This window comes from Meleagris gallopavo, chromosome Z (assembly GCF_905368555.1).
Source record: "Meleagris gallopavo chromosome Z, MGAL_WU_HG_1.1, whole genome shotgun sequence".
NCBI classification, from domain to species: domain Eukaryota; kingdom Metazoa; phylum Chordata; class Aves; order Galliformes; family Phasianidae; genus Meleagris; species Meleagris gallopavo.
The window spans coordinates 62036820-62107153 of record NC_139435.1 but is presented as its reverse complement, the minus strand read 5'-3'; the positions used below and the strand labels follow the sequence as shown (position 1 = coordinate 62107153).

The 70334-nt window shown below is 39.4% G+C and overlaps 1 protein-coding gene and 1 long non-coding RNA gene across 10 annotated transcripts; both read left to right on the top strand.

The window, feature by feature from the left end:
* The first annotated feature begins 11438 nt into the window (after positions 1-11438).
* NREP (neuronal regeneration related protein) lies at positions 11439-32963 on the top strand. Of its 9 annotated transcripts, none has more exons than XM_085213283.1 (6): positions 11439-11572; positions 12279-12326; positions 13779-13836; positions 17652-17734; positions 27168-27245; positions 31293-32963. In XM_085213283.1, the coding sequence occupies exons 4-6, from the start codon at positions 17711-17713 to the stop codon at positions 31416-31418; spliced, it is 228 nt and encodes a 75-aa protein (XP_085069409.1). In that variant the 5' UTR covers positions 11439-11572; positions 12279-12326; positions 13779-13836; positions 17652-17710; the 3' UTR covers positions 31419-32963. The 9 variants fall into 9 exon arrangements, with proteins under 9 accessions (XP_085069409.1, XP_085069414.1, XP_085069410.1 ...); XM_085213284.1 differs by lacking the exon at positions 11439-11572 and adding an exon at positions 11699-11904; XM_085213282.1 differs by lacking the exon at positions 11439-11572 and adding an exon at positions 11972-12175.
* Positions 32964-51607: 18644 nt separating this feature from the next.
* LOC146542332 (uncharacterized) lies at positions 51608-68589 on the top strand. Its single transcript, XR_014880576.1, has 3 exons — positions 51608-51727; positions 62168-62389; positions 66450-68589. It is a non-coding gene; the product is annotated as an uncharacterized LOC146542332 (long non-coding RNA).
* Positions 68590-70334: the final 1745 nt, after the last annotated feature.

Below are 70334 nucleotides of genomic sequence, written 5' to 3'. Positions count from 1 at the left end.
GATAAAGGGCTGCAAAAGTGCGTTATGGTCATCCTTCCAGATGAGGCAGTCTCTTGGCTCATAAATACCGTGAAGCATTTCAAATCACCACGGTTACTTCAGAGTTCAAGATGTAGCTATTATTCCAGCAAAATCCTGGGTCTATGAGCCTATCTGAGATAAGAGTAGTGAACCCCCTCATTAGTTGGGCAGAGATATATCATTCTACTAATCATGTTGTATGACTTCCATTTTATATGGAGGGAATTTGAGCAATGCAGCTTGCAGCTAAGCACCTGTGATTCTCGGACAACTGGAAGGTGGAGACCTGAGTTGTTTTGCTGAAGATGAGACTAAGAGCTTGACTGAAAGCCCATTGAGTTCATCTGCTACTGAACTATATTGCCAGAGAAAAGTGTTACTGTAAGCCAAGGCTGTAGTTAGTATAGTCCAAAACACCCAATACTTTCCCCCCGTCATATTTATTAAAAAAATACCAAATATTTTTTAAGAGGAATATGAGAGATACATAAGTGAAAAATCAGTCATCAGTATGACCTGTCGTGTATCCCGGAGAAAACACACTCTTGCCAGGTTTGCCTTAATGATTAAAATCTATAAGCAAAAAAGCAGATGGGAGAGACCAGATTTAAGCTTGTTTGCTTAAAAAAGAATGCATTAAGATATTCTTTACTATTTACTCTTTCACACATTATTTTATTAGATGCAGAAGATTTCATAACAAGATGGATGTGTCTTTTTTTTCCAAGTAGAGTTTCATGAAGCAATTTTGAAAAATATTACCCAGAACTTCTGAGCAATGCTAGAAAGAACATGACTCCTCCAAATAACTACAGTATTACTACTTTAAAGCTGGTCTCAGAAAATTCACAGACTGCAACTCCCTTTTAACTTTTGAAAATAACTAAATGATCATTTTTTTACTGCAGGGGGTTTGAAGTGTGAATGCTTTTATAAACCTTTGACTTAAAACCCAGCAATTTTCTATTTATCCTCTAGACGTTTAAGGGAAAATGCATAGTTGTTAAAATCTCAAAATGAGCTTTCAATCTAAGCAATCTGTATGTTTTTTACCATTTCAAATTGCTATTGTGTAGAAGTACAAAGTCACCATTTCCAGGGCAACAGCCTGTGATAATATAAATTCAGGATTATGTCTTCTCCATGGGATAAAGTAGCAGAATCTGAATAGTGATTGAAAGAATCTGAATAATAACAGTAAAAGTGAAAGAAAGAATTTGATAATATGTATTCTCTGTTCATTTAGAATTTGGAAACAGGGCCTTAATTGTGGTAAAACACAAGTTGATGGTATGTAGTGTGGTAACAGAAACGGAGGATGAAACAGACAGTACCCCTTATGAAAGACAATATGAAAGCAAAAGGCTTGTGGTTATGTGTCTCTCCATACTGCTCACACAATTACAGCATTATTCTGAAATGGCCTTCTCATCTAATCTGCATTGTTTTTTAGTCCACCACATTTTTATTGTTTCAAGAAGTGTGAATGCCAGTTATTCCTGACCATATTGCAGGCATTGAGTGATGCAGATTTCTATCTACTGAAAAACAAGCTTGATCCAGTAAGTCTTTCACTCAGCTAATGATGTATCAGATGATAGTCTGATTACATTCATGAACAGAAATCTGCTGAAGACCTCCATAACCCACAATTAAACATTAGCTGCTTGGATGAATTTTTGCCCTTTCCCTTTCTTTATCCTGTTACCCATACCAGTTTCCAGGTAAGAATGAAAACTATCTGATTAAATAGGAAGAATATTTTAATAGTTTTAAAAGTAGTGAAACAACTCATGATATTCAGTAACAGATCTTTGAGATTATCTTTGCATCCTATTTTGGTGCAATACATCTCCAAGAAGACTCCAAACTTCTCTGAGCAACGTGTTACAATGCACCATCAACTGCACAGTAAAGAACATGCCCCTCGTGCTCCAAGTTGATCTCCTGTGTTTCAGTTTAGGCTCACTGCTTCTGTTTTTGACACTGGCAACCATGGAAATGAGACAAGAACTATCCTCTTTGTACCTTCCCTTCAGATATTTATATACATTAATGAGATCCGCCTGAGTCTCCTCTATGCTGAACTGTCCCAGATCTCTCAGCCTCTTTTCAGAGAAGAGATTTTCCAGTCTCTCAATCATCTTGGTGGCTCTTCACTGGGCTCTCTCTTAACAAGGTCCATGACTGTTCTTTACTGGAGATCCCAAAGTGGACCCAATACTCCAGATGTGGCCTCATTATGGCTGAGTAGAGAGGAAGGATAATCTCTATCAGAGTGCCAGCAATGCTTTGCCTAATGCAGCCCAGGACACCATTACCCATCTTAGCACCGAGGGCACCCTGCTAGCTCTTTTTCAACTTGGTGCCCAGCAGGAACCCAATGCCCTTTTCTGCAGAACTGTCTTCTGGATGCGAGGCCCCTGCATGTCCTGGTGCCTGGAGTTGTTCCTCCTTGGGTGCAGGATGTAGCTCTTTCTGAAATTCATGTGGCTCCTATCATCCCATTTCTCTTCTCTCTTGAGGAGGTCCCCTGGATGGCTGTTCAGCTTTCCAGTATATCAGGCACTCCTTCCAGTTTTGGGTCATCTGCAAATTTACCATGACTGTGCTTTTCCTCATCATTCTGATTGTTAGTAAAGATGTTGAATTCTGTAATGTTACAGAACGATATAGTAACACGCGATTCTTCTTTTTAACGTCAAACTCTAAACAGAAATTATTGTATCAACTTTATTGCTTTATCAGCAAAACTTGTAGTCTCAAAAACTATATCATGTTACTATATGCATGATAACTGTGTACCTCTCTGGCAGTGTAAATAGAACTTGAAATGAATCTCAGTTATGTCTGTTTGAAAATGCATCAAGTCACCAACTCTAATTACAATCAGGATCTTACAGTTGGATCTAGATGAAAAATGATTTACTAAGACAGATAAAATCTTAGATTTTAAAGAAGTGTGAAGGGATAGCTTGTGTTCATTGCCTTTGAAGATTGGAACACTCTGTAATGTGTAACTTCAGACACAGGCACTGGCAAGTATTGTCTATACCTGTTACTTTGCTCGAGAAAACTCTTTTTACTCTCACGAGCTGTTCCATGTTGACCTCTTAGGATAGGAGCTCATCCCAATTTGCACAGTGCATCAAGAGAGGTTTGTGGCAGCTCTTCCCATAGTCTCTGTCCATCCTCTCTCTGCTGTTTCATGTCCCTGCTTATTGCTTCTGTTTCTTCAGGCAGGAGTGTAGGAACTAGCAAGGGCACCACATGAAAATTCACAATAACAAACTTCTTTTATTTACCAGCTTGTGTTGCTTTGGTTTTGTTTTTTTTTCCCCTCTTTCTTTCAAGGCAGGAAAGGCAGTGGTGTAGCCCTCTATGTTAAGAAAGAATGTGAATGTATGGAAGAATAATAATGGTGATTATAGGGTTGAGGGCTTATGGTTCAGCATAAAAGCGAAGGCCAGTAAGACTGATAGGAATACTTTCAGAAAGTAATTTTGAAGGTGCAGGAGCTGAGCATGTCCAAGTCATGGAAGACAAGCTGACAAACAAGGAGGCTGGACTGGCTGAACAGAGACCTTTGGCTGGAACTCAAGAACAAAAGGAAAGCTTATGGTCTTTGGAAGAGTGAGCAAGCTACTTATGATGATTACAGAAACACAGTGAAGCTGTGCGGGGAGAAAATTAGAAAAGCCAAAGCCCAGCTAGAACTGAACTTGGCCACTAAGGTAATGGACAACAATAAATATTTCTATAGATACATCAACAGCAAGAGGAGGGCTAGGGAGAATCTCCATCCCTTGTTGGATGCCAAGGGCAACTTGGTGACCAAAGATCAGGATAAGGCTGAGGTACTTAATGCCTTCTTTGTCTGTCTTTAGTAGTAAGACTTGTTACTCCCTGGGCACACAGCCCCCTGCGCTGGTAGATAGGGATGGGGAACAGAATAGACCCTGCATGATCCGCAATGAGATGGTTTTGGACTTGCTCTGAAAGCTGGATGCTCACGAGTCACAGAATCACAGAATCACAGAATTGTAGGGGTTGGAAGTGACCTCCAGAGATCATCGAGTCCAACCCCCCTGCCAAAGCAGGTTCCCTACACCAACTCACACAAGTAGGTGTCCAGGAGGGTCTTGAATATCTCCAGAGAAGGGGACTCCACAACCTCCCTGGGCAGCCTGTTCCAGCGCTCCGCCACCCTCACCGTAAAGAAGTTCTTGCACACATGTGTGTGGAACTTCCTATGCTGCAGTTTCTGGCCGTTTCCCCTTGCCCTGTCTCCACACACTGCTGAAAACAGTCTGGCCTCGCCACTGCCCCCCACACCTCAGTTATTTATAGACCTGGATGAGGTCCCCTCTCAGTCGTCTTTTCTCAAGGCTAAACAGACCCAGTTCACTTTCTTCATAGGGGAGATGCTCCAGGCCCTTCACCATCTTTGTGGCCCTCCGCTGGACTCCTTCCAAGAGATCCCTGTCTTTTTTGTACTGGGGAGCCCAGAACTGGACACAGTACTCCAGATGAGGCCTTACCAGGGCAGAGTAGAAGGAAAGGATCACCTCCCTCGACCTGCTGGCCACGGTCTATCCTCCAGTCTTCGGGCACCTCCCCCATTCTCCAAGACCTCTCAAAGATGATAGAGAGTGATTCAGCAATCACCTCTGCCACCTCCCTCAGTACCTGTGGATGCATTCCATCAGGTCCCATGGATTTATGAACACTGGTGTTGACTAGGCACTCTTGGACCACCTTTTCCATGACTAAAAGGAAGTCTTCCATTCCCTGGACCCTTTCACTAACCTCCAGGATCTGGGATTCCTGAGGGAGAGCTTTTTCACTGAAGACAGAAGCAAAGAAGGCATTCAATATCTTCGCCTTCTCAGCATCCCTGTTACCAGAACAGCCCCCTTACTTAGTAGGGGAGCCACATTCTCCCTAGTCTTCCTTTTACTGTTAACATACTTTAAAAAGCCTTTTTTTATTATCCTTTATCATCTTTGCCAGATTCAATTCCAGGTGGGCTTTAGCCTTCCTCGTCACATCCCTGCAGGTCCTGACAACATTTCTATATTCTTCCCACGTGGTCAGACCCTTTTTCCACATTTCATGGACTTTCTTCTTCCCTTTGACTTTGTGCACAAGCTTCTTGCTCATCCGCACAGGTCTCCTGCCACCTTTTCCTGATTTCTTCCTCACAGGGACGCACTGATTGTGAGTTTGGAAGAAGAGCTGTTTAAATGCTGACCAGCTGTCACAGGCCCCCTTACCTTCTAACACCCTAGCCCACGGGATAGCTCCAAGTAAGTCCCGGAAGAGATCAAAGTTGTCTCGCCTGAAGACCAGGGTAGCAATCCTACTTTTTGCTTTGCTTCTTCCACTCAAGATCTTGAACTCCACCATCTCGTAGTCACTACAACCCAAGCTGCCCCCGATCTTTACTTCTTTGACAAGCCCTTCCTTATTAGTGAGAATAAGGTCCAGCAACATCCCTCCCTTTGTCAGTTCCTCTACCACCTACATCAGAAAGTTGTCTTCAACACATTGCAGGAACTGCCTGGACCACGTGTGCCTGGCCATGTTGCTTATCCAGCAAATATCTGGATAATTGAAGTCCCCCATAAGCACCAGTGCCTGGGATCATGACGCTACTTCCAGTTGCTTATGGAAGGCCTCATCAAGTCCATGGGGAGTCCATGGGTCCAGATGGATTGCACCCTAGAGTGCTGAGGGAGTTGGTGGATGTGGTTACCAAGCCATTCTCCACCATTCTTCATCAATCCTGGCTAACTGAGAATGTCCCGGCAGACTGGAGGCTGGCAAATGTGACCTCTCCTCTCCTCTCCTCTCCTCTCCTCTCCTCTCCTCTCCTCTCCTCTCCTCTCCTCTCCTCTCCTCTCCTCTCCTCTCCTCTCCTCTCCTCTCCTCTCCTCTCCTCTCCTCTCCTCTCCTCTCCTCTCCTCTCCTCTCCTCTCCTCTCCTCTCATTTCTCCTTTTCTTTAATTGGAAGTTTCACTCTGTCATTCTTTCTGCACTAGTAAATAATAAGCTCTGAGCACTCATTAAGAGTTTAGGATTGCTTCTAGAACAGCTCTATATAATGTGGAAATACACTGGTTGAGTTGGAAAGATAACCCCAAAAAGATCAGGAACAAAGTTTTTTTTTTTGTGCCAGACACAAATCAACAGAAGTTCCATCAAAAGCCACTTGAAATACATTATTAACAAGGCTTGTTAGTAATAACAAATAACCATAGATATCTGCAGAAGTGAAAGCACTCTAGACTATAAAGTTCAGCTGCTTTGGCGTATGGTGTTCTGCCCCCAGTTCTCCATCTCCTGCAAATAGTTCAAACACTTTAGCTGCAGCTGTTCAGAAGAATGAAGCACTAGTTTTATGAAGAAGTAACCACAATTATCCTTAATAAAACATTATGCATTAATATATTAAAAATAAGTCAGTAGATTGAAAGAGGCACCTTTTTGTATTTTTATAGCTATTCTATAATTCTAGAATGCAAGAGTGATCATAGTCTTTTGGTTGCAGATCAAATGTCCATTTCCCCCAGCATCATCTCTGGCAAAGCAGGTGTGTTGGGAAGATTACACATGAAATAAGCATATATGATATTCTACAATGGATATTTAGCAGATGCCATGTGAGTGATTCTCTCTCCAATGCTAGAATCAAATTTTTATCAAGCAGTGTATAATTTGGCATAACTGATCTGATCTAGTAAACTGAGGAGAGAAATTGTCATTGTTTTCATGTTATGTTTTTTGTTTATTTGTTTGTTTGTTTTTTAATGCATCATTTCTTTCAGTGACACTTCGGGACTGCTGAATCCCAGGCTTTACCAAAGTGGCAAAACAGACAGAATGTTCTGCTGACTCTGCTAGTTCTGCTAACATGCTCACACAGAAGTCTTTAAGGAAGCACCTCTAATCACCATTTTAAAAGGGATCTTTTAACTTCTTTTAACCTCATTCTTTTACTGCCTACCATGAAAAACCAAAAAGACAGAATCCTTAGATGCAGAATAGACTGAAGCTTACTCTCTCCAAAATGAATGGGAGTATTACTGGGAAACAGAATCAGGACTCTTTTCCACAGAATAAAACAAATGGGTTTAAGTTCCAGAAATGCCTTGTAGGTTTTTGAAATAGAAAAATATGAAACTATGATATAAAATTGTCAAAGAGAAAGTATTAAAAATGTCATTAATTCCACACTCATCACTTCCATAACTTCACATTTTCTTGATACAAGGGCTGAAATACTTTAAAGGAAATGGCGTGGCCTATTCTGCAGAATTAAGGGGTCCTAAGTACAGTTGGATATGTTTTTTTTTCCTTTGTATATTCTTCAAACAGAAATACTTATGTTTGTGTCTGCCACAAATTGCATTCACTTTTGCGATTACTTTTATAGACCCTCCTTTCCATTTCTGGCTGCAGAAGTGCCAGGGGCACTTGAATGTTTTCTAATGTAGTGACAATAACGGAATTGTAATACAGTATGTCCAGATCATAGAAACTGTCAGCATGATTGGCAACGGTGATCCTGAATATTCTTGAACTTAATCTAGATTAAATATCTCTCACTGCTTGTATGTAATTCCATTGTAGAGAGAAAAATGTCGAAATCCAGACAATTGAAAATAAGCTAACAGAACTGATTCAGATCAAACACCTAGCTTCTAATCCTGCTTTCAAGCAAATGTTACTCAGTTCTTGCAATTCAGTCAAAATAAATTTAATTTTAAACTCATCATTAGCTAAACCTAACCTGGTTTCACTTTTCTCAAGTATTGACTAAGCTAATCTAGGAGATTCTCACTGAGTTCTGAAAAAAATGGAAATCTTGTCCTATAACATAAAAACTACATTTTTAATCAAATGAACACTCAGTGTTCATCTCAAATGAAACAGACAGTGTTTATTTAAGGAATGGAATAGAAAAACTCGTCTCTTGAACCGTTACTTAGAACAGCATTTAACACAGTCTTCTGTGCAACAATTACTGTGAATAAATGCTACAGTATGTAATGTGAGTTACAGAGCTGGGCTTCATCTCATGTTTCTTAAGCAGTGCAGCTACAGCAACACTGCAAGTGCATATATCAAAATAACATACGAAGAGTGTCAGCCTAAGTTAGGAAATGTCTTGCTTTGTGCAGAGTACACATGTATGACTCAAATCGCTATTGTGTTGGAATTTCATCTAGTTGGCTATTAACAACAACAAATCCCATGATCGGCATTGTAACACATATTCTGAATATTGATAATGTGTAACACTTTCTCTGCTGGCTCCTCTTCCTGCTCTTCGCCTGGTTTTTCAGGGAGGACATGCTAATTCTTCCTCCAGCTGGCAAAACAATAATCTCCCAGTTCACTCTTAAAACTACATGTGCTCCCTCTGCTTTTAAGCACCCGGATTTGCAATGAGTCAAAGCCCAACTGTAAGTTCCTTTGCAAGTTTCTGAACACTTTTTTTTTTTTTTTTTCCAAGTTGTTGAATGTAATTTGTTTGAAACAAAACTTGGCAGTAAAATACATATTGTACCATACTCTGCAGAACTTCATTTAATGGTGTCACTGTAAATAGAAAACAAACAAACAAAATGAACAAAGAAACAAACAAAAAACAACCCCACAACCCAGTGCTACTGTTATATGAAAATGAAAGCCATTTTCTTTAGAATGACTCCAGATCAGGTTCTTCTTTTGAGCTCAGATGATTCCATTTTCTCAGCATGTAGATATTGCTATGAACACTTTTACAGTCCAGATATACAACTGAAGCACTGACAAGTCAATCAAAGTTTTAAGTGTTCTAACTTTCTCGAAGGCCAATGGGAATTGTAAATCCCGTCTGGGGAATGATAATTCAGTTTTACTCAAACATAAGAATTAGAAGATACTCGATAGTCTTGTCAGGTAGGAGATATAAAAGGAGATATACTGTGTTGGTGACTTTTTTTCCCACATATCCACAATTTTTTAAGAGTTAAGCTGTGCCCTGCTGTGATTTAAACACAGAAAATCACAGATTCATAGCTTAGGTTAGAGGGGATCTTAAAGACCAGCTAGTTCCAAGCTCTGCTGTGGGCAAGGTTTCCACTCACTAGATAAGGCTGCTCAGGATCCCACCAAACCTGACTAGGGCTTGCTGGAATTAACCAGGTCACAGAGGCTGTATGTTTCAGAGTAGTACTCCTATGTTAGATCAGGAATGGTGTTTGCAGAGGAAGAGTGACAAGCGTGCAAGCCACTGTATCTGGCTGGTTTTTTTTTGTTGTTGTTGTTGTTTTTGTTTTTCCTGCTGTTTATGCTGTTAGATCATTGTAGTACATGTCATAGAGTCTTAGGCCCGCATTGGTGTTGAGGATGCTGTTTTTCAAGTGCACAGCTGCCAGTCTGGAAATCATAAATTGCTGTTGACTGAAATGAAAACAGTCATTGTTATCATACATTTTATCCCTTCTGCAGCAGTTCTCTTCTAGGTGAGGACATACATATAGAATAACGTCCACAAGAGCTGTTCTCACAGAATTTTGAAGCAGCTGAAGAGGGACAAAGATACTGAAGCTCTAAGTTGAGAGCTCACAACCTGCATGATCTCATCTTTCTCCCCACAGCTTTTCAGGAAATCCCACGTAATATCCAGTATGCCTTATATTGGCATGTTCAACCTATGTAGTGAAAACTATTGGTGATAGGGGGGTGGTTAGACTGGAAGATCTTGTAGGTCTTTTCCAACCTTGGTGATTCTATGATTCTATGATTTCAACACTGTCCACTCCAGCTTTGTAATGGCTTCCTTGATGCAAGCCTTTCACCTCCCTCATACTTACCTACTTGACACAAAGTTTAATTCCCCAGTGGCTAATCACTGATGCTTTACCAGCTGGGACACACATTCACCCAGGCCAGGAGAAGAACATAAACCAAAGGGAATTCTTTCTTTTACCCAAGTGAATGGCTTCTACTTTCACTGGGACATCTAAACAACTGCTTTTCCAGAAATTGTTAGAAGAATGCTCCTTCACCACCTCAAGATGGAGCTTAGATGTTCAACTTCTAGTGCGATAAAGGCCTAATAGCTGATGGGGGACAACATGTGGAGGAGGCAGACAGGAGAACACTCACAAGCAGTAGTAACTATGAATTTCTGTAGATTTTCATTTCCATAATGACAACAGCAGAGAAAAGCTGTGAGTGTATCCAAGTGAATGAAAACACAGAACTGTCCCTCCTTTTAAGGAGAAGATCTCCCAGAAAGCCACATCTGGGGAAAGGTAGAGACTGGCAGAAAGGCACTGAGTAGCTCTGTCTCTGAGGTGAAACTGTGTGAGTTACGTGAAATCCAGCAGAAAACAGAGGGGACGGAAGATACTCTGGTTTCTTTGAGGAAATTTGTTCCAGGAAATGGAATAATTACATGATGCAGTAATGTGCAATAAGTGGCTAACAATCTGAGCCTAGTGCACTGAAGTTGGAATTATTACCACAGCTCATCATAGATTTAAGTATCAGAGACTGCTTGTGTCCCACTTTTTTCCCTCCACTTGCAAGTCTCCGTAAGCTGGCATGCTTGCAGGGCATAGTCAGGGGAGTGGCAGCTGATCGGGGGATGCAGGGATGTTCAAACATGTACTCTACTTCAAACAAATGGAAATCCTGTGTGGACCATCAAAAAGTGCAGTTTCGTTAGAAGTGTTTGTTAGAAGTGAACTTGAAAAAAAAGGTTCATTGCTCAAAAAACATGAAACGGAGAAGGCTGAACATTCACCTAGCCTGCAGCATGTATGATTTTACGCTCTTTCGACCTTAAGGAAGACAGCTGCATGTGTTGCAGGATAACGGGGCACTTGTTTCTCTTTTTTACCAAATATTTCTGCATAGCATATAAAGAGGTAAAGCTACTTAGCAGCATATAATCTCCCTACCAAAGTGCTGTACTCCCCTCTTGGTGCCGTCACCGCGGGAGTCTTTGTGCTGCTTCTGAGCCACCATGTTGAGCTCTGCTTGGCTGCCTCTGCCTCACTCTGTCCCCTCACTGTCCCCTCACTCTGCAAATCTGCTCAGAATCAGGTCCGCTCACGGCCACTCTGGGACTCGCAGTGCGGTCCGGCTGCGCGCCTGGCCTCTCCTCAGCCCGCCGCAGGCACGCACGGTCCGGAGCCAGACTTTGCGGCGATCCCCGCCCTGCCGCCCCGCGCCACCGCCTCGTCCCGGCCGCGGGCGTGCTCCGTGCACCTGCGGCTCCGCAGCACGGCTGCCGGGGCCGCGGCCGCCGCTCGGATCGGAAGGCCGGCGCGGGGCAGGGGCTCGGCTCCCAGCGGGCCGCCCGCTACCGAGGGGCGGTTCTCGGGGTCCCGCGGGTCGCAGCCCGCGTCGCGGCGCTCCCTGCTTCCGCCCACCATTTTCTTTCAGACGGGCACCGGAGAGGCGAAGCGGCGGGCGGGCGGCCGCCTCTGTCTCCCTCCCCTTCTCCTCAAATGCCCTTTGCAGCCGCTGCCGCAGGGTTATTATTACAGTATGTGGTTACTCCCTCCCCCGCGCCGCGCGGCTCCGCGCCGCTCCGCTCCCGGGCGCTGGCGGCGGGCCGCGGCTGCTCAGCGTGCCGGTCCCGCTCCGCTTCTGGCCGCCGCCCAACCCCGCGCCGTGCCGCCGCCAAGGGGAGCGCCGGGCCCCGCGCGCGCGGTGCGGCGCGAGGGCACCAACGGCCGCCGCACCTCGCCGCTTCCCTCAGCGCCCGGGGGGGCGCCGCCTCCCGCGCCGTGCGCTGCGGCCGTCGGCGGGGCGGTCGCTGGCCCGGCCGCCAGACAGCGCGAGGACGTGCGGCTGCGGATTATTGCAGACTAAGCAGTCTGGCGCTGCAGCAGCGGGCGGGGGGGTTGGGGGGAAGGGGGAGGAAAGGAAGGGGGGTTGGTGGGGGGAGGCGGGCGGAGGGAGTGTGTATGTGTAAGGAGGGGACGGGAGGGGAGCAGGGAGCTGGCAGGCAGCCAGCTACCATCAGAATTAGCTCATTGTTCAATATAACCAGCTCTGGCAACCAAATCCCAGCCCGAGAGAGAGGGAGACTTTCCCCCAGCCACCCCCCCCACCCCTTTTTCTCCACGACTGCACTTTGGAAGAGGTGCAGTCATTCCTCCCCACACCCCCTACCCTCTCTCCACTCCCCCAACTATAAATTCCCTCTGTAGCATGCTGCCCTTTTTTAATCCACATTTGTGTTTCAGATCATGTAGAAAGGACAGAAAGTGAACAGGGAGCGGGGGCTTTTGTCTGTAAGTATATGCAATTCCAATCCACAGAATTTCATTTTACTTTTTATTAATCCTCTCTCTCTTTCTTTGTTTCTTTCTCTTCATTTCCTTTTGCCCTTAGCTGGTCTGTGCTGCAGTTTGCAGCACCCTCTCGGTGCACATTTCCAAAACAGGCTTTCTTAAAGGAGATGAGAGAACGTGCAGTATATGTGCTTAACTCTTTGTCTTTGTGCTTTGAGGCTGGATTTTTGGGCTGGGGATTGTGCTGCACACATGCAAGGGGAGACGAAGAGTGGCTTTGTAAAACTAATTCCTTTCTTTTTTGGTTTTTCACTCCATAATCACCAAAGCGCCTTTCTGAATTTTGTGCACTTAGATTTTTTTAGCATGTATGCAAGGCTCTAGGATTGGGTTTTTGTCTCTTTTCTTCTCTCTTGTAAAACGAATCTCCCTCTTCTCCGCCCTGACACTGGATTCCTCTCAGGCTGCTGGTGTTTATTTTTAGAAAGCAGTCATTCTTGCAACAGCCTTCTGCGTTTTTGCATGTGCAGCAGTTAAATTTTGGGTGGTTCTTTAGGAAGAGAGAGGGAAAAAAAAACACGCAAAAACAAATATATTTTGGTGTGCGTTTTTTGATGTGCTTTCTTCCAAATGTTTCTATGTCCATTTATAGATAAGAGTTTGCAGTTTTCTGTCCAGCATGTATGTATGTATTTGTGTGTAAACATTTGACTCATACCTAATTATATCTCGTACATACGCACTATAGGTAAGAAATATATAATCAGTAGAAGAGAACTTTATTTTTTCACTTTATGAGAACTGATAAAGGAGGTGTGCTACAAATTCACTCAGTTAAAAGAGCAGTAATTTGAACGAGGTAGGACCTACTCTTTTTTTCCTCCCTATTAAAAATAGGTGTGTGCGTGCGAGTATGTGTGTGTGGAATAGAGGGAGAGAAAACGGGAGGTTATGTAATGCAGTGCCATTTCCAAAAATACCTACTCTCTGGGCCGTTACATTCTGAATGCCTGACACTGTAATGCGCGTTTCTCCACTGAAAAAAAAAAAAAAAAAAAAAAAAAAAGCCACACTTTGTAGTATGGCTACAAACAACGGACAACCTTTCGCAGTAAGCATAGGTTGATGGCTTTTGTCCCCTTGACTGATTTTTGGTGTCTTAACCATTAGGACTCTTCAGAGGAGTACCAAGTGCTATGAATAGCATACAGTTTTGCAAATCCAAGTGCTAGGGATTCCTTTTTCTTATATTTAAGCCTACAGAACACTGGAGAGCAGAAGAATTTGGTATATAAGTGTACATGTGGTTAGAATAATTTGCATAACTTTAATCTTATCCGCTGATGCTTATTCTTGGCTCACTACTGTCATACTGGAGGAAAAAACGCCTTTTAAATATTGCGACAGTTTTAATTATGTTTGTTTTCATTGTTTTTTTTTAATTACTTTCAGATCCTTGTGCTACCTGAGAGAAACTGCAATCCTAAGACTTAACAGAATCTAAAAAATGGTAAGAATTAGCTGTTTTAGCAAAGCTTGCTTTTTTTTTTTTTTTTAAATAAATACAAACATTTTCCCATCCCCAGCACCCATTTATAAAAACAAACTTTTTGAAGTTAAGGAAATTTTCCATACAATGATGGATGTACCTTGAAAGTCTCCGTTTGTTGAATCTTTGATTTTCTCACAATTTTTGAATAAAAATCTGAAATCTCTCTTTGTGTAGTAAGGCTTATTTAATTGCAAAATTGCATGCTTAGGTGACTGTGAAAAATACACATCAGAACACTTTTAGGGAAACATTCAGGGAAAATTGGGTTAGATTAATTGCATTAATTATATTATACTATATATACTTATACAACCTTTGAAGTTGTTTTGATGTGGAGGAGGAAGGATGAAGTAAAAGATGTTTAAAATACAATATGTAATCTGTAGTAAGGTTTTTTTTCTATAAGGCTCCTTATTTCATATCATTCCCATCTGCAAAAATAAACTTGCAAATTCTGGAGTTTTAATCTATTCTGGAACCTACTTTCATCAAAGTGCTTTGCTCATCTGTACATAAATGAATAGTTGGGGGTGAGGAATTATAAGGGAAATGATTCACTTAAGCTGTGAATAGAAATTGTGTTAAAATACATTCTATTCACACAACTGTGGAATACTGGATAAGGAAACTTTTTCTATCAACACCAAGGTGACAATCAGCCCACATTTTGAGATTGTATGCGGGCTGTTATATGCAATATAAGCCTATCTCTGGAACAAAAGATTATTTTAAATTTTGTTAGGCATAAAATAGCCTTTGATTTTTACCAGCAGATGGTCCTATAAATCTAGCAAGGTTCCTGTAGTAGTCAGAGAAATCAGTTTTGTAAAAACAGTCTCCATTTCAGAACATAATATACAAGTTAGAACTATCTAAATACAGAAAATAGTATGTAATTACCCACTTGTTCACTGAGGTGAGTATGCACCTTTTGTTTTTGCAATGTAACATAAATCAAAATCTGATTTAGCTGTTTTTGAAAAGTTTTGTATTTGTTATGAAAATTCTTACTTCCACTTGTTTGTGATTATTCATCAGAATTTCAGTGCAAGAAAGATGAGTTTTTGCTCCAAATTAGAAGGTTGCTTAAGATGTGATAGTTGGCAGGACCTCTTTGCCTACTGAAACCATTTTACTTCCTTTCTCCTTTTCTTTTTCTTTTTCTTTTTCTTTTTCTTTTTCTTTTTCTTTTTCTTTTTCTTTTTCTTTTTCTTTTTCTTTTTCTTTTTCTTTTTCTTTTTCTTTTTCTTTTTCTTTTTCTTTTTCTTTTTCTTTTTCTTTTTCTTTTTCTTTTTCTTTTTCTTTTTCTTTTTCTTTTTTTTTCTATCCTTCCTCCCTTCCTCCCTTCCTCCCTTCCTTTCTTCCTCCCTTCCTTCCTTTTTTTTTTTTTTTTTTTCTTTCTTTCACTTTTGTCACAGTATCACTGGATGTAATATGAAGTCAGATTACTAACATACTTATAGCAGTGGACAAACTTCAGCATAGTTCTTGTACTTTTTTCAAGCATTTCTTTAGCAGTTGTGATTCACAGAAAAAATTATTTATATATCAACACTTTTTACATTGAAACACATAACTGTAAAAGTGCTTGCTTTGTTTTTAATATAAGAGCACATTCAAACATTCTATTCTGCTTTCTCTATTCAGTGAGAATTTGGCTTTTACATTTCACCAGGCTTAACTAAACTTGATAAAATAGGGGGAAAAAAAATACCTTGCTTATTCCCTACATAGCTACATTGAAAGTTCATTAATTATTTAGCTAAACTTAAAGTGACCAGAGTGTTACAGTGACCAATTACGAGTGACCAGAATAAACTTGCCTAGTAAGAACAAATTAACTCTTGGTGTAACTTCACTGTCTTATCTTCTCAGTTTCTTGATGTTCTTAAGCTATTTACAATTAAAAAACAAAACAAAAAAATGCCAACAACTTAGTAGGTTAGTTGGTTAGTTTTCAATGCTGCTTCTTCTCCTAGACATGGAATTACTACTGCCTCATAACAGTTTAATTAATCTTTCTTGGAGATACATAATACTGAAGTAGCAGTTCAAGGAGGAATAAAAAGCTAAAGAAGTGTAGTCTGTGTTGTATCTCATGGACATTTTGAGCCATCTTACACATGAATATGTGCCATTTGAAGATGTGTCCTTACTTATGTATTATTTGCTTGTAAAATTCCCACCTATAGGAAAAAAAGTATTTTTTATTTTTAATTTACAGTGTGTAAGGTCTTGAGGTTACTTTAAATGCTGTTTATTTCAAATGCTGGAATTTCAGTATTCCATCTTCATGGAAAATGCTGTATATCATAACATACAATTTTAGATTTTAGTGCTATTTAAGAAAAACAAAAACAAAAACAATTAGATACCAAGAAAACAAGCAAACAAACAAATAAATCCTAAAAAGCAAAAAACAGCTACAGGGTTTTAGAAGCTGTTTGGCCTATGTGATCCAGCCATTGAAATGAAGATTCTTGTCAGATGACTGAGATAGAGAATTCTAATTTCAGTTTTCTCTGACCTTAAAGAAGACTCTTAAGAAAACCAGGAGTGACTATTTTTCCTTTCTTGTAAGCTGTCTTCCCATCACACCTTCTCTGTCCTTCTCTCTTCTCCTCTCTTCCTCTCTCTCCCCCTCTCTCCCTTTCCTCCTTAAAGAAAGAAATTACAAAAGGCACTCTAGAGCTTTCACAGTGTGTTCTGGTTTTTGTTGGTGGTGGGTTTTTTGTTTGTTTGTTTTGTTTTGTTTTTCATTCTGAAGCACTCAGGTATGTCCTGTCTTTCTGTTCACTGCAGTTAATTTCTGGACTTCAGTTTGCAGTGTAGGTTCTAAGGAATTTAAATAACAAGTTTATCAGTAACTGGTAAAAGTATGCATCAGTAAATAGATACATTCTTAATAATTTAATTTTGACTGACCTGACAATAAAAAAGTATTCTACAACAGTTTTATAACTTATTTCAGAGATAACATGATTAGATGACTTTCTTTTAAAACAGTATAGCTTTAGAATTGTTCTTGCAGAATCTCAAGGCTAGGAGTTGCAGAGTATATCCATGTCATCCCAAAGCAAAAGATCTCAAAGGAAGGTCATTTGGGCTGATGAGTTATGTTGGCATACTCTGTCTGAGCAGCATCCATTTTGAGGTTGTTCTATCACACAGAATCATTTGCAGTCTCTAAATCTCGTAGTCTTACTTAAGGAGGAAAGAAGAAAGAAAAAAAGAACAGTATCTTATTGGAGAGAAAAATTGTCAAGGAAATTATTTTCTTCAGTAATTCAGGGAGAAACAGATGATAGCCTGCATTTGGACAAATGGGAAGAAAATCACCATCCCAGGTCTTTCTGCATTTCTTCCTGAAATGTGTAATATCATATAAGTCAAGGGAAGATATTTATGAGATAGTTATGAAACCTTATATTTAAGATTTCATTCCAACTTATCCATTATCAACATTTTCTGGTGTGTTATGTGCAGATATCTTTATGCATTCTTTAATTTTCAGTGCCTGTAAAATGATTTCACTTTGGTTGAAATAACTGTTGATTGCTTCAGGAATGCTTGTGGAACTGATCTGGCCAGATACATGCATACTCCTGTGTTCTGAAGAATAAGAATGAGATACTAAGATGAGACACTGTGTTCAGCCTGATAATAGAAACACACTGGGCAAATATAACTGCTGATCTGGCATGAGAAAAATTATACTGATTTGTTAGTTATTGCTGAGTCTGCATTTGGAACTGACATCTCCTTTATGGTAGTTCAGGATTGCAGAGGAGCTGTAGGACTATACCAGATCTAGTTATACTCCTGTATAGCCATGGACAGAAATTGGTCAAGAGAAGTAAGTGAGAGAAAGTTTTTTTTTGTTTGTTTGTTTTTGTCTGTTTGTTTTGTTTTTTGTTTTGTTTTGCCCAGTACTTTTTCACTACTGAAAACTTAGGAAGAATTAAATGCACAGCAGCTTAAAATACAGATAAGTAGAAATTAAAACTCACTTTTTGCAGTATTTTTGCTAAGTCAGCTGCCCAAATATGCAGAAAAATAAACAAGACAAAACCTTTATTAAATTATGGCTAGAAAGATATGAAAAGGAGTTTAAGAAAATGTCATTTTTGTCCAAAGCAGATGTTGCGGATATTTCTGTGATACAGCTCATCTGCACATTAAAAGACAAAAGCTTTCTCTATACATGTTTCTTTCCAGTCACAACCATGCATCCTCTGGGTGCTAATTTTTTTAACTATGCACCAGCATATTCTATCTGATGAAAACAGTGTTGACATGTGGACTTAGAGGTTTAAATAACACTTTGTCCAGGACAAACCTCTACTGAACATTTTTCACAGGCTGAAACTCCAGAAAATCAGAAATAAGAATTCATATACACCTTGTAATGCTACACAATTGTGTCATACTATATTGTGTAATACTATACTGATTTTTAAGTCTTGAGTCTGAAAGCCTGCCCCAACAATCATTTATTTCAGTCAGAATACTGTTGCTTTCTACCTGAGCTCTGGTCATTGTGCAGATGGCTAGAGATAGGGAGAGATACTATGCCTAATAACCCTCAAACATCTTCATAAAAAATAATATAGTTAGTATCATTGACTAGGATGGGATTTTTTAATATTTGTATTTTGTTTCTATTTCAAATAATTATTCATCCTGATAACTCAGTGAACTATGTTGGTTGAGGATGCAATCTGGAAAGGTGCAAAAATGTTCTTTTCAAATATTTAATGTAGAATGATACTATGAATCATTGTTTGAGTGTTACATGAAGTTCAATTTAGATTGCTTTTCTGGCACATTCACTGTCACACGACTGAATGATTCCCTGCTTAGATGCTCCTGTAAAGTTTTCTGATGTTTCCTTCTGTAAAAACTATATTAGGAAAAAGGAAAGAAAGCAAAATATCACAACTTCAAAACAAGTAGCATTTACACACCCTGCAGGAAGAAATGTTTCTATATTAATTTTGTTAACAGTGTTAAAAAAATGTATACAATGTTCTTGTCTGTCTAGTTGCATAGAATACCTCTGTGGAAAGAAGTTTTAAAAGATCAAAGGAATTTGTATAATCTCATGAGGTAGAATAAGCCTCGGCTTAATGTGAACATTATCAAGATGAACTCTATCTTGGAACACTGATGTTTAGAAGGCACATATTTACAATATATAGTTGCTCAAATATGTTAAGTTACAGATAAAAAATTCATCCTTCCTTCTTTATTTTAACATTAATTTACCTGTGTTAAATCTCCAGTATGAAAAAATGTGAGTTTAAATAACTCTCATTGGTGGCAGAATAAAAGCTTGTGGTAAAATATGTTACCTTTAATTTCTGAGATAAATTGTTATACTAGGCAACATAAAATCAGGAACTTGACAGAAAAAGTTGTTTTCTTGTTGTCTCCTGATGAGATAAATCCCAGAAGCCACAGGTATTTTATTCTTTTCAAACTATGTGACATATACGATACCGTTTACATTGTGTTTTATATTTGGAGTAACATTTAGACTATGCTTAATCATGGTAATGGGGCTGATGCACAGATTGTGCAGATTAAATGTACCATAATGCTTTCAAACACCTGTTACAGTATCATCAGTTGTACCATTTCATCTTTTTTAATGAGGTAAGTACTGGCTATACAGTGTAGCTCTTTCTCTCTTTTACTAGGTTACTCCTGGGACTTTCAATACTTGCCTGAAATACATTGTTTGTGAAAAGAACTGGTATCTTATGAGGAAGGTTTTCCCTGCTAGGCTCTGCAGGAGGGCAAGTGGCAGAGGCTGTGAACTTTCCTCCACTTGGAGGACAAAATCACGATTTCCAGTCATCTTTCTGGTACAAGTGGGAAATTTAAATAATTAAACAAACAGAAAAACAACAACCCAAAAAACAGGGTTAGCCCAAAGCAATCAGTGTATTTAGTCCTCTGAAGTTATATTAGTTCAGGGAATTTGTAGGAAATTAAATAATTGCTTATGCTTTGGAAGTTTAGCTTAGTGTATACATTTTGTGCAACTCAAAATTGGAAGGAGGAATCTGGGAAGTCACACTGTAGAAATGAGCATTTTGGGCTTTCTCCTTTTGTTCTTTCTCCAGAATACCTCTACTGGCCACTGTTCTTGCTGGTCTTGATTCCCTAAAATCAAAATTTGATGCAGTGAGGAAGCTGGGCTAAAAGTGGGCTTTTAGTCAGCCCGTATATACAGGTTTCCTCCTGTATTGCTCTAGTAATTCTTCAGTGTTGGGTATGAAACTAGTGAAGAGCTTGAGCATGCAGCCTTCAGTCCTGAAGGTTGCTGCCATGCTGCGTGTTTACCCGACTTTGTAGGGAGATTTGGAGTGCATCTACTTTTGCAGTTACCACTAAGCATAGATACAAATGGTTACTATTTAAATATTTCACTACCTTATTGTGCTTGAAGACCAATGATGAACTAACTGGTAACCAAAATTCAGATACTATTTTAAGTTTCAGGCTCGTTACTGGTGTGTGTGTGTGTGTGTGTGTGTGTGTGTGTTAAGTAAAGTAATAAAAGCTACTTTTACAGCGCACAGAAAAATTAGAGGAAAATATAGTGTTATGCAGGTTTTGGAGTTCAGTTTTCTGAGGGGCTTGTTTTGTTATTTGACTTCTGTAATGTTAAATAGTTTCAGAGTCCATGTACTCAAAGTCACTGTTGGAATAATGCAATTTACAGCTTTTTATTGGTTAATGGAACTTTCCACAAAATATACACTTGTTTCTTTCTGTTCTTCTGAAATAATTGCACTTCTTTTCCTTTCAAGAAGTGATACTCTGGTAATAAATGTGCTTGCTAAATTCACGAATTCAGACAGAAGCTGAGTGTTTATGACAACATTCACAATGTACCACCTTTTTTTTTCTTTTTCTTTTTTTTTTTTTCCCCCTTTTTACTCTTCACATGCATGGTAAATATTAACAATGCTCTGCTATGGTTTTTGCATGCTTAATGAAGAAAAAGAGCAGCATGAGTGCACTTGTAACACACAAACTAAATTCAACCTGACTAGTACAGAAAAGTCAAAATTGAGCTCTCTGCCTAAAAATTACGTTACGATCAGTTGTTGTGGGAAGGATTTCTCTCTGGGGGAGAACAAACTGTTTTCTGTAACTAACCTCATTCAATCTTGTATGTCAGAAAGCTGCTAACGTTTCTGTTAGGGATTCTTACCAGCTGAAGAATTTGGCAGGAACGTGCTGACTATATACTCAAGCTAGATTAACTTGTGTTTTTCCCCTCCTGAACACCATATTTGCTCAGTTTTGGAGGCCATAGTCAGGTAAGAGACCTTTTGGTGGCAAAATATGCTTGCTTAGCCTGGATCAATATCTCTTCTTGCAGCAAGAGGCTATGAAGCAGTGAGGTGAAACAGTCTTAAAATTATATACTTTAGTAAATTTTGTACAGTCACTCAGATAGTTTTCTTGTATATGCCATGAGATTCTGAAAGCACATATATAAAAAAAATCAAACTATGCAGAATAGATTAAGACAAGTGTGATATCTTTGAAGAAGCTGATACAGATGAGCCAACATAGGAGGCTAGATAGAAACAACTTCAGTGTAATCTGGAGAATACAAGCTTTAAGAGCCATGAAAGAAATAATGGATGAAGATGGGTTTTTATGAGAAGTTTTGTGTTCACAGATAGGAAAATTACTTCCAAGATCACTTCCTTATGTTGTATAGGAAAATAGCAGATAACATCTAGTTCTGTAAAACTGACAGAAATTGAAGAAGTGATGAACAAGGACTACAGGGAGAAAAAATATCAAAAACCAAATGAACACAGAATTGAAACAAGAACCTAATGAATAAACTTGCTAATTCGTGTACAGCACAGGGAGGGAGATGCAAGGAAGAGTGTACTTGTCTCATTTAGTCTTTTTCATCGCTATGCGGTTGTGAGTTTGAGTCATCAGATGGGGAGGAATAAAATGCAGCAAGAATAACTTCCCCATTAAAAGGCGGAGGCAGAAAAGGGTGCTGATGCACAGAAGTTAAAGGCAAGTACAGGTGTGCAGGTGTCTTGCTATATTCTGCCAATATGCTGTCATGTGTTAATTCTTACTGTAATGGGCAGGTGAAGTCTACTTAAAAGGGTAAACTACCTGGATTAATCGCAGTCTGGAAGGGAACAATAGCATAATTATTAATCACTTCTCCCAAACCATTTATCTACCTTTATTTGCAGTGTGAAGGATGTGTGAAATGACCATTAAAAACACTTTTTTTTTTCTCCCATTGAGTTTTGAATGCTCGTGGCATTGATGTGGAAAGCATGATTGCTAGGAAAAATCTCCCGCCCTGACAATACATTAAAATGCAAAGACAGCTAATAAATAACTTACTAGGGATAACTGTTACACCTCAACCAGAAGCTCAGACTTGTAATGCAAGAAAAAGCAACCATGTATACAAAATTAAGAAATCTTAAACTTACTGAGCTATTGATCAAAGCATTTTTAAATCAGTAAAGTTCATTAAGTTGTGTTTTAACTAGGGAAAGTTGTGGTTCCTTACGGTTTAATAGGGAAAGTTTCCTCACTGATTGTGTTTTGGAATCAGCCTATCAAGACTGTGACTGCAGCTTCTTAAATACAAAAGATTTGCCAAAACTTCACTGACATTTTTCCTCCTTATTTGAAATACTGAGCAGTCTTGATATCCTGGCATTCAGGAAGATGCAGAAGACAAAACTGAATGGCATCAGGCTGTCACACAACTAAATTCTTGAGAAGTAGCAACTATTCAGCTGACAGTTGCTATACGTATTAAATATTGCATGTAAGATTTGGGATATGGTGGACGTTAGTATCATATGCTATCATAGTGCTTCCTTCACAATCTTAAACTCCTATAGATAGGTGCTTCAGCTTACCTCTCACAATTCAGCAAATGATAAAGCATGCATTGATCCTAGCACAAGTTTTCTTTTGGTTTTGTTTAAAATTTATTAGTTCTTTAACAGAACAATTTATATTATGTTAAAACAGCAGGTACTGTTCATGCGTCTGTATGGTACTGGTGGACTGTCAATTATGAGGAGTCATTTAGGGGATATACAAGTGCATGTTACAATTCAAACAAGGTGGTATCTAGGAATCATAAAAAGCTGCAAAGAAATAACTCTTTCAACTTAGCGGGCAAAAGTGTTCTGATTTTTGCAAAACAAAATACATCAAGACACAATTGGAGAAGATCTGCTGGGCACTTTTTGATTGTGCTGAGAGCAGGCAGAAAAGAAATAATAGACAACCTTTCTTCTAGAAGCTCCAGTGCTGTTGATTTTTGTTAAATCACCACGAAGCAGTGGTGGTGAAAAATCTGATCTACTTTAAAGGTATAGAGTATAGAAATGCCCTCAGAATGCTAGGAGTGTAATGTTAGCACACCATGAAAGTGGTGTGATGGCACTTTCTTTCCTTCTCTTCAACATATACATCTGTCATTTTACTTCCCTGTTCTTCAGTCCATGGCCATCTGTGTCTGAGGGAAGACTGATAATCCAAGACTGGTAAAATTTTTCTTTTATTTTTTTTTCCTCTAGGTATGCTAGTGCAGAGTTACCAGACATTAGGAATTCACAGTGTTCTCATAATTCCATTCTACCTCCCACCTTCTACCATTAATTGATTTTTATGACAAGAAGTGAGGTGAAACTTCTCAAAAGATGATTGCTGCTGCACTCAGAGTGGTTGGTTTTCTCTGTTAAACTTCTAGTTTGGGAATCTAGATTGCAATGGACTTGAACAGGAATTCAGTTGTAGCCCACATTAAAAGAGAGAGAGAGAAAACAACAAAAAAAAAGGATAGAAAAAGTAATTCTGGGGACTTTTTGTTTATTTCTTGACAGTAATAACCTTAGAAATGTTTAACAGGACAGTGGTCATTGCACTAAGTTTAGAGTATCTTCAATCTGGTTTTGTTTTGTTCTATTTTTTCCTCATGATGGACGTTTCTGAATGTTTGAAAGATGCTTTTAATATGCAGGGATGAAGAGTGGGTAGTAAGGAATCATTCTAGCATTTTAACTGATACAGTAAATTATGTCCAACTCTGTAAATATTATTTTACATGTTTGTTTTGAGGGTAGGCAGAAGTTTGTGCTCTTTTACTGTTGCTCTTGAAGAGGACAGAGGTTTATGAAAGGAGCAGTGGCTCATTATGGAAGAATAGGCATTTAAGTTTTGAATTGTTGGTTAAATAGAACTTCTGCAATAGCAAAAAGAGGATTCTTGGTTTATTGAACAGTGGAGAAAAGAAGAGCTTACTTAGGGAAATGCTTCTGATTTTGAAGAGAAGTGGCAGTAAGTAAATAGTTCTGCAGTCTGGACGCTGTAGTAACTAAGTAAATAGGTTTTTATTTTCCTCATCTTTGCTTTTTCTGATTTATAATAGTAATTTTTATTTTTTATTTTTTAGATTTTCAAGAAGTGTGGTAAAAAATTGAAAGCGTTATTTACAGGTCATGACTCCCTATATGACATTGGCCTCAATTTTTGGTCAGAACAGTTGTTGTGGAACACTGCTTCAGATATGTCCCACATCAGTTTGTTGCTTTTTCTCTGACTTTTCGAAGTGAAAGTGGATGGTTTTGTGTATCACATGTTCTTCCAGAAGGATTTCTCCCAAGGCTAATTATGCCATTAGTCAGATATTTAGGAGTGATCCACTTTGACAATTTATGGTTGAACTTTCCTAGCTTGATATTTCCCTAATGAGTTAGGCTATCAATTTGAGTCAGTGTAGTGCCCTTTTGCATTGTTTAAACTTGCAGAAACTTTGGTTCTCAATGTATCCTAAAGTTCAGTAATTGTTTTCTAAATCCTGATGTTTTTGCTATTTAAGCCAAGCTTGTATTCTCATAGTAGTCATACAGGAAGTACTAAGAAATTAAAGGATGGTGTGTGTATCAATGTAAGCATTTATCTGAAGTGTTTCTTCATGGTAACAGCTGGAATGCAGTAAGTCTTATATCCTATTTTGTAATGAAGCATTGCTTTGCAATTCTTCTTTCCCTGTAGATCGTCTTCCATGTTGCAATGTTTATATCAGTTGTTTTGAGATGCTGTCACTGACTTTATGTTCTTGCTGTTTTATTTATAACGTCAGTATATGTGAACATAAAAGAAGTTTCTGCATTTTGTAAGACAGACAGCATGGCAAAATACCGAGCTTTCTTCCTTTTTCAGTCCTTGTGGGTTATACGAAGTCCTGAGTGGCTTTTCCACTTGGGCATCTTTTTTTTCATTCCAGCAACTTCCTCTACTTAGACAGTCTAAGCCGTGATTCTCTGGCCTTTCAACACTGTTCCAAAGGCAGGTGAAAACCTTTTGTCAGCACAGTTCAGGACTTAGCAGCACGTGGAGGAGGTCCATGTGCTTTTCATCTTAAAATGATGGTCAGAGTAGTTGCTTTCGAAAAGAATATTGAGAGTAGGACGGTACTAAATATTTCTCCATGGAGGAAGCTGATGTGAAAGACACTGGAGATAGCTGGGGTAAGCACTGTGTGGTGTTTTTGTTTGTGGGTTTGTTGTTGTTTGTTTGTTTGTTTGTTTTTTAAACCTGAAGCATTGTTGCTGTATCTTACAGTTTACATCTTTTTCTCCCTGCCTCATCCCTAAAACCCACCTTCAAACTGCAGTCTCTTGAAGCTTTTAGGAATGTAAGTCTAGAGGTTCATCTTATGTCAGGTGTTATTTCTTTCAAATTGGTAATATAGAGTGCGAGACCTATATGCTAACCTGAATCTGGTTCAGACTCAGGAGATTACACAAATTCATCTTCATCGTAAATAATGTTTTTTGTTCCTTATTCTTTCCTTTTGTAGGAAAATACACATTTTTGTGTACTTGCCCATTTTATGTGCATGCCTTGTTGCTACTTCATGTCATGAGCTTTCACACAGTGAATATGACTACGTAAATAAGATAAAGGCGTAGGAGCAGGTTGCGTAGTCAGTGATTATAAATATCAAGAGGAGAGCTCAGGGTTTACATGTTATCTTTCATTAGAGTGTCTCAGAGATTCAAGGAGAACATTAGCTGATGAAATTACAGAACACTTTCTGTGTTATCCTATCTCAGCCATAGCTGGGGAGCATGACTGGCTTTTTCGAGATCGTGCAGTAGTCCCAAATATGAAATAAATCCTGATGCTCTTATCAGTAGGCAGCACTGCATTTTGCACTGTGGAAAATTGTAGAAGAATGTGTTGTAGCAGGCATTGCCTCAGGCCACATTCTTTAACTTTCCCTCCTTCATTTCCTAATTTATAGTAGACTTCTCATTTTTCTCTTCAAAGGGTGATTTAAATAATCTTCAATTTCTTCAAGCTATATCTAGTTCAGTTGTGTCAGCTACTCAAAGTGCAAATTTCCAGAAATGAAAACATTTTTCAGGCTTCAATACAAATACAACAGCATGCAGGTGAATTAAGCCTGTCCTCTAGAAATTCCATTGACAAGGCAAATTTTTTTCCCAAAGTGTGAATAAGTTTGAATGCTGTAATTTATCGTGTTCAGCTTGAAACAGTTAGACGTTCAAGCACCTTGTAGAAAGAATTGTATTCTTTAAACCAAAGGTACAGCAGGCAGACCCAGCAGGGAAACAAACTTAAGGTCTTCAGTGTTATATACAACTCATAAGTGATCACTTCAAAGCTTAAGGAGAGTGAGATTGGTACGTGCTCTGGTCTTCATCCTGAGGATTAGGATCTGAAGCACAGGAGGTTTTCAGATCAGACTCACGGTGGTAACTGAAGTGTATTTGCTTAGCACTTGCTCCAGCTCCCCACTGTAGGCTGTAGCCTATCATGAATCTCACCCATTTTCTGGTAAGAAAATAAGGCCTAGGAGAAGCATGCTCATCTCAGGCAGGATAAATAGGACCATTTTTCCTGTGGCTGCATAGGAAGCTCTGCCCCAGAGCAATAGTAGGTTGGTATTGTAACCACTAAATCCTGCTGACTGCTCATTTATCCTATATAATGTGTTGGTGTTCCTTTGAAGTCTAAAATATTGGGTGCTGACACAAGATTATAGCAATGCTCAATGTACTTAGAAAGTATTAAGTTCCTGTTCACAGTTCAGTGTAAAAGGATTATCAAAGTTGTGTTCCCCTTGTCTCCGGTAATTATCAGCAAAGGTAGTCATCTTCATTATCTTCTTTCATTCATCTTCATTCATCCCTCTTGTCCTAAAATTGTACCTATTTGTGTCGCTACAGGTTTATCAGCCAAGGCAAATGATTTGGATTAGCCAGAAAATCTTCCCAACCTGCCATGGAGATGGGGGATTTCTAAAGGTAAAGTTATCTGTTATTTCTCTCCTCTAGCAGTTTACTAAGATGAAAGTTTCCTAAGGGAAAAAAAATACACAAACAAAATAAAAAAAGAAAACAACAAGCCACAAAACACTGACAGTTCAGTGGAGTTTATTTTATGACTGTTTCAAGAGCATAGCTAGCTTTCATGATTTCATCATGAGTCTCATGATATTCTGTTTTTCTTGAAGCTTTGGGTCCATGAGCCAAGCAGTCAAGTGAGGATTTCAGCTTTCATTCTAAAATTATGTTTTTATCCTTCAGACTTGCAGAAAACATGGACTCTTACTGGCTACATACCAAAAAGGAAATGTTAATTTTCAAGAGTTCGGATTTCTTAAGTCTGTCTGATGATTTTTCAGGCTTGACATCTGAGTTTCAGATGCTTGATTTTGGCTGTTGTCACTTACTAATAAAGAGGAAATGATAATGTACAGGGAAGGAAGGGGGGTTGTTGTTTTTCTTTTGTGAGCTTCTGTGCTTTACCTGGCTTAAATAACAAGCATATAGAGCATGACATTTTTCATTCAACTTTGACAAGAAGGTAAGAAGATGTGGGTTATCAGACATGACTGATAAGATTTTGTTCTGTTGCCATTGCTGATTTCATTAATCCCAAATTGAATTTGAAATCTGCATAGGAAAGTAGAACAGTTGTTCAGATCTGCAGAATGTGTATGCTTTATTTTGTTTCTCATTTATTAATGACTCAAAGTCGGCAAAAAAATTGTAAGGTCAGCAAATAAGAGCACATGGAAAACTGTTCTGATTTAATTTCCATTACTATCTAGACTCCAACTCCTTGTTATCAGAATCTGGATAACTCTATATTTTACTTTTATTTTTTTATAAAGGAAGTTCTAAAATTCATAGTTGAATCGACTCATTTGAATTTGACTCCTTCAAATTAACATGTACGGTGAGAATGCCGTTCCTAACATTCAGTGTGTTCTTAAAGTTCATCTGAATATGCTGATGGCAATGCCAGATTAAGACAAATGTAACAAATGATCAAATGCTGTCATATTTACATTAAATAAATTTGCTAATTTTATTAATCATCTCTGTGTTTACTAGGTGATTTTTTTTTCTTTTTATGCTTCAGCTTTGAACGTTTCATTCATCACTACTCAAAGTAGTTCCTAAAACACAGGAATAAATTTATGAATTATGTGCAACATACTTCGTAACAATGCTGCATTCTACTGGCTTCATGAGTAGCCATGTATTTGTATTGTACATATCTTGAAAAAATATCATCAAAAAACTTTCTGAACTATAAAATGTTATAGGGTGTTGGTTTTTTTTCTGTATAGTTATTGCATTCCTGATTTTTCACCACCATTCTGACCTTTATGCAATTCTTCAAAAGGTATTTGGCATAAGCTTAAAAGGAGCAGTTTTTAGTTTCACAGTAAAGCTTCAGAAGCAATTTAAATATTAGCTGCACACAATCCAGTTTCTAGCAGAGTATCAGCTTTAACAAAAACCCAGTGTTGTTGGAATCTAACTATTGTTCATCATGCTTATAAAATTACTCAGGATAAATTTCTGGAGAGAACTGCAGAAACTGCTCAGCCCTTCTGCAACTCAATATTTTAGGTACTCCTTTTTAGTATCAAACTGGTTGAACTACCAAAAGAATGAAATAAAATCAATAGGGTTTATTAAAAACAAAATCTTTTTTTTTTTTTTTCCTGGTTTTTTTTTTCCTTGTTGTTTTAGGGTTGTTTTTTTTTTTTTTTTTTTTTTTTTTTTTTTTTTTTTTTTTTTTTTTTTTTCCCCCTCATGCAACCAACAAGCATAAATGGATACGTTCATTACAGACAACTTACTTCCCGGCCCAGAAGGGTCATACGGGACTTTTAATCTTATGATTGTATGGCAGAATTTCAGCACTAAGATTGTTTTCACAGCTGAAAAGGAACTGCCCAACACAATACTTTTGGAAATTTGCCCAGACCTTTGGTCTGTGTGGTGTCCCTGTTTTCATATGTAAGTTTCTAGTTTTCTTCTCATGTTCCGTAATGATACACAAGTAGCAAATTTATTTAACAAATGAGCAATTCCACATGGGTGGAATTTTCTGGTGTCCTGTGAGGGAACATATCTGTACATTCACTAGGTATCTGTAAATTCACTAGAATTTAAACATCATTTTCTCACTCTGAAATGCTGTCTTTTGCAAAATCTCCAATCTGATTCTAACAAAGCCAATACTATGTTTCTACTAGTTTTTCTACAGCTCGCAGACTTCTGCATTTCTAGTGAGTGAAACCCACACAGTTTTTAAGTTTCTGATGCCCATATAGGAGTGGGCACTGTTTTTCCCTAAGGGAAGGATTTCAGCCTTTTCAGGCTGATAATCTGGCTGGGTGCAGAGCAGAGCCCCGGGGCAACCTGTCTGACTAAGAGCAGAATTTAGCCTGTTATCTTTGATAAATACAGTGGGAAAGCCCTAGGGTGGCTTCATTCCTAATGCTAGTAAATGTGACAAATACAGACATTCCAGTGAAAATTATGGCTCTGAAGAGCCATAAGAGAAGAAGAGAAGAGGGAAGACCCTGAAAGCTGCAGTTTCTAGGTAGTTGTGAGACTGCTGTTTGTTCAGCTTCTGATTCAGAAACTCAAAACTCTGCTGTCAGAAGAATTGAACTTGGAGAAGATAATTTTCATTTCTTAAACAAACTTTAAAAATAATCAATCTTATTCAATTGTTATGTATCAAAAAATGAAATCAATAAAATACCTTTACAATTTTGAGCACTTAAATACAAACTTGGAAAAAAAAAAAACAACGCAGAGATCTTTTCAAAAATTTGGAATGTATGGCTAATAAGCACACTATTTTTGTTTAAAATGCCATAGTGACATATCACTAGCAAAGTATTTTAAGCTTGTACTTAGCCTTTAGGCTTTCTACCGAGGTTTGAGCTGAAACAGATATTCATGTTGCTGATTAGGCTTCAGCCAGTGAGTAATTAAGTATGGTGAACAAAATGGTCTCAGAGGTAGATGCACGCTACTTCCTTACTTTTTCAGAGACCACAGTAATACACTACAGAGCCTCTGAATTCCCATTAGGGAAAGAATAAGTGCTCTTCTCAACGAAGTATTATAGAAAAGTCTCTTATTGGTATATGCTATGCATAAGACATAAGGTGTTTAAAAAATTAGAGGGTTAATCTGCAAAAAGTTCTCTCAGTAATGAAATTATCTTTCATAACTCAGACATGCTTTTATGTTGGAGGCCAGGTGGAGCCACAAAACAGAGCTTGGGTTATAGAAACAAATGAGCAAAGTAATTTGTTAGTAGATAGTACCATGAGCATAAGTTTTTTTCTCACTTCTGTTAGTACTGAGTTATGTTTTCAGTGGGAGCTCAGTACTTTCCGTTGAGTTGTGGCCATGAGTTTTTCACTGACTATACTGACACACTCCATCTTCATTCTCTGCTTCATATGTGTAAAATGGATAATTACTTTGTTTTGGCCATATTTGTAATAATGCCAGAAGCACTACACACTCATCTTCCAGTGCAGCTCCAGGCCTGAGCAATCCCAGCCATTACGAAGGGCACTGAAATTCCCTGGTTTGGCGGGCACAAGAAGACTTGTGTTGGGTAGTGTAGGGATGTACAATTGGTGATCTGTTGAAAGGGTTTAGTTTCCATTGCGTCTCTAAACCTCTAAACTTGCTAGGATGAATGGGGTATTCCCTGCTGCAACAACAGAACAGACTTCCTGGTGGAGGGCTGTTGCTGACCTAACTCTGAAATACTTTGACTGCCATGGCACACTTGCTCAGCCCCAGAAAAGACTTTTCCTTAGATGTTGCATAGCTTGCCTAATATATAACAATCTTTTCCCCTCAGTGGCATTAGTATTAACAGTTGATTAAGGTATGTTTAGTAGATGTTTACTTCTGAACCGAGGTTAGGAGACGTTGAATATCTTAGGACGTGAGAAGGGAAGATCCACCAGGCATACTTCAGAGAATCACAGCTAATGCCATTTTTCCTTTCTGCAGGGATGTCTTCCCATCTCAAAGGAAGTAAATCGCAAGAAGGAAAGTGAAGTGGAAGGAGCATGTTGGGCTCCAGTAAATGGCGGTGGTCACCATTTCACCAAAATCAATTACCTCTACACTTTTTAGTCATGATTTTTCCATTTGTATCACATATGGTGTATGGGTTTGATGAGGTCATGGTGTCATATATTGGGAATTGTTTCTGTGTAAATCATCAAGTGTAAGAAGAAACTATGGGACTCTGAGCCTTGCTTTAGAGAATAACAGTGGACAAACGTGTACCATAAAACTAGGTTTAACATTCTGACTCAAGCGAAAGCTCTCAGAATTTCACACTGTGAATCCATGTTTACAAACATTACAGGTGGGCCCTCAGGCCTGGTTCTACCACAGCAATGTCTTCCACTACTCAAACTCCACTGCTTACATGAAACTGGTAAATTACTCTCTCCATTTTCACCATCCCTAACTGCTTTTTGCAGAGGCTGAGAGTCCCCCTTTTTTCATTTAGATGTAACAAACCTAGTAGTTTATTTTCATCAATTGTCTGTATATCTCTATATTTTATCCATGTACTCTTTTGATGTATAGAAGTAGTATGAAACTCATGGTTTCCTTGTGGTAAGTGATTGTGATGCTGCCACGGGATTTGAGACACTGATGAATGGTGCTATTTTGGACTTTAAATATGCTCCTTGGCAAGGTAGCTCTGATGGAGTTATTTTTTATTTCCATGTTCTGAGAAGGTGTTGGTACTTTGTTTTTCTGAATGTTGTTCTTTAGACTGGACTGACTTGTTTACTTGTGTCTTCAGTGTGGCTTTCTTATTCAGTGCCGTAGGCGAGTAACTACTTGTAGTGTACAAGTGAGGAACTGATTCCCTGTCAGGGTCCACTCACAAACTTGCAGTTACAGTGGGAGCAATCACAAAACTGTAATTTACATAAAATCTCCTTTCTGACTCCTATCCACCTAATGGAGAAAAACAAGCAATAATTTTTAAGCAACCTCTCAAAATCTGTTTTGATTTTTGTCATTTTTAAAGGCCTTTTTGGAAGAGGGACAAGTTTTTAAGTCCTCTTCTAATACATAAAATAGGGGATATTGTAAGAAATATACTGCAGACTTCTGAGAGGTGAAGTCCTATAGGGGAAAAGAGTACACTCCCACAGCACTGTCAACATACAAGGTTTACATTTTTGTTCTTGCTCCCAGATATCTATCAATACAAAATAACACAAAATACAAAACTAAACAGTATCATCTACTCATGGGATGTTGTTGTGTTAGACACAGTCTGAAAGCCCACCATAATTTTTTATATAATTCTGTCTTTTAGCTCTTCCTTTCACAGGGCAGGCCTTGTTCTGAACTGTTTTAGCTTCTGACTGTTAAATACCAATGCATGCACTGCACTTCCTTGATTTCTTTACCTTCCTCTCCTTCTGTATCTCTTTTCTTTTCCAATAGATTAGATTCATCTATTGTGCTGTATATAGAGCAACAAATAATATTCAGCAGTTGTGGCATTTATGTATAGTTGCAGTTGTGTACTGCTGAAAATGCAGGCTTTTGTAACGATGTGATCTTTAATAACGCACTACAAGTACCCAACGTATTTTAGCTATTTTAGTAGGATTTGTTCAATAAATATGCAAGCTCTAATGGTAACTGTGATGTCTCCGCTTCTTTATTCTAACATGAGCGCTCCTTTCAGTTAGTTTTCAACCTGTTCTTTACATGACTATTAATTTTTTCAGGAATACTGGGTGATGCAAAAGTTGATTCCTTTTGTTGCCTGCTAAACAGTAGCCACTAAGATAAATGAAGTGATCTGGGAATAATCATAGAATTGTAGAATCATTGAATCACCAAGGTTGGAAAAGACCTCTAGGACCATTTAGTCCAACCCCATCCACCTATCACCAATATTTCCCACTAATCCATGTCCCTCAGTACAACATCTAAACATTTCTTGAACAACTCCAGGGACGGTGACTTCACCTGTTCCATTGCCTGACCACTCTCTTGGAGATGAAGTATTTCCTAAAGTCCAATCTGAATCTCCCCTAGTGCAACTTGAGGCCATTCTGTCTAGCCCTATTGCTAGTTACATGGGAGAGGAGGCTGACCCCCACCTCATCACAAACTCCCTTCAGCTAGTTATAGAGAGCAATAAGGTCACCCCCAAGCCTCCTCTTCTCCAGACTAAAGAATCCCAGCTCCCTCAGCTGCTTCCCGTGAGATTTGTGCTCCAGACCCCTCATCAGCTTCATTGCCTTTCTCTGAACAGGCTCCAGGGCCTCAATGTCTTTCTTGTAGTGAGTGGACCAAAACTCAATACAGCACTCGAGGTGCGGTCTCACCTTGAGTACAGAAGGATGATCACTTCTGTGCTCCTGCTGGCAACACTATTTCAGATACAAGCCAGGATGCCATTGGCCTTCTTGACTGCCTGGGCACACTGCTAGCTCATGTTCAGCTAAGCGTTGACCAATACTTCCAGGTCTGGTTCCTCTACACAGTCTTCCAGCCTCTCTGCCCCAAGCCTGTAGTGTTGCCAGGGGTTGTTGTGGCAAAGTGCAGGGCCCGGTATATGGTCTTGCTGAACTTCATCCCATTGGCCACAGCCCTGTAGTCTGGATTGTCCAGATCCCTCTCTAGGCCCTTCTTACCCACAGGTAGATCAAGACTTTCTCCCACCTTGGTGTCATTTGCAAACATACTGGGGGTGTACTCAATCCCATCATTCAGGTCATCAGTAAAGATATTGGATAGGACAGGCCTCAATACTGACCCCTGGGGAATACTACTAGTGCCTGGTCACCAGCTGGTTGTGACTGGTTATCACCTATAACTGGGTCCAGCCAACCAGCCAGTATTTTACACAGCAAAGAGTGTACCTGTCCAAGCCATGGGCTGCCAGCTTCTCCAGGAGAATACTGCTGGAGACAGTGTCGAAGACCTTGCTGAACTGATGGTTGCTGGACAACTGTATTCATGTGCTTCTCTTTTAAGCCTGCTGAGTTAGATGCAAGACTTGATAATATTTTTAATAATCCCTGGAGGAGACTGGCATTATATGCATGGAAAATACAGTGCATCTCATTTTCCACTTCTGATGAATCCAGTTAAAATGGCATTTTTTCAGTACATTCAGTGAAATTTGAAAGAACACTGGTATACTCCTCTCTTTTAAAAGCAGTGTTATTGGAGGAAAAAGTATTACCAGCATTTGCTGTGTTTAGAATATAGAATACAGATTTCATTTTAGCATAGGGTACAGCTTTTTAGCATAGAACATATTTTCTATAAACACAGGCAATGATCTTCCAGTTGATATCAGATGTGGTCTGCCTCTCAAGTTTTCTAGTCTTGAGACCAAATGAGAGCAATTCCGTATACCATAACCATTTATTCCACTAAATTAATTTACATCAAGATTGAGTTTGAAGCCTTTGGTTGTATCACAGAAATCTGATCATACTTACATGGCACGACCACTTTCTGATCTAAATGGCCACTGATGTCACTGCTGTAGGAAACACCACAAACGGCAATTTTTCCTTATCTATGTAAACACTTTTATATCTATCTATACACCTACAGAAGACCGGCAGCCACCTCCTAAGTCCTTGCAGGGAAGTAGCCAATCCAGCTGCTCACTTGCAGGACAGAGGGCTTGATAACCCACGAGAGGAAAGGGACTGGACTCTGGTCTCTGCTTGAAGCAGAAGGAGGCATCTGCCCCCAACACCCACAGTATTATTAACCCCTGCATTATCTCTGGATAATAAATTCAAGGCTCTCAGACTGGAAAGACACAAGGGTTTGCAAAGTGATCCAAACCCAGGCCCTGTGAAGCACATTAAGAATGCAGGAAGTAACAAGCATAGAGAGCAGGGCCAGTTGGGGGCACTGCATTAATACCAGTGCCACGAAGAAAGGGCAGAGTCTTAGTAACTGGGACTCCTTGCTGAGAGACACTGAGGCTCTTGTTTGCTGCTCAGATAACCTCTCCAGAGAGGTGTGCTGTCTTCCAGGGGCACATGTTAGAGACATTAGGAAGGCTCTACCATAGCTCATTAAACCAGAAGGCTACTATCCTTTCACTGTCATTCAGGCTGAGTCGCAGGATGCTGCAACGAGGAAACTGAAGAATGTTAAAATGGGCTTTGCATCTGTTGGAAAGATGTTGGAGGGATCAGGGGTGGGATCAATTAGCACAAATCTATGGGCCCTGATGAGATGCATCCATGAGTTTCTGAGGGAGCTGGCAGAGGTGATTGCTGAAACAATATGACATGCCAGAAGACTGTACTGCCATTCAGCAAGACCTGAACAGGCTGGAGAGTTGGGCAGAAGGAACCAGATGAGGCTTAACAAAAGCAAGTGCAGAGTCTTGTATCTGGGAAGAAATAACTGCAAGTATCAGTACAGGTTGGGGGATGACCTGCTGGAGAGGAGGACCTGGGGATCCTGATGGATGACAGGTTGGCCATGAGCCAGCAGTGTGCCCTGGTGGCCAAGAAGGCCAATGGCATCCTGGAATGCATTAAAAGGGGCATGATCAGCAGGTCAAGAGAGGTGATTGTCCCCTCTACTCTGCCCTTGTTAGGCCTCACCTGGAGTATACTGTCCAGTTCTGGACTCCCCTGTACAAATAAGACAAGGATCTCTTGGAAAGAGGCCAGTATAGGATCACAAAGGTGATAAAGGGCCTGGAACATCTCCCCTGTGAGGAAAGGCTGAGTGACCTGGGTCTGTTCAGCCTTTTGAAAAGAAGACTGAGAGGGGATCTGATCAATGTCTATAAATATCTAGGTTGCAGGAGGCAAAGAGATGAGGCCAGAACCTTCTCAGGGGTGCATGGCGATAGGACAAGGGGAAATGGCCAGAAACCTGAGCATAGGAAGTTTTGCACCAATATCTGTAAGAATTTTTTCACACTGAGGGTGATGGAGCACTGGAACAGGCTGCCTAGGGAGGTTGTGGAATCTGGAAATATTCAAGACTTATCTGGATGCCTACCTGTGCAATGTGCCGTAGGGAGTCTGCTTTGGTAGGTGGATTGGACTAGCTGATCTCTACAAGTCCCTTCCAGGCCCTACAGTTCTGTGATTCTGTGATATACAGTATATGCATGTAGATATACACATAGTATATGTACACGTAAATGCATAGACAAATGAGAAACCATTATTATAAATTAGAGCAATCATTAATTTAGTAACTTTTTTTTTTTTTTAACCTGTGGTCCACTGGCTTTGGGCAGTAAGTGAAGCATTTCTGAAAGGGATATTAAAGGTAATGAAAAAGCCCTAAAATCCCTGCCTTATTGTTAGCAATATCTAAAATTACTTCAGAAGAAAAGCTTTTAAATCTGATAAATCAGAAGGATTGCACACTAATTTAAAATTTGCAACTGCTAGAGTAATGATGACCTTGGTTTTTGATCTTCAGAGCAACATGTTAGATTTTAATAACAACTTAAAGATCTGTGGGCTAAAGTCTCTGAGCAAACAACAGAACTGAAAATTGCCCCTGAATAGCACAGTTAAACTTGAAAGATGCCTTAAAATACACAGCTTCTCTTATGCTGACTTTTTAGAGACTGAGATTTGCCAGAGATGTTTTCATATGCACTACAATTAATACACGCTTCCTAAGCAGGCAAACGCAACCTATATTATATGCATCAGTAACAGTGAGCATAGCCTGTATGTAGCAATGCAGCAGCACCTTCCAAATTTTTTTTGAAGTTACAGAGTAACAACACAAAAGCAAACAAAAAAACAACTACAAACAAACCCCCCAAAAGCCCACCAAAAAACAATAGTACAGTCCTTTTAAGGAATGCCTTGATGTTTCATACATATCTTTTTTCTAATGCTCCTTGAATGATAATTAATGGACATAAACATGAAGAAATGGTCTCTTTTGACTCTCTGGGACTCTAACTACATGCAGCATGCTTGCTCCTGTCATTTGTACTTATGAGACAAAACTGGCTCTGGACACAAACATCCTCAAGCTCTAGCTACCCTTTTTCATTCCGTGATACATAGCCAGGTCTTGTGCTGGGGAGCTGCAGCCAGCAGCTGTATACATACCATGTTCTTCCCTGGTATGTGACACCTGTCTGGCCTCGGCCCTGCTCTGCCCTTTGCATCTTCCATGTGTCCAGTGGCTCCATTTCCAGAGCTGGGCTCACCCACACATGACAGGGCTGACAGCAGAAGGGCTGAGTGTGGAGAACGTGCTGCAGTGGAGCTGGGGGCATAGGAGGGGTGAGGATGATCCATGGGCTTTGGACACCTGTTGGGTTTGGGGAACAGGAGGGACTAAGTTACCCTTCAGCCTAACACAGTCCCCGGTGCACTGGTTGTCAGTCTCGGGCCTTGCTCTGGCACAGTGCCCTGGCCAGTGTCACCTTCCTTTCAGCTACTGTGAATGCAGGTCCTATGGGAGAGTCACTGATTAAATTCAGATGATCTGAGGCTTGGTGCTTCAGTGGAGAATGGAAATCTTCACATGTCCCCCAACCATATGTCCCGGTTGCCTCACACTGCCCTGCCCTGCACCCCACAATGACACTCACTGATCTCCACTGGCTGTGTGCCCCACACAACCACAGCACAGCTGAGCTTTGCTACACTAAGTGCAGTGGCAAAAGAAGCAGTATTGTTCTCAACCTTGGAGCAGCAACCTTTAACTATGACACAAACGGAGCTTGAGCTGGGTCTGAGTATCAACAGCAAAAAGGCTGATCCAGAGAGGAGGTGACAAGGCAAGTGGGACAAATAGAACAGGAATATCATCCTTTTTGCTCCTGTCAAGGAGGCTTTCTGGATCTGGAAAACTGATTAAAACTATTGAAAAAAGACGGGAGCAAATATATCTTACAGCTAGTTGATGCAGTACAGCAAGGCAAGCCACTTATTTAACCCCCTGCGTATATAACTATCTGCACAGCAGAAAGGGTAGTAAGTGTTTTTCAAAGCATTATGGCTAAGTAGATGAGGAAACCTTGATTCTAAAGCTCAAGCTGTGTAGTAATATACCATGGGAAATCTAGCAAACTGACACCTGTGTCTCATCAGATCAAGCAGGAAACAACTCAATGATGAAATCTGGAAAGTAGAAATAACAAAGGGTACTTGTTTTTCACAAAACTTTTCAAACTATGTATATAAAATTACTGGTTAGGAACAAGCATCACATTTTAAATGAAAAGTAGGGCAGAATTACATGTGTTTTTCAGTTAAATTTCAGTAGTAAAAAGTGCATTGTTAATTATCAAATAAAGAAAATACCCTTACGTGTTGGAGCTTATACCACTAATGACAGTAAAAATGTAGGTTAAAAAAGAAACAGTTTATATTCGCTATCTTATTCAGTGGAAGTTACCAAAGTTCTGCCTGCAGAGATACAAAATTTATGCAAAAGAGGAGCAGCACATTTAAATCAGTATTACTTCAGTGCCAGACTCCAATTATTTAGACAAGTTTACTCGTAAAAACTTCCAATACCAAGCTGCTTCACTGTAAAAAAAAAAAAAAAAAAAAAAATCAATATGCCAGATAAGAGATTCAAACTCAAGAAGCAAATTTAAATAGAATTAAAATGAGCAAAGATCTTTCTCAACAGCACCGTGTTCCTGTTGAAAAAAAAAAAAAAAAAAAAAGAAGAAAGTAAACATGATGCTGGAGTAATCTGGATTGTAGCCAGAAAACCAAGTGAAGTAATAATAGTTTAGTGCTGTTCAGCATTGGCAAGCCTACAGCTGGAGCAAGACATTCTTCTTGGGCATCCCAGTTCAGAGAAGATGTGCGCCTGGTGGCAAGAGTCCAGGAGTATGGAGTGCATGTGGAGCAGACAGCTGCAGGAACCATGTGGTAAGGAACAAAGGGAAGACATGGGCACGTTCAGCCCAAAGTGATGCCAACAGAGTGTTCTTTGTAGGGTACAGCAAGACAGAGTAGACTTCAGTGTCACAAAAAAGGTGTAGGAAATAGTTAGAAACCTGTCAGAGATAGAAGGATAGGAATGTGCTGGAGAAGACTGCTGAGAAGGGGCAGTGGGGTATTCCCAGAACTTTCAGACCAGGCCCATAAATGCTTCTGATTATTTGTGTTGCCTCTTATTCCAAGCCAGATTATCCTATAACACAGGAATGATAGACAAGAACCAAGAATTTCTGTCTTTTTATGGCTTCCTAGAAACTTTTTTTTTTTTTTTTTTTTTTTTTTTTGCTGTAGACTGAGTCTGAGTGGGCTATGAGAACTGTATGCTAAAGAACCAGAGAGCTCCTTGCAGTCCTGCATGTCTCTGTTTTCTAACACTCATCTGCACTCTGGTGAGATATTCTCAGGTATGCTATTTAAACCAACTTGAACACAGTCATCAACATATAACATTAGTTACTTTTCAAAGCAGCCTATTCTTGCTCTGAAGGCAAAAATCTAGTGTTTAAACCTGTGGGTTTAAAGACTTCATCCTGTATGGCACTTAGTGCATACTGCTTCTCAAAGCACTCAGTTCCTTGTGACTCATCTAATATTTTCCAGCTGCTGAATCCAGAGGAAGAAATGTGACCCCACAGCTGATATTTTATACAGAGAGACAGTATCCTGTTTGCACAGCACTGTTTCAGATTCGTATTGCACGTGTCCAGAATTAAAGTCATAAATCTGTCCAGACAGATAATTGTATTGTTGGGAAATTTAATTTAGAACAAATCCTGAATGCCTGAAGAAGTTGCGGCAGTAGGCACTTCTTTCTTTCCAGACACATGATCAGGATGGAAGTACCATCTGGGATTTTCATGTGTTTTTTTAATGTGTTTTCTTGAAGGTTCAAGTCTTCAATTCATCTCAGCAAATTCATATTAATATACATTAAAATCCTAAAAAACTTTCTGCTCCATGATTTCTCCTCTGAACACTTCATCATCCCCAAATTAGCATTTTTATCTGGAGGTATTAGGGTGCATTAAGCTACTAATTAAAATTCTCTCCACCCAGCCACTAAGGACTTACTACTGATTGTCCAATTTTCTACAGGACGGCTACTAAACAGCAAGATTCAGATGCTGCTGATTGCCATAGGTTTACTGCTCTATCTAGATTTATTTTCCCACTGCTTATGCAGTCAGCCTCATTGCTGACTGTACTGACAGCTGCACAATTGTTGCTTGAGTTGAGTAAGGTTGCAGGCTGCCAAAGCACACTCATCTCTGGAGGTTTCACTTCCCTGTGAATCACTGTGGCTCAATGACTTTTTCCTCACTACTGTCTTCTGGGGGGTAGGTTTTTGCCCATTAGTCACTAGTTTGATTGTGGAACACGTCTGGTGTGGTCTCTGGAGAGGATCCAGAGACATCAAGTTTCCAGCGCAGACATCAGTTGGCCATTCAAAACCACCTGTAGCCTCTCAGAAATTCACAGTCCGTTTGCTTTCTTTTCAAGTCCAACTAATTCTCAATGTTTTTCCTTTGGTAGCCCATGTGAGCTGGCAGTGCTGCTCACAGGAAGGTCAAGTGAGGACGGGGCTCTGTGGGGCAAAAACAGCCTCCAAAAAAAGAAAGGGGGGAGGTATAAGAGGATGCCTGAACATTGTGTTTGTAAATAAACAGCAGTAAGTTATCAGTAAGTTAACTGTTGCAGCAGGAAATGTCTCTGTCAGATGCTGGAAAGCTAACTGTTGGCAGGAAACGGTTATGTAAAGTACAGAATTGCTTCTATTTAAGTGTGTACTTTGATCAACAAAGTGAGAAGAGATGTATTTCATGCTTTTTTTCTCTGAAATACAGAAGTTCTGTAAATTTCTTTCCAGGAGAGAGCCCCAAGTTTGCAGAGTTGCAGTTTGCTACCACTGGTGAAGCTCATAGCGGGTTAATTCAAGCACATGAGCAGAGGTAAAGCTGATGTACCCCTTCCCTTCTTCCATTGCTGCCTGCTTGCACATTTGGCCAGGAAGACGAAGCTGTGCTGTGGCTGTGGGTGTGAAGCTGCATCCCTTCATTTCCGCATCCTTCTGCCCAAGGGTCACAGGCAGGCATGGTTTAGCCACAGCATCTTCTGTCTAGCAATTGTGTGAGCTAGCTATTAGATAAAAGTATGTATTAAAGCCACCTCCAGGTGTGTTTGTTCCCATGAAAATGCAGCACACAATGTCCTGGATCTGGGGAGAATCATACTAAAGGAGAGGAGTGGGGTCACCCAGTCTCCCCAAAGCAAGAGTGTCACTGATCTGGAACATGAGGAATGGCTCCCCGTGGTAGAAAAGAGGAACCTTAATCAAATGCTTTTACATGGCTAGTGTTAGCTATCCTAATTTCCAAGAAATTAGTTGGACAGTGAATCCAAGAACACTATGTGTGTAAACCACATGCCAAAACATCAGGGATGTTGAAAGAGTAAGACATCAACTTGATCTCACACAAATGTAAATCCTGAACTATTCCACTGGAGTTACTAGGCTGAATAAACAAGGCCAGAACTAGATTCACCGGGCTGATCCAAATCTTTCTGTGGACTTAGTTACTTAGCGGATAGTTCAGCCGGGCAGGAAATTGGAACTGCGTAGCTTACCCTCAATGCCTGGACAGTCACTGAACATATTCTAGCGGAGTGCAGGCCTGGAGCTCGGGTAATATCTGAGCCCAGTCAGCGGTATGGAGCTCTCTCCTTCTTTCAACCCTTCTTTGGCATCTGAAAGGGAAACCTGAGATTTTGTCTCCTGCCCAGGGCACTTGACTTCAAATCTTCTCATGCATTTTAAATGTGGTTACCATCCTGGTTGTCAGTGGGTTTCCCTTCTGATCAAGTTGACTGTGTTGCAGTGAGCCCTGCCAGCCTGCCCAGCTCTGCTTGTCATAGACACGAGTCACAGCTGCTCGCTGTGCTGGGGCAGCTTGGGATCTGTTTCTCCTTATCCACTAGGAAACCAAGTCTAAATCACACTTAATGAGATACCAGGTAGTTTTTGGTCAGGAAATAATTTTGTAGTGGTTTAAGGATCAAGGCCCAGGGAAAGGAATTATAGCACAAATTCCATGAATACTCACTTTCCCTCAGCTGCTTTAATAGTTCTTGCACTGCTCTAATTTGCTCAAGAGATGAAGATGACCCAAGATCAGGGCCAAGAAAAGGTCTTTGTTCTGCTGGGCCACCATGAAGGCACAAGAGGGAAGCAACTCCATGCTCCTGCAGTTCCTATCTGCACCCTACTGCCAGGCCAATATCCTTTTATCTGACACTCCCCCAGTCGTGTTTGGAAATGTTAATCCCATGTATGTGAATAGATGAAGTTATACAGCAGGATGGAAACAGAGAGCATCTTGTTTGTGGATAGACAGTAACATTTTGTCCAGTGTTAAGTCAAGTTTGTTTCTACTTCCAAAAACCCTTTTGTCTTGCTTATTGTTACGTACTAACCTATTTCAGAAAGCCCGGATTTCCTTATATCTTTCTAAATTATGCTTGAAGCACTAGGCCGTGTACACCAGACCAACATAAACATTCTCTCTGTGTGATATAACTGTGTTGAGTAACTGGATTTTCAATGACTGGTAGAATATCACTTTTTACTGGTGCAATTGCTTTTCTTTGGACAATAACATACCATTTGCTGGTAGGCCTTTAAGCCTCAATCACCAGAAATGACTAACAAATACATCAGGTAAGAAATACCACAGAAAAGCAAGAATACATTTCCCCACATGCCTGCGGGAACAGCAAGCTCTACAGGCAGATGTGTTCAATTTTGAACATACAATTTCCATATTCCAAATTAACTAGAACAGATAATAGCAATTTTTTTCACACTACGATGAACATAACTAGGTATGGTCAAGGTAGTAGCTGCAGTTGAGACAAAATAAGTGTTTAAAGTAGATGAAGACAGTGCATTTCATGCGGATGATCTTTAGCAGTAATATTCTTAAAGCAGAGTACCAGAAGTAGCATGGTGAGCAGCACATTGTCCTGCACATTGGAAAACCCCCTTCGTCATAATGAAGACAGCAAGTCAGAGTGTTCCTGGATTATAAATAACTAGGTTTGGCCTGGCTGCTACATGGATTATGCAAGTTCAGTGTGAACAAGCAAAGAAGATTAAGGGCCTCATGCTGCCTATCTGTGAGCCAGCACTTTGCTCTTACAACACCAACGCAAGGCAAAGGAATAAGATTGGAGTGTCTGCTCTTCTGGTCATGGTGGCAAGTGTTTTCTGTGCCAGAAACATGAGACCACGGGCAACTCCAATGTCCTACAAGCTAGGAGCAATTCCTGTGCTATGCAAAAGACACTTCTGGATAATCTGAGATTTTAAAGGATGCTAACTAGAAAGCTATGCCCTTAGTATGCCAGTTCAAAATACCTCAGCACCACAGCAAGTACCTGTTATGTACGCCTGAGAGAGGTGTGACAATTGACAATTGTGACAATTGACTGTGGGTAGCACAGAGTATTTGTGGCTAATTGGAACTGTGCAATTGACTTGTGAATGGGCAGATCTCAGCTTGTACACCTCATTTCAAGTACCCCAAAGTATACGATTTCTACGCCATGCATGTGCCAGAAGCTGCATTCCTGATTTCATTCACATTTCCTAAATAATGTGGAAGTTGCTTAAAAGTAAGAGAAAAAAAAAGCAATGGGTCAGAGCATCTACTTTACCTAGTGCACTCAAAACTACTATCTTCTACCGCTTGCTAGAAGAATCTTTCTTTTTCTTCTATGAAACAATATGGCAGCATCTTGCATCAAGGCATTTGCAGGAGTACACACCTCACATTGCCAATCTGAACAGTTGTGTATGTTCACTGTCGTGTTATTTTCTTGATTTATTGCTACATAAGGCCCATCCTTGGCCCTCATAGGGAATAGTAGAAAGAAAACATAACACTGAATGAACAAGACATCCTGGTTTGATATCCTACCAACATGGTACTCCAAGTATTCAGAAAAATTATTGTCTGTAATAAAAGCAAACAGTTTTAAAAACAGAGGTAAAGTCTCCAAGGGAGGATGTTAATGACCACAGCAGATGAGTCTACTCCCGAGCACTAATATGTCTGCACCATTTGCGGAGGGACAGCCTGGAGGACCTGTTGTTGCCCCTACTGATGCCAATGAGGCCATCTTTCTCCAGATAAAGGATCAGAGCCACTGGCCCCAGCACAGCAGGAGGCCTGGGCAAGTGGCCATGGGGCTCAGTAAGGCACTGGGGAGCATCCCTGTGTGTCTACTGCACTGTCTCCAGTGTCACTGACTCTGTGGCAAGTTTTGCAAGGAAGGATGGTGGTGACATTTGGCTCCTGAAGGTGTGAACATAGACAGCTGAGGTAGATTTGCAGACCTTGTTAATTCGTAGCCACTCTCAGCGGTGTTTGGGGTTTGTGCTGTTTTCCTTTCTCACTGAGACCATTTTGCTTTGGTAAAAACAAGAGATTCTGTAAGAGGTGAACAGGCTGAAGGCCTTCAAGATTGCAGGTCCTGATGCATCAGCTGAAAAGTTCTTTTTGAAAATGTAGCTTTAACCTTGTGGCCCTCTTTTTTCCAAATTTAAGAAAAGATAATAACGTGTACTAGGTTTTGTAATGTATGAGGTTGTAGTGTTCTTTGAGGACAAATTAAAAATCTGCATTAAAAACAGCCTGTTAACTGCCCAAAGGCCATAACATGATTCTAAAAAATACCTGTTTAAGTCCATTGATTTCCTAAGCAAACTACGGCAAATCTGTCAGACTTTTTTTTTTTTTTTAAAGTACAAAAAGTTAACCAGCTGCAGATTCAGTGCTGTAATCTGCTTGCTGATGTTACAAAAATACAATTTCTATCTCATGTTGTCTCCCCCATTCTGTAGCCCCTTTTTGACTGTAACTCCTCTCTAAAACACTTCCCTCATCAATGGCAGTGCTGCAGGTACCTATTAGGGACTGTGAAACAGCAAAAGCCTGGTGATCTTCTTCACACGGGTATGAAAGATTTGTACAGCAGTTGCCATTATCCTTTTATATATGCTATTACTACAATGATCCATAAAAATGATTACTGATTTTTTTTTTGCTTTGTACAATTATGAAATATCTACTATGGCTACCACTACTTGTCTCATCTCAGATGAATCACATTCCTTTATTCAAGGAGTAACAGTTCTAGGATCATCAGTGGTTCTTTCTTCTCCCTATTCATCTATACATTCATCTCTGGCTTACTTATAGGAGGATCTACACTCTTGTTGCTTTTTTTTTTTTTTTTTTTAATTTGTGGCTGTTTGATTCTATTCTTCATGAAAGCTATTCCTTGAACCACCTAAGAAATATACGAAGTTACTCATCTCTTCCCAAGACAACTTTGCAAAAGCCCTGTCATACCTCCAAATAGCAGTAGTCACTGCTGGTCATCGAAACTCAGAGCAATTACAGACCAGAATATCCACACCTTTCTATGCCTTTCTATTCTACCCTGGGCAAGCTGCCTGCTAATAGATAGAGCCCCAGACTTCTTGTGGAGTTTGACACTTACCCTGTTTCTGTTAATCTAGCCCTTGAGATCATTCAGATAGGTTGATCTTCTGTGCTGAGCAATATAACGTTTCTTTGTAATATCACATTTTAAATTCTGCTCTGTCCTGAAGGGTGCAGTTGTGCAAGGTTTGTTTGTTAAGCTGATATTACCACAGATAAGATAATTTTGTCTTAGTCAATTAAATGAAATGACTGAATAAAGTTTTAAGAAAATAAAATGAAAAAGTTTAGTCCAAACAAAATGATCTACTGATATTAAAGCAAACAATTTTTTAATGGTCAGAAAAGATTCATCAAGAAGAAAACCACATCCAACCAATTTCATTTCCTCCACAATAATGTCAAAGACCTGTGAATAAACAATGGAAGCCATAAATCTTACCTTTCATTATGCTTTTGACATTGGCTGGTGTGATCTTTATACAAGAAAACTAGGCAAACCAGGTCAGGATGAAATAGAGTTGGGCGAAACTTGATAACCATATCAGAAAAGTGTTTGGTCATTTGCTACAAAAACACAACATTAGTAGATTAAGTCCTATCTTGATTTTTTTTGTTTTTTTTTTTTTGTTTTTATTGTTGTTGTTGTTGTTGTTTGGGTTTTTTTGTTTGGTTTTGGTGTTTTTTGGTTTTTTTTTTTTGTTGGGTTTTTTGTTTGTTTGTTTTGTTTTGTTTTTGCAAATCAATATTTTCAGAACTAAGGTATCAAAGTAGGAAGCAACCCTATTAAATTTTAGGTACCAAGATAGTGACACAGGCAGTGATGCTGGTGAGTGTCATTAAAACATAATGTTTGCTTGACAATCTGGAGAAATGACCTTTCTTCCTTCCACGCTCAAAAAGAATATACTACATGCAGCCATTACTCAGTGATTAGACTGAAACCAATTTTTTTGGGCAGTACTTCTGCAGATCTGAGAGCCACAGTGGGTCTGAAGCCAGCAGGGGTTAATCTGCTGCTGTTACTAGAAAAGCAAACACAGCATTGGGATATATAAACAGAGGCATACCTACAGGGTTTGTACAGTATTTGTTCCATTCTAGTCAGCCTTTGTAAAGACCCAGCCATACTGCTGCATCCAATTTTGGGAAAAGCACCTCCTGCAAGGTGGGAAGAAGCTGGAGGGAGTCCAGAAGGGAGCAGTGAGAATAACCAGAGGTCTAGAAAACACATTTGGTGAGGTGAGACTGGGAATCATAGAATCATAGAATCACAAGGTTGGAAACGACCTATTAGATCATCTAGTCCAACCATCTTCTCATTACCACTGCTACCACAAGCTACTAAACCATATCTTGTAGCTCCTCGTCCAGACACCTCCTGAACACTGCCAGGGACGGTGACTCTACAACCACTCTGGGCAGGCCATTCCAGTGCATGACCACTCTCCGAGAGAAAAAGTTTTTCCTTGTGACTAACCTAAACATCCTTTGGTACAACTTGCAGCCATTTTCCCAGGTCCTGTTCGTTGCCAGGGAGAAGAGGCCAAACCCCTCTTCACCCCAACCTCCCTTTAGGAAGTTGGAGAGTGCAATGAGGTCTCCCCTGAGCCTCCTCTTCTCCAGACTGAACAATCCCAGCTCCCTCAGCCACTCCTCATAAGACTTGTGCTCCAGACCCCTCACCAGTTTCGTTGCCCTTCTCTGGACACGCTCCAGGGCCTCAATGTCTTTCTTGTAGTGAGGGGCCCAAAACTGAACACAATACTCGAGGTGCGGCCTCACCAGTGCTGAGTAGAGGGGGATGATCACCTCCTTGCTCCTGCTGGCCACACTATTTCTAATGCAGGCCAGGATGCAGATGGGAGAAATAGGACTTTTCAGTTTGAAGTGAGAAGAACATGGCAACATGCTTGAAAGCAGCTGCAGAGGTGAAGGGGAAAGTTTTGTTTCCCAGCCCATGAAAATCAGGTCAGGATAAAAAGGGGCCTACACACCTTAGTATGTGGCTTCAAGATGAAAGTTGAGAGGTGTCTGCTAATGGATAGGGCAGTGCTAGAGAACATCTTGGAAATTTTCAGATAGACACTAAGGAAATGTTACAAAAAATTGTCTCAGAGATATTGCAGCCATGCAGGTAGCTCATCCTGCTGCTGAAGGCTAAGAAGACCTTTCTGGATTGATAACTGTCATCAACTATATTCATTTCATTTGTATCAAACAAAAGAAAGGGAAACTGAAGATGGAAGATTGTTACAGTACAGGTAAATAATTTAGGGGGTAAATGAGGTTTTTCAGGCCTCTATTCTACTTTGCGGTAATTTAAGAAATACTTACAAAATAAACATATAATGGTTGAAGACTGTGTGATAGAGATATCTTGGCTCCCCAGAAGTGTCATGTCTCTGGTCCAGCTAGTGAGATGCCTTGCTCCTGTTGACTCTTGCTCTCTGTGAGCTAACAGCAGATCTTCTGTAGACCAGCTGGTGGCTACAGCAGCTGCAAGAAGCTGGACTAGAGAGGTTGTGTGCTGTGCTGAGTTTGTCCACCAGCAGCTTCACAAGATCACTAGCAATGAACACACAGAGAGGCCACGGCACTTCTCATCTTGTCTTACATACGTGGGCCTCAGTGTCAACTCACAGGCTTCCACTTAAGATCACTGAAGATAGCCACCCAATAAGTATAGCTGAATGTTCACAACATATGGATGACCTAAATTACTTTTTTAGTAATATATGATAAAAGAAGGCTTGGTAGATTTTCTCTTTAATTGCAGTCTCCCTCTACATAGATGAAAAAGAAATGGGAATGCCATATCATATCAAAGAATCAAGGGCTTCAATTATTTATGCTTCAGATATTTCCATCCTTTTCTACCTTCTTCACCTTCTTCAAATTTAAAACATTTCCTGTGTTTTTAAGTGCACTGCTGTCTATAGATATGAGCAGAGAAGCATGCAGTACTTCAAATAATGGTTGCTTGCTTCTCACACTGTGGTAGGACTATATTACATTTGTATGTAGCCTACCAAAGTCCATAGGCATAGCATCAGAAGAAAGTGGCAGTCTGTGGCCATCTGGCTCAAAGTGACCTGAAGGTGAGGTGCAGAGTGTAACAAGCATGAAAGGGAAGATGAGCAGTGTGTGCAGTAAAATCAGCATGATCCAGCATGCTACATTCAGTCTCTACAGTCTACTCTGTTTATGTTGTTTCAGCAACGATTTAAATTTTTCCCTTTAGAAGGGAAAATCTGCCTTAAGAAAATTATTAATTAAATGTAAGGAATGGTTTTAAGACAGCCATCCAGACACTGAGCCGGATTTCCCCTAGGAGCATCCATTCGATGCACTGCCAGGAAGCACAAGAAATGCCTGCAGCTGGGGAATGCACACAGTGCTGCTCATGATGCCAGGCCCATCCTACTCCTTGGTGTTCACAAGTGTGTGCAGCAAACCTATGCCTTACATGTTTTTCCTACTGCTTTGGTTACATGAGGCCATGCAAGAGTTCACAAATTAATCTTACTTTCACATTAACATTCATATCATCTCCCTCGGAGTCTCTTTATTCTAGCCATTAATATGCACATCCTTCACTTGAAATCATCATTAGGATGACTAGATCAATTCACATACATTTGAAATACTATAATTTATTATGAATTTCCCTGAGTATAGAGACATAGATCTGTTTCTGGGCATCATTCTTCTTTAATTCTGAAGACTGGGCTTTTAGTGTTTTCGAGGATTCGGTGCTGAAGTATGGATAGATCTGAAGTTGCACATTCAAACAAAACAACATTTAAACATTCTTTATTCTGGTAAAGTGAAAGAAAAGCACCTTTTTTCAGACTTTCCACAGGGAAAAACTTGTTAGGAAGAATTATTTGTGTTTCTTGTGTGATACGTAAGCAGATTTGTGTCAATTACTTCGCTTCTCCTTGTGTTGTGAATATTAAAACCTTGGATTACTTTATGTGGTTTTCCTCATTTTAGAGCCAAGGCAACTATTACTGAACTTCATTAAAAAGAGCTTTGTAAGCATTCCTCTTCAGAGGTAAAGTCAAGAATCTGGGAAGATTTGTAGAGCTGGCTTTCATGCAGACAAGAGGACCACCATCAAACAGTATCTCTTTAACTTCCATTTATGATTTCTTATTTTCGCTGTTGGTGATAAAATGAAAGAGCTAATGTGGAGATAAACTTTCCTCCTACCAATCTGCTTTTTGCAGTTATCAAATATATTTGAACCTAGTCACCGTAAGAGACATTGCACACAACTAATCAGGCTGCTGGCCTGACTTAGTACAACAATTCCTATATATTAACATCGAAAGAGATTTACCAGCTTCTACTACAGTATGAATGAGTTGCTAAAAAATAATTTGTAATGATGAGGAGAATTCTCCAATTTCTCAGGTAGTTCGTATCTAGGAATGCTCCTATCTCCTCAGAAATCCAGGAAAATAACACTTGTAGCAGAACACAAAAAGTACTACCTTTGAAATATGCTATGATCACTGTATTGCTATATAATACATTTCTCTGAGATAAATCTGTACTGACTAGACCTGAATCAATGTTTGACTGGTTTCCTCCTTGTGCAGCTCTCAGAGGTTTCTAAAATGATCCAGTCAATAGCAAACGCTGCAGGCTGCTTAGGATCTCTGAACTCCCAATTATCCCTGCATTTATTCCTAAATAAATGGAAGGGACAAAACAAGCTGTATTTCCATGTCTATAGAAAAGACCTAATGTGCTCTCCCTTTTTTGAATCCTGTTGTTGGAAGAGAAGACAGAGTAAGCACTAAGAGAGTCTGCAACACAGAGATCTAAGGGGAAAAGTGTGCAAAGCATGGAGGAAGCAGATTCATCCCACATTTCTAGCAGGATTTTCTTTAACTTCAGCATGCTGCTCCTTATAGGAATTATTATAGGAATTACAGGAATTATTATAATTAACTCAGTGTTTTCTAGGTATTTCAGATTAAATATACAGTAGTACTACTAGACATGAAAGGTACAGCACAGTCACAATGAGTCTTATCAGCTGCAGCTTGGTGCTTGGTATCGAATCACATCTGTGGAAGTAGCATAAATCATTCTTTCTCTGGAAATCCTTCCTGAAACCGTTTTGATTTTGGGGCTGCATGCATGACAGCTGTTACATGAAAACAAGAGATAGAAGTAACTTCTACTCCTGGCTTTTTCCTCTTTGATATTGTTCATACAGAATATCTGTACTGAAAGAAGTAACCAGTGAATGTGAGCACCCCTGAGCAAGGATTGTGAAAGTGGGAACTAAGCACAGCTTTTAAAAGGGGCTATACTGCTGATCTAGCTTCATGGGAGCACTGCTGTGTTTCATGTTTATCTCATACAAAGAAAAATCATCATCCTGAAGGTCACCATTACACAGGGAGCATCTCAGTGGCAATCCCTCAGGTTTTGATACAGCATATTTTCAGCATCTGTCTGCTAGAAAGGTACCAAGAACAAGATTGGAGCATTCTGAATGAAGAAAAAAATCTAAAAGCAGGTGATTTCAGATTGCCTCAGAAGTATTTTTCCTCTTTCATGTTCAGACAGGAAATTGTGTTTCACTGAAAGACTTTCCCCTCTCTATTTTTAGCTACTTGGCTCTTTTTTTTCCTAGCAGTTGTGCATTTGTAAGCAAATATATAATTTCTAAATAAAACACCAATGTTTAAAAACACAAAATAAAATTTCTCTTAAAAAGGCCATTAAAACCAAAAAGTATACCAATTAAGAGCCTGAGTGTTTATGTTTCCCAGCAACGGTGCGAGGGTTTCTGGTCTTGTTTGCTTATTAATGTAAATAAACTGCTAAACTGGATCCTCCTGAAGGCCAAGGAGGAGTTGGAAAGAGGGAAGCTTGATCAGCTGTGCGATCTCTGTCTCAAACATTGCCATGGGGGAGCTGAAAAGGCACTGAGGTATGTTGTGTGTGGTAGCTTACCAGATTTTGTCATTTGCAGGGCCTGGCCTGCACACTTTACAAAACAGTCACTTTCCCAGACGACAGTTTGCCCCAAAGTCTTTGTTTTTCAGTCAGTATCCGTGTTATGCATTGCCTTCATATTCATGCTCATTCACCTCTCACCTCCTCTGTCAGCAAAGCCACTGTGAGAGAAGGGAGGATCACCTCCAGAGAGCGGTGTGAATGTGGTGAAACTTACCTAATGGACTGGAGGCACGTGTTGGTGCTCAGCTAATGACATAATTTGGATTTAATGCAACAACTCGGGCTTTTGTCCATGAATTTTAGGCAATTTATTGCCTGTCTATCCAGGCATGGCTCAGTGAAATGTTGCTTTGAACTTCCGCAGTGAGTAAATGTTCTGTGAAATTACTGGGACAACCTCAGAACTGATGTGCTACAACCCTGCAGCACTACCATAGCGAAGGAGAGCAGTGAGTATGCAATCACAGAATACCTTTCAAAAGCCATAAAAAGAACAACACCAAAAAGTTAATTTCTTCCACAGTACTCAAAAGTACAAGTCAGTTCTTTTCTAATCATTTTCTTTCAATATTCAATCCAAGTAATAGCATTTCTAGAGAAAAATAATTCCTTTAATTTTGAGACATTGCCAAAACCCAGGAACACCATAGAATCTATATATGATCATATGGACTGCTTCTCCTCCACCCACAATTTTCTAGTTCTATTACTAACAGAAACAGAGCATTAGATGAACCTTGAAGGAGAAAATAAAATGGAAATACCACACACACCCTTGTACTTTTCTTCCTTGTATTAACTGTTTCATTTTCTCTACAGCAGACCCATTAATCCCCAAACCAGACTTTTTTTTTTTTTGGTAATTCAGTTAATTGTGATCTATGGGGTGGAACTCCACTCCTCTGAGCAATGTGCAAATACTGGGGCAGGCAGTAGCAAGCAAGCAAGCCATGAATTCAAAGCACGCAGGTTAGAAAAGTGCAGAGAGAGATATTTGTTCAGATGTGCCTCTGAGAAAGCAAGCAGCACTTTGACCCTTAGCTTTGCTGGAAGTGCTTGTGTGCATTAATGTGTACCTGGTCAAATCACTTCTTGGGATAAGAAGTAAGAGCAGAACAAAGAAACTGAGAGGAGGGAGCTGCTGTACCCATTTATTCTGACTCAGTACTGTGGCATCAGTCACTGCACTGCGTGAACAGCTTGGAGCAGAAAACACAGATTTACACAGACACTCATGTGCTCTGTGTGAGCGACACACACAACCTCCCAGAGCTCTGGAGAGTCCAAACTTAACCCAGTGGTGTGGTGGTATGGTAAAACTACTTTGCACACAGAAGAACATGCTGAGCAGAAAAATAAAAGCAGCACTCTTCATCCACCAAAGCTGAGGATGATCTGCTGTGGCTACCAAGTGGCAGTGTCCTTAGCTGAGGAGGACAATAGTACAGCCACTCCTCTCTTTCTGCTCTTACTTTGTTCCTTTCCTGCTAGGAGTTGTGATTATATCTTCCCCCTGTAACATGCCTTTTTTTTACCATACATGGGATTTTTATATGTGGGACACATGCAATTCTTGTTCTCTTTGTTATGCCCTACACCCAGACTCATCAGCTTGGGATGAGGACACGCAATTAGTGACAAGTGGATGGCCATCCGTGATTGGTGCTTCCACCGCTGGTCTCCTGTTACCACCTGTGCCTGTATTTTAAGGACTAGCATGTTCCAACATATTTGATAATTTCTTCTGCCATCTTTTGGTTGTGTTTTTGAGGTCCAATGCTAACGAGCAGGATAATCTCAAAGCTATGTAATTGGAGATCCTATCTCAAGCCCTTGTTAGAATCAAAATTCCTTCAGTTTGAATATAATTGAAGGGTTTTAAAGATTGTTCTTGAGTACATTTTCTGAATGTAAATATAGATGTCAAGCATGTACAGAGGTCTGCATATAATGCTGCTTCTGTCTCCAGTAAGGTTTCTTTTGTGTCAGCAAGCACACATCCTTCACATCAGTAGTCTTTAGCCAGACCTCAATGAGAAGTAGGACATAACCTTCTTATGCAATTATAAATACTGTAAGACTGAGAACAAACTCTGCCTGACCTTCAGCCACTTTCCAAGAAACAGTATAAGAATTTTCCAAAAAGGCAACAGTTATGTAGGAGGTTTTCCAGCTTGGCAAGTTTATGAGAAAGAAAAGCCAAAAGTCCAATCTCACTTAGCAGCCTCAGGAGTGTAATATGTACGTGCAAGTTTCCATTTGGTAAATCAGGGTTAAACATTGGACACTTTTCTTACGTTGTGAGAATAATGTATCTGCATAAACACAGAACAAACTTTCTAGTTCACTACACTTATTTTGGTTGCTGTGTCAAACCATAAACTCTAAACCATCTTAAGTACAAATGTTTTGATCTAACTTGCAATTCTATTTTAAATGGACAAAATTCCTCCACCAGCACTCATTCACGTAAACTGAATTATAAACTAAACAAAAGTCAGATGTTTTGAATAATGGATCAGGAAGAATTATTCCAGCTTTTGTTTTGCATCTAACAAGTTTGCTCAGACAAAGAAAGGAATATAAATATTTTGCCCTGCGTTACTTTTTAAAACTTTCCTAGAAAAGTAGATGTCTACAAAACTCTTTATTTTGAGAGCTATCAAACTCACGTGATCTCTTCATTCTCCAAAACAAGTACACATGGCTGATTCTAAGCTTTATTTGTTCTCAGGTCCTCTTACCATCAGTGTCATGCAATCAGATTTAAAGGTGGTTACATTCCAAGCACTCTGCAAGCAAAGAACCCCAGTACTTTAGAGTTTCCTGGTTGACAATATTTTTCCAATGCCATAATACCACAAACAGTTATGCAGTCATATATATTTTGTCTAAATATAGGGCAACAAGTTTACTGACAGGAAAAAAGAGAATTTTTTACCCATCTCTGAAAATAAACGGGTCACAATATGTCTAGTATGAACAAATGCAGTCCGAGGCATGTGGAAATTATTTGTTTTAAATAGCCCTGTGGAAACTAGGCCAGTTTCTACAAGTAGCCCTTAATCAACCCTTGAAAAACTCTCTTGAAAATGTCAGGCAATTACTAGTTATTTTTTATAGAGTAATTCAACCATATTAACTTGATGCACACTGGCACACTTTGAACTTGAAAAATAACAAAGCAAAGAAAGGAAGGGCTGAGCTCTGAAATGATCCACACATCCTGGCTGCGGTCCAGCAAAGCACTTACTCATGTTCTCCATTTAAAATAACCAGTTCCCCTGTGGGCTGCTCACATGCAGAACATCAGGTAGCACAGCTGTGCTGCGTTTTCAAGAGAAAGTTCCCATATACAAGAAAAGATGCTTGACATAGTTTTTCTGTAAGGAGACCATAGGTCAGAGAGAAAATATTTTTAAAAGAAGATATGAAATTATATTACTTTAAGCTTTGTTACCAATCTAAGTAACTAGTAAACAGAAGAGTGTATTTAAGTACACTGCAGTTGAATTCCTTTACATGTATGCTTTTTCTTCCTTGGAAATTATGCCTAGATGCACTAGTGGATTTTGATTGTCTGGCTGGGAAATCAGACAGCCTGAGTGGAGCATAAGCTGCAGATGCCCAGAAAACTTGTATAAATATCTTGCATGTACAAACAGATCAAAACAGAACATCAGAATCTGCTGTACTTGTATTGAATGGACATCGCCCAAACTGCCATTCAAACAGGCTATGTCGTTGAAAACTTGCCACATTTGGACGTGCTGAGCTGTTGAACAGCAGATGCAAGCAAACTTCTGCTGGGAAATAATGTACCTAAAGTCACTATGAATATGCAGAGAGGATATGCTGCTGGCTGCATTGTAATTATATGATTTCTACTCTCAGATGCAGAGCTGAGTATTGTACAGCTGCTAGCACACAAGCTGTAGTGATAAAGTAATAAATGAGGAAAATCCACTAACATCAGTAATCATGGACTTTTTTTAAAAGATAAAGTAATTTTCTGTAGAGTACTCATTGTTGCAACTTGCTTTATCTGCTCTGTCATCCGAAATCCTGCCTGTAAAGCTGCAACAGGATAAAATCAACAAACAAACAAAAAAACAGAATAAGCAAACAGGTAAACAAACATCAACAACAACATCATTAAAATGATTTCTGTATTTAACAAGGATAGCAGAGAGAGTATAGAAAGTTGCACCTCACTCTGCCATACAGCTCATGCACATGCTTCAGGAAGAAAAGCAAAGAAAGTTCCAGTCCATGCAGGCAGCCTGGTAAACAAGCCACAAAATAAGAACAGATCTGAGTGCTCCTCTTCTTGCTGACTCCCTTTGTGTTGTAGGTTTCACTGGTTCAAAGGGCTGCTGCATAAATCTTTCATACTGCCCTGTGTGTTCCAGTGTAAGCAAGACAGAAATCAGAAATGTTAAACTAGAGCCATTAATGTATTTGCAGCCTATATATTAAGCTTGCTGGCTTGAAAGTTTACCAGCCAGAAAACAGTATTGTTCAGTGTTATTAAAATATATTTCTATATGCTTCTGGGAAATCAGATGTTCTCATCTGCAGATGAGAAGATGGTGAAATCCACGTACCAGTTTAGTCACCTATTTTTTTTAAAAGACTTTTGAAAAGACACTTTATGTTTGTAGTGGAAATGCTAAGTCACAGCCTGAAATAATGATTGAGCATCTGATGGGAAGGCAGGGCCAACCCAGGGAAGCTCAGGTATATGCAATGCACCTGAAGGGGTGCAGCCAGGATCCACCCTTTCCCAGATCTCATTTAAGGGTTGGCAGTAGAGAAAAGGGTAGCTCTTGCTGGAGATCCCTTCCTCCTTGAGGTCTTCTAAAGGTAAGCAGCTCTTTTCCTTCATTTCTGCAGCTGTTGTATCTGGGCTTGTTCTCAATTTGCTGTAGCTAAAGACTTTGCTACCCTGCTATTATCGCAGCACTTTCCGTCCCATTATAGCATTACAATGTTGGTTTGTAATGATTCTGTGGATAAGCAAACAGTACTATCACAGCAAGAAACTGCTGCAATTTGACAATCTCTCATAAATATCAGATTGATTTCAGAGATAAAGGACATGCCCTTACATGTGGTAAGCAATAATGAAGAAGGGTGAAGGAACTGCATAAAATTAGGGCTTCTGGGAGGTACAACTCAAAACTCTCAAAATCTAACCCAAGACCCTTCAAGGACAGACACTGAACTGCTAAAATACAAATAAAATAAACTAAAATAAGCAAATAAAACACTTTTTTTGTTGGTTCTCTATGATCCGAGTTATATTGATAAAGAATTCAATATTATTATTCTTAAGTTATTGTACGAAATGTAATGCACTACCAGTTTGTAGTTAAGCAAAAAAAAAAACAAAAAAAAAAAAACAAAAAAAACCCAAAACAAATAAAAAACCCCACACAGAAAATAGAGGAAAAAAAAAAAAAAAAAAAAGGGAAAAAAAAAAAAAGACAACTAACAACCCCGAGGTCTGTTTTGCATTTCAATGCAGTGTTACATAATGGTAAATGTTATCAGAGCAGTATCTGGTTAGAATGGATAGGGCTAGGGGGAATGGCTTCAAGCTGTGCCAGGGGAGATTTAGGCTGCATGTTAGGAAGTACTACTTTTCTGAAAGAGTGGTCAGGCACTGGGATGGGCTGCCCAGGGAGGTGGTGGAGTCATGCTCTGACATCTAGCCAGCAGACAAGCATGTAAAGCACCTAGGTCAGGGTCAATTGAAGGGTAAGATGTTGCCCAAAGCTGGAAGGTTTGAGTTTTGTTTGGAGAATTCCTTAGCAAGGACACTCATATTTACACAAGACATGTTGGGTAAGACTATTATATCTTGTTAAGCTCTCCTATCTTCCTCCACTGTAGGCTAATATTTCCATGGAAAGGGCAAGTTAAAAGGAGAGTAGCCTAGTGGTGAACGTGTTTTAACAGCATGGAGAAGATCCTGGATTCTCCTAGGAGTATTTATACATCTTGAGTTGTACAGAAACGTGGCAAAAGTGCTCTTAAGAGCAGCCTGAACACAGCCTGAGAAAGTGAGCCATCTCCAAGTGCAGCACAGTTTGTACAGCATTCCCAACACTGTGGCAGAGGGCTGGATTCTCGTTACTGAGTGCTGCAGAAACAGCTTTTGCCAAGCACTGTGAGCAGAACAGTATCAATTCTATGGTTGATGCTCTCCATCTTTCATTTTGTGAGGCTCACAAAGTATGTTCCTCAGCTGCCTCCTCCTGCAAAGGCTGGGCCAGTAGAAGCAGCCTAACTCCTTTCATTAACAAGACTACGAAGTTCACTTGCCAGGGGAGCTGTGGAAAGGTTGTACTGCTGTGAGCTTTTCCTGTGGGGGTTTGTGGCAAGAGTCTTTGTGGGATCACTTCTAAAGGCTGTCTGGCAAAGCCAGTGAAGTCAGGAGCAGAGAAGCTGCTAGAAGAGCCTAGTGGGATAACTGTGATACCTGAGGACATTTGTATGCAGTGTAGATAGATCTGGCCCCTCTTGAATAGCAGCTTTGAGGCCTGAGATATGCATTTGGGTGGGATGTACTCCCTGGATTGACACTCAGGAATGAACAGCTGTATAACTTTCATCTTCTGAGCCAAGCAGAAATACAAGTTATACTGAGCAACAAAGAGACAAATAGAAACAAGGACTCAGCGAGTGCAATTGCAAAGAATAATTTTTGGAATTGTTCCTGTATGTGAAAGGTTACTATTTGGAAGCTGTGTAGGTCACTGTAATGGTGAAACTCAAAAGCAGGTACAGCCATATAAGACACTCCTGAATTGCAAATAAAATAGAAGGCTGAATCTGGGAGTGAATGATGCCATACCTAATACCATTATCCTTCAGAGCAGGGCTCCTTAGCTCAGGATCAGAGCAAGCCTGACAGGGTTATGTCCTTTCTGTGGCAGAATTACTTGGCTATAGCTAAGGGCTCTTCACAGTGCTTCTTCATCTGGGCACATCCTAGCTCAAAATCCTAGCTCAAAAATGATGTTGAAACTTCCCTGCAATGATCAGTGCTAGGAAGTTTGCTAAGAGTCAGCCACTAGGTTGACAAGACAATGAATATAGGAACTTCAACTGAAGATACAGAAATAATCAATTTAAAATGAGAAAAAGGAATTACATTTTGAACCAAATCATTAGGGGGTGGCCAGCAGGGACAGGGAGGTGATTGTTTCCCTCTACTCAGCTCTTGTGAGGCCCCATCTGCAGTACTGTGTCCAGGTCTGGAGCCCCAGTACAAGAAAGATAGGGAGCTGTTGGAGAGGGTCCAGAGGAGAGCCACAAAGATGATCAGCAGACTGGAGCACCTCCCCTGTGAAGACAGGCCGAGGGAGCTGGGCTTGTTCAGCCGAGAAAAGAAGGCAGAGGGGTGACCTTCCACCCCACACTATCAGAGAAAGAAAGGGCTAAGTCAGGTGAAAAATATTTTTTTAAAATCTGACACAGCTGTTATTTGCTGTTACACTAAAAAGAATTTTAGAATTAACATGGAATAGATTAATGGTTTATGTCAGAATTAGCGACTGCAAGATTTACATTGTGAGTAAACTCTTCTTATTGGCATGTTAAAGAGTATAAATGGATTTGTGGAGCTCCTACATGTGTTCATGAAGCTCCAAATCTATCAAAATCAAATACATCTCTGGCATTACAATGTTTGAGTTCTTCATATCCACCCAAGTTTTATTCTGTTTAGTGAGAGTATTAAAGTTGAGGATAAAAATAAGGAATGCTACAGATCTGTATAAACCATTATTTTGTTTTATTAGGTTGTACATACCACATTCATGGAGGTGTTTAAGACCAGGCTGGGTAGAAAACCTAGGCAATCTAATCTAGTACTTGATCTAGCAGCTGGCAAACCAGCCCATGGCAGGGGGTTTGGAACTTGATAATCCTTGAGGTCCCTTCCAGCTCCAGCCATTCTATGCTTCTGTGATTCTGTTCTGTGAATACAAGAAAATAATTCTTTTCACGATGTGTGAGGGATCATACAGGTTCCTAGAGAACCTCTGCTCTACTTTGCCCACACCTTGCTACAGTGCCTGAGTTCTTTATCCGCTCTGTCCCAAGGTTTGGCTCTCTCCATCAGAGCACATTCCATGTGCATTTTCCCACCATTTAGCAAAGTCCTTCATGACTGAGAATCATGGAGGAACAAATTTTAAAATATCAAACAAGTTACTTTCTTGTAACTTTCAATGTGTGCACTTGAAAACTATTTTATACCTTTACGCACTCGGGAAGGTGTAGGCAAGAACTGTGTTTTCTTAGGATCCTTCCATCCACAGATGTTGAGTATCTGCTGTCTGATTTAGAGCACTGACCAGAGTCAGTGTTCTTTGTGGAGAAAGATCCGTACCTATCTCATTACAGTCTGAGACTTCATTTGTATCATCCTGTTTTTCAAGATACAATATTATTCCTTTAACAAGCTGGAACACGATTCTTTCTGATGGAAATAGACCTTGAGAATAAGGTTCAATAGAAATGGGGCGTTTTTCACTCAACCAGATTTGATTCTAGTCGGGGGCTACACTTTTAGATGCTTTTTCCCAAGGACAAGGAAGTCCTCTGACAGTATGCTTAGTTGGTGTAAATAGGTATTATCAATTTTACCTCTAGAATAATCACAAAGCATCAAAAAATGATTAATATCTGGTGCCAAACTATGGAATGTTTTGTTTTGTAGTATATTGTATTGCTGTTTTTTGTTTGATGGTTTAAAAAAAAAAATCTATCAGGAGCACATAAAATTACTGGTGAATTGTCATTTTATTGATAAAACTTAGGGCACTGTAGGAACACAACTTTCTTTAGAAGTAGGTGAGGATTCCAGCAGTTCTGTGTTCCCTGGCAGGTTCCCTGGCAATGTATGACTATTTTCTAGAAAAATAGTTTCATTCATATGCCACTAGAGCTGAATTCTTGCTATTACATAGTAAAGAAGTGATGTATAATGCAAGATTTAAACTTCTGTTGGTTACATCATTTAAACCCGTGTGTTGACATGCTATAATTCCTCTGTTTTTCATTTTAATAATCAATAATGCAGTAGCCCAAGGGACTACTACATGTATAAATATAATGGTACCTATGTAAATTTTTATCTGAAGAGGATGTACTATTACTGAAGAGTGTAACGGGTGGAGGAGGAAGAGCAGAAAAGCATGGAAAGCAGGAAAGCAAATGTTTCAAGAAATGTTTGGGTATTACATGAAGGGAGATGGTTTAATGGGAAATAGAGATGGTGGGGGGCAGTTGGACTGAAGGATCTTAGAGGTCTTTTCCAACCGTGGCGATTCTATGATTCAAAAATGACACTGGATAATTCTTTTGCAAAGTGACTATGTTAGAGAGAATAGTGACATGTCCATTGTTTTTAAATTCAGGAAGACATTTTGGCTAATATTCACATTTTTACTACACATTGCCTATTTTTTTTTTTTTTTTTTTACCACTTTGATTATCCTGCTATATAAATCTTGAACTAACTTTAGGCAAATGCAAGTCAAAGGCCACTCAAAGGAAAAATCAAAGCTAAGCTCTGTCCCTGGGAGGTAGATTCTACACCTGTTGTGACCTCTGTGAAGTCGTTTAAACACATTAAAGTAATTACATCAATTATACCACCTGCAGTTATACAGGAGCAGGAAAGGCAGCTGTGGTTTTACCATGATTATGGTGTTACTTATGACCTCGATGTTTGTAGTGTAATTCCATTCTTGCTAATACTGGCAGAAATACTTAATTTTCTGTGGCACAACCATTCCAGTACACCTACTGAGGGAAATTAAGAAAAATATTTCATATAGGAAGTAATTAAACCAAATTACAGTGAGCCAGGACAAAGTGTGGTTCACATACAATGTCCCAGAAGAGTTCTTTTGTTCACTGTCTATATAGTATCCTCATTTAGTAGAGTTAGAATGGCAGAGAGAAAATGTGTAGTTAACACTGAGGTTTCTATCTTCTTCAGTGCTGCTTCTGGGTGTGATTCCTGAGGGTAAGATGTGTGAACTAATTCTAATGGCAACTAACTTAATATCTGTGTTTCATTGTGATTCCTACATTCATCACACAACACTATGTAAAAACAAGCCTCACTAAAATATAGGCTGAAAAGCCTAAAAATACTTCATTAACAACATCCTGAACTAGTATTCAAAGGCAATTTTCTTCATCTGCTACTTGTCTTTTTATTACTCAAAAAAATAAAAAGGTTCAAAACAAGCCGTTTATGTATCTACTGATCTACTACTGTAGCAGACTGCTAGTCTAGCCTGAGAAGAACAAAATGGTACAGTATCTCCAGGTTTGGAGGACTGGCCACAGTCCACATTTTTTTTAATTTTTTTTCTCCCTCCAGTGCTTTTTTGGAGTAGAAGCTGTCATAAGTGTGAAGTCCTACACCTGGGAAGGAATAGCCCCAGTCATCAGTCAAAGTAAAGCCAGCAAGTGGAGGAAATTGATCCTTCTTCTCTACTCAGCACTGGTAAAGCTGCATATGGGGTACTGGGTCTAGTTCTAGACGCCCCAGTACAAGAAAGACATGGTTGTACTGGAAAGAGTCCAACAAAAAGACACAAAGGTAATCTAGAGACTGAAGCATCTGTCATGTTCTCCCCATAAAGGGAGGGAGGGGTGACCAAATTCACACATCTCCCTCATTAGAGAAAGATAAAACAATACTTACAGTTCAAACATAATCATTAATTATAATGAGAACCTCTGTACTACAATTACATTAAAGGTTTTGGCATTCTTACAATTCTATCTATCTAAGATATGTGGCTAAACTATGCAACTTCATGAGAAATCAAAATAAACAATTTTATGACAGAAAAAGAAAGAAAAGAGACAGAAGGGTGCAGAGAAAGGGGGAGAGAGTGGGAGAGAGAGGCAGAGAAGAGTTCACTACTTGGAGTACCCACATTGGTCCAGTCAAAAGCAGAACATGAGGGTGTTCTTGGTCTGTGAGACTGCTCATCAAGGAATTCTGAAGAACCAAAGTCTCAAATGCTTACTAGGTTTACAGGTGTCATCAACAAGCGAGTTTGCAGCAAACCAGAAATATTGAGGAATGTTTAAGATAGAGCAAGATCATCCTGTTGTTCACAGCAGTCCCTTCTTCACCTACTCTCCAGCCTTCAATTTGTCACAGTCTTATCTTGCAGTTGTTTGAGACAATTCTAGACATACCACAGACAACGTGTTTTTTGTTGGTCTGCTATAGCACCTCTCTTATGAGATAAGTCTGAGTGAAATGGGACTATTCTATCTAGAGAAGGGGAGGCTTAAGGAGGATTTTATCAATATATACAAATAACTTAAGGGACAGTGCAGAAGTGCAAAGCCAGGCACTTTTTTTCAGTGATGTCCAGTGCCAGGACAAGAAACAATGGGCAGGCCAGAATGCAGAAGGGTCCTTCTGAACCTCAGGAAATAATCAGTAATGCACAGACGATGCACCACAGGCACAGATTGCCAAGGGAGGCAGTGAAACCTCCTTGCTGATAGTTCAATGTCACTTGGATGTGGTCTTGGGCACCCTTGCTCTGGGTGCCCCTGCATGAGGGGTGTCAGCTGATCTCCAGAGACACCTGCTAACCTCAACTATTCTGATGTTCTATGATAGCAGTAAGGCCCAAAAGAAGCCAAAGAAGAGGACACCAAAGCAGATGACAGCATTACTGTCCAAAGGTCATTCCAGGAAAAAAAAAAAAAAAAACCCTTCTCTAAACAGGATTGATGAACAATGGTTTCAGTTATTGCATAGCTTGTTCTAACCAGCAAATTTTGCCACTGTACTTTTGTGAGTAAGTTCCAAATCTTGGCTGGTACAGGCAGAAATGACCTTCTAGATTCAGCTCTCAGCAAAGAGAATGTGGGCTTTTATTTTTATTTGTTTATTTATTTATTGACTAGAAAAAGAAAGCAGTCTTTGGAACAGACAGAAAAATAACAGATTTGTTCCTCCTCGTGTCTATACTCAGTGAAATGTCATAATCAGAAAAGCAGAACAAATTTTATCATGTTTTTTTTTTTTTTCTTTTTTTTTCTTTTTTTTTTTCCCTAACTTGTTTTCAGAGGAGTCAAATTGAAAGGCAGAAAATGCTCTCACAAAAGATATGTGTGGCCTGGAAATTTGGTCAGTAGTCTGGTGGAGGTACTGCCATCACCATCTAAGTTAGCTTGCATCCTGATTTGTTTTTTCTGGCTCTCTGTAGCCTCGGTGGAAAGAACAGAATGAAGTGGGTGGCATCGCTTTGTTCTGAAGTCTTAGTTCCTAGTTAGTTGGACTTGGTGATCTTTGGACTTGATGATCTTGAAGGTTTTTTCCAACCTGAGCAAGTCTATGATTCTATGACTTCCTGGCAAAACAAAAAACAAAAACAGAATATAAGGCATGTCCAGCATTAAGTGGATTAGATACTCACTGTCACTGTACTGCAGGGCTCCAGTGCATCTGGTGTTTCTTGTAGTTGCCCAGAGCAATATTTCCTTGGATATCTTTACTTCAGCAGGAAAAAGCATCTTAAAAAAAAACCATATGAAGACATACTGCAGAAGACTAGAAACCAAAGTGCTCCGAAACTCAGCTAGCATTTTTGACTCTCTAGTTATCGCAACGTTGTTTCTGAAAACCAACCAGGCGGTGGAGTTCTTGGAAGTGACACCAGGGGTCACATACATGTTTGCACACACACAGTGCATTGTATACAACCACAGTTTAATCAGAAGTGTGCTTCCTACCAAGAGTAAGAAAAGCTTTATTAGCACTAATCTACTTGAAGCTGTTATCAGCATTAGTGTCAACATCAAAGACTTCTGCGTGGGCCACCTAACGTGCTCTATCCAAACCCCATCAGTGAAAGCCTATGACTTCAAATGCAAGCCATTCTATAATTATGAGAGTCTTTGACTGCCAAATCTTCTCTCCTGTTGGCATTAACAAACCTATATTGCTGTCATCTTTCGTACAGCTATAAATGCTGCAGAGACACTCAAATGCCATGAAGACTTACTGTAGGCATGTAAAAGCCTTTAAATACTAGGTTTGGATACTGTCGCCACATCATATTAGTTCCACCTACTGCTTTCCAGTAATTTATTATATCCTCCTCCTGATTGTTAATCTTTCAATTATGGTGGAAAATCATGGCCAAATGTAAGTAAATTAGAAAAACGACTAGGCAAGAAGTTGTAATAATAACATCAGTTAAAAGCAGTGAGTAATTTGGCCATCAAAAAATAAGACAAGTTGACAAAAAATACGTAACTGCCCCCATTTCTCCATAAGGTTTCCTGAAGATATTCCCATCAAAAATGAAATATCAACTAGTGATTAGATACTGGTATTTATTCTTTCAATACAGTAAGACTTTTTTTTTTTTTTTTTTCTTTAGATAAGGATACATCTATGAGATTGGCAATTTTAATTTGGAGCAAGTTTGTAAAAGTTCAAATGTTTACTAAGACCTTCATAACTCACTCCCACTGTTCAAGCCTACAGATATATATGCAGATCAAAATACCCGACAAAGAAAGACAAACAAAAATATAATTTGCTTTCCTTTAAGCGTGAGGAAACTTAACCATTTGGAAAGGAGACATATCCAAAGTGTCTGAAAGAGACAAAAATAGCATGCTCTTTTTAGGATACGGAGGTGCATACATGTGCACAAATACACAAACACACAAAACCGACTAAAGGTGAAAACTAGCAATTCAACACTGCCCTCCTGAGGAGCATGTTTTAATGGTGCATTTAGAACTCACTCAATTCAGCAGATCAATCTTCACTGAGATTATCTCATATGGAGAAACCTAAATGTTCAAGTCTTATTTCTAGTTGAACCAGTTGTACAAACACAATAGATAAGTGGGCTCAGATCATCAGTGTTAGAAAATGAGATGACAATGCTACCCAGTGATTGTAAGTGCTTTTGAAACCCATTAGGAAGAACCAGGATGAGCTAAGTGCTCTCTAGACCTACGATGAGGGCCTCTTCACATTCAAGGAGTTCAATTTATGAAACAATAAGTGCTTAGGGTAGGGAGAAACATTAAGTATATAGCAACTTAACAACCAATTCTGCCTATCATACAATAAAATGGAAAAAAATTAAAAGCAATTTAAACACAAATAAATTCAAGATAGAAGTACATTAGTAAGATTTCTAGTGGCTCTTAACACATTTCTCAGAAAGTAGATTTCATTAAAAAAATCCCATTCTTAGCAAGTGAAATGCATGACAAGCTTATAAACAAGTAAATTGCTTATTATCTGGAAAACACACACACACACACACACACACACACACACATGCAAAAAAGATGTAGAATAAGTGGAAGAGAACTGCTTGAAGATCAAGTATTTACCACCCTTAAATGGATCAGAATATGCATATCCTGTGCCATTGGTATTCTAAAAGCACTCAACTACTGACATGCTCTTTATGAAAGCCTGTTTAAAAAGAGGTGATAGATGCACTGGAATAAAGTTACCTTTTCACAAGGTAAATAGATTGTATAAATAAGAATATTACTTAGTTAATCTCCTCCTTCTATCATCCTATGTGCTGTAGTTATATTCTTGAAACACTGGAATTTTAGAGTTGATGTTAATCACAAACTCTTACTTGTAGTTCTCAGAAGGGAGCCTTGAGGAATTTCATGACTACTGTTGAAAGAAAGTGAAGTTCTGTCTATGGACTCAAGTTTTGAACTACCATGAAGCAGTGCCCCTTTAACCACATTCAGACGGAAGCAAAGACTGCCTATGCTGGCTCTCTATAGGTTTGGCTGTACCAGACACAGTAATGGTGATGTTTTTATAACAGCCATTCAATCAATGTCAGCCTAAATCATAATGATTCATGAATCAGAAATTTCTGCTGTCATCTACAGACTGGTGTTCCCGCAACATGAAGCAAAAGCATCTCCCAAAACTCAAGACAAGTGAATCTTCGAGTCATACAAAAGTCTTATTGAAGGCATTAATGCCATGTGTGTAGACCTTATGTTTCGCAGTCACAGTAAACTTGCATCTATGGAAGAAAAAAAGCAGTTACTTATTGTATTTAAACTGTATATGGATATTCCGATTTGTGCAAGTTCAGCAACAATTATTTGTAAATCCCAATGCTTGCAAGGAATAACTTGTTTATATCCTTATCCTCCACCTCAGGTGAAGGCTGATATGTCAGGGTATTTGCAACTCTGGAAAAAGTGCAGGTTTTTTCGTAAAATACAGCTAGAATTAATTTGGAAGACAGAAAAGGATGTCCTGAATAATCAGAAAGACCTGTTTCAAAGCATCACCAATTATTTAATGTCAAACCATGTATGAAGTGATAACTAAATGCTCAATAAAAACAAAGGCTGAATAGTCATTGATGAAAGAAAAATGTTTCAAATTGAAGAATAAATAACATTTCTAAGGTCAGTAATAGTGTGCCATTAAACATACTGTGCCATTAAAACATAAATTCCTTATGAGAACACAGTAATGTATTAGCAAGTTCAAGAATGATGAATTAAAATACATGGGCGACATAAAATGAAAGGAGTCTCTCTCCAGAATTAGGAATCCTGTTCCCAAAGATTTCGAAGTCTCCTTGAACTCCAGCCTTTTTTTTCTGTTCTTCTTCAAAACTACATAAAATCATTGAGAAGTAAGGAAATACCATTTACTCTATGCCAGTATAAACAACTCCTCCATGTTAGGCAAAGAAAACACCATCTGTCATGTTTTCAACTTATAGAACAGAAAACTGAATAAAACATTTAGGGGCATAATTACTAGCGGAGATTCATCGTGGCCTTTGAGAATTATGTAGTGAGAAAACATTTGTCAGGAAAGGAAAACAACAACAACAACAACATCAAAAACATCCTCAAACCACAGAGAATAATCTAAGGAACAAATCCATTCAAACAACCAATGTCACAGAGGCAAAATCCCTGTTCCTGGAGATGTCTCAGAGGTGCTCCTGGCAGAATAGAATTGGCCAACAAGCAAATCCTAACCACTATCAATCAGTAACTGATCTACCCAGATCCATTACTTGCAAATTCATGTTCATATTAGCCAGGTTTCAACTAAGGTACAAATACTAAAACATTTGAAACAGGTGCCAAGGAACGTGATGCATTTATCCAGCAGATATTATCTTTAAATAATCTCTGGATACCCTTTCCAAAGGAGATAAACTTTTGTCCATATAGAAGTACCAGCATATTTTATATAGATTAGAATGAAAGGGCAAAGGAGAACTGAAAAAAGTTAGGAGAAAGGGGAAAGAAAATAAAAAAGACAAAAAAGTGCAGAATTAGTCCTGAATAAGAAATTATTAAATGAAGACTCTTCAGTGAAGATTTCTGAATGAGAACTCTTCAGTTTGGAAAAATAAACAATGGAGTAAGGTATGTGACAGAGGTCAGTATATCTAAATGTCATAGAGGCAATGAATAGGAATTGACTGTTCACTGTGTGTTCCACTTCAAGAGCTAGAAAGGACACCAAAGAAAACTGACAGAAAACAGATGCAAAACCAACCCAAGGAGGTGGTTTTCACATAGCATATGGCCATGTTTTGGATAGTAATATTTTACAAAGGTTTGTAAAGTGACTAGGCAAAATCATAGAATAAAAATACATAACTTTTTTTTTAGTTTCTGAAAGGCATATCTGTCTTCAGACTGGTCAAAGGCTGGGAGAGTATATGTGAGAAAATTCATACGTGGTCACCTTGTTGTTATATGTTTCTGCAGGCAGCAGTCTTTAGCCATTGCAAGAGGTATTCTTATGGACTTTATAGTTCTTTATATTATGAAAATAATTTTGAATTTTTAAATATTATTATAAATGTTTTATAAAAGTATAATGCTTCAGTGATTTAAGATACACTGTGCCATAAATGGCATACTTTCATGAGGTGTGAATAATCTGCTTTTTCTCTTTTCTAAAGAGAATTACTCATATGAATTTGAGCAGGAGGTGAGATCACATTTTATGTTTGATGTCTCCTGCTCTCCTCTCTTAGATTCTGTCAAAAAAGATGCAAATATTGTTCATAAGCTTATATTCCTATGATTGTGACTAGCTGTATGTAAAATACGTATATGGGTACGGAGCTTTACTGAGTTGAACTCAATCCCTCAAATACCCTGGATCCTGTCCTTCAGTAACTCCTGTAAGAAGAAATTTGGAAGTATTGCGTATGATCACTTAGTAAAATAACCTCTTTTTCATCAGTAAGCAGCCAAGAAAAAAGAAACCAAGAGACCAGAGCAAAATATAGAAACAAAATATGGATGAAAGAAATAGCTGAAGATGTGGGTAATGGTAATACAGAAAAGAAAAAAAAAGGATTAAAAATCCACTTACCATATTGACACATAGTTTTACTCAATATGAATATCATCTATTGGTCTCTGTGAACTTTTATTATTAGCCAGCTAGGTAGTGTAGGACAGAGGAACTGGATGGCTCTTAGTTCTACATCCCTTTCCATTTCTCTGAAAGGAACTTAAATTCTCATTGGCCATGTTGCCAGCCACTGTCTGCTGGAATCAAGTGTTGCAAATCTCCCCCACTTGGAGACTGCTTGAGTTGCTTTTATGAGATGCAAATATCTAAAGCCATTAAAAACTCAACAGCTAAAACTCAAAGAAAAATACAATTTACATGACCTGCTATGACTGCAGCAACAAATCCAAGAGGATCCATTCCATATGTTTGAAACTCATTTGAGGGATGTTGCAAGCTTGACTTGTTACACGCACTTTCAATACAACAGAATTAAACACCAGTCAGGGGAAGGCTTCTAGGACAGAGATGACTGCTGTATAAATACTATTCTCTGGGTAGAAATATTTATAAACGCACTTCACTTACACTTCATAGAGACTGGCAGTAACTAACAGAGAAAACATTTCTATTGCCTGAAAAAGGTAAATGTGTGTGTAGATGAAGGTGTCAGTTACACAATATAGTTATTTTTTCATCAAGGCAACCAACAATACTACTTTATTTTTGAGAAATATGTAGGTTCACCACAAGAAATACATTCTCAAATCAGATACATTTCACATATCTTGTATCAACAGAGTATTAATTAGCGAGGCTTGTAGCTGTTACTATCTACTCTTCTATATGCAGGTATAAAAACCCAGCAACAGAATAAACAGTAGTCAAACTGAAAACACATCATCAGGATTTCCTAATTTTCAAAAATCACTTTCACAGAAATGGATGTTAGGATTGTAGAAAATGGACAGGAAAATCCTTTGAGAATATAATTTTAGTTCGGAGAGTAACAGAAATTGCAAAAAGCTTGTAAGATTTTTCCGTAAAGCTGAGGAACATGGTTCATGAAAGCAATGTATCATGTAGTTCTGTTCAAGCTCAAATAGCTAAATGTTTACACATCATACAGCTTACTCTATCCAATTCCATCTCCTAGAAGATTAAGGCAGATGGTTTCTTTCAAGGCATTAACTTCGAAGTTATTTGGACAGTAGCAGTG

Coding starts and splice junctions, on each gene's coding strand:
- NREP (XM_085213283.1), top strand. CDS start 17,711: ATGGACAGAAATTGGTCAAGAGAA. Junction 17,735..27,167: donor ACAGAAATTGGTCAAGAGAA/GTAAGTGAGAGA, acceptor GTGTCGCTACAG/GTTTATCAGCCAAGGCAAAT. Junction 27,246..31,292: donor GAGATGGGGGATTTCTAAAG/GTAAAGTTATCT, acceptor TCCTTTCTGCAG/GGATGTCTTCCCATCTCAAA.